Source organism: Gorilla gorilla, chromosome 6 (genome assembly GCF_029281585.2).
Source record: "Gorilla gorilla gorilla isolate KB3781 chromosome 6, NHGRI_mGorGor1-v2.1_pri, whole genome shotgun sequence".
Classification (NCBI taxonomy): Eukaryota; Metazoa; Chordata; class Mammalia; order Primates; family Hominidae; genus Gorilla; species Gorilla gorilla.
Window position 1 is genome coordinate 28,743,228 of NC_073230.2, and position 72,089 is coordinate 28,815,316.

The window sequence follows — 72,089 nt, forward strand, 5'->3', positions numbered from 1 at the left end:
TTATCATCAGGCCTAACTGTCACAGAACCTCTTATGGTACAGACAAAATAAAGTTTCAGTTGATACTTACGGGGTTTTGGTTTCTCCGTTAAGAGGCTCATCTTGCTGTTTCTCTAGAGTGACTGGGCCTATTATTAGGCTTGACCTCATGAGGGAGACCTTACAGAGACCAGACTATATCCGTGGATGGCCCATCTCCAGACAGACAGGAGCTGTTAAAAAGAAATAAACTTCACATTTGGTGCACTATTACTACATAAGAACTACTTTGGTTCTCCTTCTGACTGATTAGTAATACACCAGAGAAATGTTCCCACAAATAGGCAGTAGCACTCTTGTCTACTTAACTAAGTGCGTGACTGCTTTGCGTGGAGAAATCTGAAGGTAATATATTCTGGTAAAGTGGACTTAAGGTTTTAAGGAGAACAAATACAAGAAATATTGATTCCAGAATTAAATCAATTGCGTTAGAATTCCATTCTCTTATTTTTTTTGATTATCCTTAGCAGGGCTACAGATTCATAAACAACTGTAATAGTGCTAGCCTCCCAAGTGTCAGCCAAGAATATAAATGACTATTTTTTGGAAAGTACAACATTTAAAATTGAGAAGGTGAAGTTTCCTTGGTTTGTAATTCAAAACATTTGAACTAAAAAAAAAAAATGTAAATCTCTACAAATTAAGAATACATGTCATCGACTGTTATGAAATCAACTTATTATGAGCATATATGTCCAGTGACTTTAAACCTAACTTCATATTCATACCTCTAGGAAATATTTCTTTTTTTTTTCCTTTATTTGAGACAGAGTCTCACTCTGTTGCCCAGGCTGGAGTGCAGTGGTGTGATCTTGGCTCACTGCAACCTCCACCTCCTGGGTTCAAGCAATTTTCCTGTCTCAGCCTCCCGAGTAGCTGGGATTACAGGCAGACGCCACCATGCCCAGCTAATTTTTGTTTTTTTTTAAGGAGACAGGGTTTTACCATGTCAGCCAGGCTGGTCTTGAACTCCTGACCTCAGGTGATCCACCCTTCTCGGCCTCCCAAAATGCTGGGATTACAAGCGTGAGCCACCACACCCGGCCAGAAATATTTCTTTATTGTATTTCTTAGGTTTTTACTGTTGACAAGTTAACTAATAGTTAATGAACATACAAATTAAAACAGTCAGACACATTAGCAAAAAATTTTAAATAAGACAATATCAAGTTATGGCAAAGATGTGGGGAAACTGGAATTATTTTAGATGAATAGGAGGACTATAAATGTACAACCCATTGGAGACCAATTTTGCAGCATGTAGTGAAGCAGAAGACATAGTAGGATCTACAAGGCCACTTCCCATTGTATGCACTAGGGAAAACCTCATGCATGTGCATGAGAAACTGTCTACAAAGTTATTCATTGCAATATAGCCAGTGATTGTGAAAAGAAATTTTATAGATAATCTAAATATCCATAAACTTGAAAAATCAATAAATTTATATTTTAATACCATGCAATACTACAGAGTAGTTAAAATGAAGAAGATGATCTGCCCTTTTGAAAATCTTAGCTTGACACAGTGGGGTGACCCTGTAGCCACAGCTACTGGGGAGGCTGAGGCAAAAGTGTCTCTTGAACTCAGGAGTTCAAGGCAGTAGTACACCATGATCACACATGTGAATAGCAACTGCACTCCAGCCTGAGAAATATAGTGAGATCTCATCTCTAAAGAAAGAAAAAGAAAAAAAGAAGGTGAATATATCTTGAGAACATACTACAGTGGGAAAATAAAAGCAAATTTCAGACTGCTAAAGGAGGAATTTATTGTGTTAAATTTATTTATTTTTTATTTTTTTATTGTAATTTTTTAATTTTTAATTTTTTTGAGACAGAGTCTCGCTCTGTTGCCCAGGCTGGGATGCAGTGGCATGATCTCAACTCACTGCAGCCTCCACCTCCTGGGTTCAAGCAATTCTCCTGCCTCAGCCTCCTGAGTAGCTGGGATTACAGGCCTGCACCACCACACCCACGTAATTTTTGTATTTTTAGTAGAAACAGGGTTTCACCATGTTGGCCAGGCAGGTCTTGAACTCCTGACCTAAGGTGATCCACCTGCCTCGGCCTCCCAAAGTGCTGGGATTACAGGCATGAGCCACTGCGCTCAGCCTAAATTTTTATTTTAAAACATAATTCTCTGAATCCATACAATTGTACTAACATCATTAAAACATGATCAAGAAGGACAGGTACCCACTTGAGCTTAGTGTTTTGTTATATTTGGGGATGGAGGGAGAGGTAGAACAACAGAGAAGGGTACAAAGTGTCTTTCAATTGTATCTTTACTGTTCTATTTCTTAGCATTTCTTCACATCTGTTATAGGCTTCCCTATATTTTACATGAAATTAATAAAGAGTATATATTAAATAATTAATATATTAAAGAATTGAGTTTGCATAGCATATACAAAGTGAATATACTGACATTACAGGAAACCAAATATACGACTAGTCTCTGTGTTCTTGGAGAAACAGATAGACCTCTTTGTTGATAGAAAGCTGTGCTGTCAAAAACAAGGTTAAGATGTGAATGATGTACCCATTTTGGCTGGCAAAGTGACACGTCTGTCTTCAAAGAGCTGTCAAGATGGTAAGTTAGTGTGGCCCTTGGAGGGGGAAAAATACCCAAGCAAACTAAACTTTTAATATTTTTTGCTTTCATCACAAAAATCAAAGCATTACGGATAACTTTTTTTCTATTTCTAGAAATAACAAAAAGTAAATGCTGACCTTGATTTTGATAGGTAAATATTAAAATTTACAAAAGGCTATACCTGTGTTACTTAGGCCCATGTTCTTTATACACTGTGTTTCTCTTTTCATTAAGCGTTTATGAAAATGGAGAAAAAGTTAGTCAGTCCATCTATTGACCAGTGAACATTAGTTGAGCCCTGTGAGGCAGGCCCTAGAAAGGCCCCTAGGATACTAAAATCAATAACGCATCATACTGTTAAAAGCTCTGGGGAAATTCCTTTTTTGGGACTGGGTTCCCAAGTAAATATGATTTTGTAACTAGACTTTTTCTCTCTAGTCTCCACATTGGTTCTCCATGTTGGCAGAAGCCAGTAAGTGATATATTATAAGCCATATAGTGCATGCTTTTAATAGTTCTATAACTTGATTTATATTTAAAAGCACAAATGGCCTATTTGAATCTCAACAGTATATTGGCTTTTGGAAATATGATACGAAAAGATTGGAGTTACTTACCTATAAGCAGTCTAGCCTGATTCCCTGCCCCCAGAATGAAACACATCAGAACTGGAGTGCAGAGATGGCAACAAAAGAGAAAGGACTGAGAACGGAACAACTTTTGAGCTTGTAGGCATTTTCATGCTTCCTCCTGTCTATTCCATGGCACATCACCATTGTAACACTTACCTGTTTGTTCCTCTTCCCTGCTGGAATGTGAACACAGGGTTTTGGCTAATTTGTCTGGGTGTCCCCAAATACCAGCCCAGAGACTGAAGCAGGATAAGCAAGTAAGAGGTTTAGTTTAATTAAACTGATAGTCACTGGGTTGGGTTGAACTTAGCTGAATTGTGAAGAGTGATTGTTATATGAGTAAAAACTAAAACATATTTGCAAAACTAGGCTGTTCCATGTTAACAGAGAATTTCTCACGAAAAACGAGCAGGTATACTTTTTTTTTTTTTTCCAGGATCTCTATCACCCAGGCTGGAGTACAGATGCACAATCACAGCTCACTGCAGCCTCAAATTCCTGGGCTCAGGCACTCCTCCCCACTCAGTCTCACAAGTAGCTAAAACTACAGGCACATACCACCACTAGTGGCTCTTTATTTATTTATTTATTTTTTATTTTTTGGTAGAGATGGGGTCTCACTATGTGGCCCAGCCTAGGTACACAAATTGAGAGAGGTAAAATGAAATCTGTGTTTCACCAAATACAGTTACAAAAAGGCAGTTCAAGATGAAGCTGTTTTCAATTCAACATCTGCTTGTTTGAGGATCAGGGTGGGCTTTGGCATTCTACCACTTACCTCTCTTTCTCTCCAGATTCTACATCCAAGGGCCCCAGGCACATAAGAAACAATACATAGATGGGGAAAAATGCTGTTTTAAAATCAGTATTCAACAAATGCTTGCTTACATTCAGTGCAGAGCTCTGGAGAAAAACTGTAAGAGATCATGGGATTTGAACTGGAAGTTGTAAGTGTTGCCTTATGTCTTCCCCTGAAAGAAAGATGACCAAATTGAAGAATAATTCAGCCTGACCAGATGCAGAGAAGAGCAACAGAGAAATTACACATGGATATTCAACACTGTTTATAAAATGAGCCTGTCCACTAAGGAAAACAGGCCCACAGAAGATCAGCTCTTTCTCCCTCAAGGAGTTGTTAATAAGGAGGGATGAACAATAAAGGGAGATGCTCCCTCCTCAACGGTATTGACTGAGGTCTGCATGCTAATATATACTAGGTGTTTTAATGGGTATACAAAAGTCTATGCCGTGGTCCCTGTGCTCACAAAGCCTACAGCATCACTAGGTCACAAGTTAGCCACGCACATATACGTTAGAAAGTCATGTGTGTATATTGGGAATGGAGCTGGATTGTCCATTTCACTATTCTCCCTTCTATATACCCAAGTGAACAATGAGCCATTTTCAACCTTAATTGGAACACCATAACGAGATCAAAAATTAATCCCATACGACCAGCTCTCAGTCTAGATGTGGCACACTCTTAGGTATCTGTTTACTATTCCCTGATATCTATTCTCTCCTTCCAAAGTTTTTGCTGGACAAGTAGTCACCCAGCTAAAGCCTATACTTCCTACCCTCCCTTGCATCTAGGTGTGGCCATGTGATCAATTTGATGTGAATGACCAATGCAGTGTGACCAGAAGTGATGTGTGTTCTGTCCACATAATACCCTTAAAGTCTGGGTGTATACTCCTCCTGTCCTTGTTCCTCTTCCCACCGCTGGGTGATGGTGAGTGTTAGAGCAGCCAATTTGGACCCAGAGATAGAAGCCATGTGTTGAGGATGGTAAAACCTCCTTATGAGGCTTGGAGTGCCCACCTCTAAACTTTACAGAGACAAAAAAACTCTGTCTTGTTTCAAGTGCTGTATTTTGAGCTTCCTTTGTCACTATATCTTAAATATTTTAAATAGCACTAAAGTAGAGAAGAATTCCAATGAGCCAGATTGGTTGTAGGAAGATTAATTAAAAAGATGGGATGATATCTGGGGACTTGAAATGAGAAATATTTGGAAAGACATTGTGGAGAGTGATCGGCCCTCAGCAAGAGGAGTAACGAGAGGGAGAACAGGGAGCCAGAAGTGAACTTGGATTGTCTGCAGAATGTAAAACCTGTAACTTGTCTTTAAATAGAATATTTTATTTATATTTTAAGCAAGGGACATCTGAATCCTAGATAGAAATTCTCAGCTATTTTTAAATTCCCCAGAGACTTCATTAATCTTTTTCTAGACGTCAGTGCTTTAGGAAAACATGGAAAGAAATCTTGAAATGTTCTTCAATTTTTGTCTTTTGGATTATTACATCAATTTAAAATGCATTAAGTATTGTGTTATGTGCCTCTCATTATGCTCAGAAATTTACAGGTACAATTTCATTGAACAGCTACAGCTTATAGAGAGATATTATTATTACTTTCCCATTTTACAGATGAGGACACTGAAACTTGAAGAGTTGGGGCAAACAACATTGTTTGCCTCTCACAGCCACATTCATCCCTGCTAACAGAAACCTAATTTATCTCAGAAATGGGACAGCAGCGCACCCAGACTGAGGGGGGAATCATGGGCCCAAATGAATCCTAACTATGCCATTCCCATTTCCAGTCGTTGTCAAAAAGGTAGTACTATTACTCCAATGATTTGTTTCTACCCAAGAACTTTTCTGACAAAAAAGGTGTGAGGTTTTTCCTCATCCCAACAACCGGTTCTCCAACTCTCCAGATATCAGCTGGGCATTCAAGAATTTATTTCAGTTTTGACACTGAATACCTGGAGTTAGTGCAAACCAAACTGCTTAAGAAGTCAGTGCCCCCAGACTGCCCCACTTCAGATGCCAATCACTGGTAATGTGTCTCCATGTTCCCCACTTAAGTCTGACTTAGATGCAAATTGGGCATTCTTAGGACTGCCTCCTCAGGTTTATAATTTACTATAATGGCTCACAGAGATCAGGGAAACACTTCACTTACTATTACCAGTTCATTATAAAAGACACAAATGAACAGCCAGATGAGGAGGTTTTAGTGGAAAGTCTGGAAAGGTCCCAAGCACAGGGGCTTTTTTTTGCCCTGTGAAGTTGGAGTGAGCCACCCTCCCAGCACGTGGGTGCATTCGCCAACTCGGAAACTCTCCAAACCCCTTTGTTTAGGATTTTTATGGAGGTTCCATTAAATAGGCATGATTGATTAAATCATTGGCCATTAGTGATTGGCTTAATCCCCAGCCTCCTCCCCTCCCCAGAGGTTAATCACATGGTTGTTTCCTCTAGCAACCACTCCCCATCCCAAAGTGACCTAGGGGCTTCCAGCCACCAGTCGCCTCATGAACATAAACTCGGGTATGGTTGAAAGGGGCTTACTATGAATAACAGAAACAGTCCTCTCACCCTGATCACTAGGGAAATTCCAAGAGTTTTAGGAGCTCTATGCCTGGAACCGGGGACAAAGACCAAGTACATATTTCTTATTATATCACAATATCACAGGTTGGTATGTGACTTAAAACTGGAAGATTTCAGGAAGATTTTCCTTCTTAAAAGAACAATCCTCAGGAGATGCCACTACTCCCTTTCCTGTTTTGGGGCCTTGAAGTGTGAATCTGAGACATTAGGATCACAGCAGTGCACTTGCAGCCCTGAGAAAAAGGCCTCAAGAATGTAGGGAGGCTGCCTGAGCCCCTTGCCACCACTGAGCCCACTTAACCTGGGGCCTTCCTGTTGCATGAGGAAGATAAACTCTCTTTGTTGCTTTGGGTTGGTTAGTCTGTTATTTCAGCTGCTTTGGGTTGGTTAGTCTGTCCTTTGCAGCCAAACACATCCCAACTGATGAAAGAAATTAGAGATTTGCCCAAGATCCCAAGGCTAGTGCTGTGGTTTGAATGTTTGAGTCCCTCCAATATTCAAGTTGAAACTTAATCCCCAGTGCAATTGCTTTAAAAGGTGAGGACTTTGGGAAGTGATTAGATCATGAGGGCTGCAGTCTCATGAATGGCGTTAGTGCCTTTGTAAAAGCGCTTGAGGAAGTCTGTCAGTCCCTTTCGGCCCTTCTGCCCTACTGCCATGTGAGGACACAAGAGACCATTCTGAAGCCGAAAGCAAGCCCTCTTCAGACATGGAATCTTCTGGCACCCTGATCTTAGACTTCCCAGCCTTCAGAATTGTGAGCAATAAATTCCTATTGTTTATAAATTACTTAATTCTAGGTATCTTGTTATGGCAGCCTGAACAGACTGATACAGCTAGTACGTGCCTGAGTCAAGTCTTGAACACAGGTGTGTCTGACTTCAGAGCCCACTCATTTATTCAACAAAGTCCACGTTTGTAAGGCAGCTTGCTTTACAGGCAAGAGCTTTTTTGTACAGTTAGGCACACTTAAGTATTAGTCCAGCAATTAACACCTATAGATTAAGCAATAATTGCCCATCTCCAAGTCTCAGTTCTCTCATCTGTAAAGTGGATATAATATTTACCTTGCTGTTGTGAGGGCTGTTGTGAGGGTTAGAGGTAAAGGTCTCCTGTGCTGCCAATAATGTATCTACTCGTCACATGTGGCTATATAAAATGTGAAATTTAATTAATTACAATTGAATTACATTACAGATTTACTATCCAGACTTCACTAGGTATATTTTGGGACTTATTAACTACGTGTGGCTAGTGGCTACCATATTGGACAGCATAAATATAGAACATTTTCATCTCACAGAAAGTTCTGCTAGGTAGCACTGGGAAACACAATGCCTTTAGATTAGTGGCTAGGTGTATAGAACTGGAGGCAGAAAGCCCAGGTTTGAATGTTGCGCTCACCATTTGCCAGCAGTACGACTTTGGACAAATTGCTTTATCACTTTGTGCCTCCGTTTCTTTATCAATAAATAAAAATCATAATAATAGTACCTACCTTAAAGGATAATGAGGAGGATTAAATGATAAAGTGCTTAGAAAACATATATAATATGATCTCAATAAATGTTTGTTAGTAACTAGGATTACTATTTGACTTCTCTTTTTAAAACAATTTACCAACCCCCGGCATGAGAGTTATGGTGCTAACTAAGTCTCTCACGTGTGGTTCTAAAGCATGACAATTTCTGATCCCTGACCTTCTAAAGTTTTCATCCTAATTGGGGGTGCCAGAGCACACCTGTTGAAAATATTTACATGCAGCTAGTTTTTTTGTATATAGACATAACAGGTTGTTTAATGTTAACATTTATTCTTGGGAGAAATTATACCTCGTATCCATTTGTGTCAAGGGAGATTTCCTGAAGAAATAGGTGGCTGGCAGCCTTAAGAAGTGAGAAGAAGGTACAATCCACTACATTTGAGAACTCAAAATGTTACCATTAGGAAGAGAAATGAAATGTTTGTCAAAGCCTTTAGTATGGTCTCAGGAACCAGAAGAAGAGTCTTCCTAAACTCAAAAATTCATGATCCAGAAGTAAACAACTTGGAAGTGAAACACCACAGTACAATATGAAATCATTCATGCCTGTAATCCTAGCACTTTGGGAGGCCGATGTGGGCAGATCATGAGGTCAGGAGAACAAGACCATCCTGGCCAACATGGTGAAACCCCATCTCTACTAAAAATACAAAAATTAGCTGGGCCTGGTGGTGGGCGCCTGTAATCCGGCAGGAGAATTGCTTGAAACTGGGAGGTGGAGGTTGCAGTGAGCCGAGATCACACGACTGCACTCCAGCCTGGGTGACAGAGCAAGACTCCACCTCAAAAAAAAAGGAAAAAATCATTTAGTCCACATAATGCTCATTTTGTTTATCCAATGACAGGCAGGAAGTCTTCCTATTTCCAATAGCCCAATGCCTTGTCTCTCTCCTGAACTAGGACTAAAATTTCTCTACAAAGTAAACTGAGAAAATCCTCATAGTTTTTAGAGCCTTTGCTCAAGATGATCACTGTGCTCAGAATGCTCTCTGATGCATGGTTGCCTGACTGTTTCTCCATATTCAGATTGCTGCTTAAATTCACCTCCTGAAATAAACCTTCACTGATATCACCCAATCACAGCAACTCTAAAGACACTCGCTAACATTCCCTGATTTAACAATCTTCATATTACTTAATACCTTCTGATATTTTTCTTTTATTAGACTTATTCATATATGTGCTTTGCCTTTCATACCCAGTTATAATATACAGTCATGTGCTTCATAATGATGTTTTAGTCAACGATGGACCGCACGTCTGATGGTGGTCCAACATGATTACGATGGAGCTGAAAAATTTCTGTAGCCTAGTGACATCATAGCTGTCCTAATGTCACAGCACAATGCATTGCTCACTTGTTTGTGGTAATGCTGGTGTAAACAAACCTATTATGTTGCCAATCACATAAAAATCTAGCACATACAATTATGTACAGTACATAATACCTGATAATGATAATAAATGACTATATTACTGGTTTATATATTTACTATACTATAGTTTTAATCATTATTTTAGAGGGTACTTCTTCTACTTATAAACAAAAAGTTTACTGTAAAACAGCATGCCATGTTACAAGGCCAGCAGCCTCATACATCTCATGTTTACCAAGTCTCTTGATGTTATAATTTTCTCTCTGTACTTTATTTAGTCTCATGTAGTTTTGCTTATCCTAGCTTCTAAGGGTACAAAATCCACTGCTAATACTGCTGGTAAGAAACCACATTGAGTGGCTGGCCTGGACACAAAATTAAAGTGATTTTAATGGGTAAATTGCATGTTGGTGGGTTATGGTATACAAATGATCCTGTCACCCAGTAGTGAGCATAGTACCCAATAGTAAGTTTTTCAACTGTTGACCCTCTCCCACTCTCCCTCCTTGTAGTTCTTAATGTCTATTTTTCTCATCTTTTTGTACTTATGTACTCAACGTTTAGCTCCCACTTATAAGTGAGAACGTGCAGTATTTCTTTTTCTGTTCTTGAGTTTATTCGTTTAGGATAAGGATATTGCATCCCTGTTGCTGCAAAAGACACAATTTTATTCTTTTTTTTTCTGGCTGCATAATATTCCATGGCATATATGTACTGTATTTTCTTTAGTCTACTGTTGATGGGCGTCTAGGTTGATTCCATGTTTTTGCTATTGTAAATAGTATCACTGCAATCTTAAAGAACAAAAACAAAGACAAAAGCTGTTGAAGGATCTGCTTGCTTAGAGGCATCTGTTGAAGGAACTGTCTTGCTTTGGAGGCAATGTTTCAGGCTTCAAATTGAAGGCAATGAGACCAACAAAAATTTAAGCAAGGCTATATCAGATATGAAGAAACTTCTAACGACCTGGATTGGAGACCAGACACAGAAGCATATCCTTCTCAGCACCATGAAAATTATGGCCAAAGCAAAAAGTTTGTGATGTTGAAAGAAAAGGCTGGACCTGACCACAATGTTGAATTTGCTGCCAGCTCTGGGTGGTTTAAACAATTCAAGAATCATTATTCACTGCATCATGTAAAAATGAGCAGTGAGTCTGCGAGTGCTGATGTGAAGGCAGCTGAAGAATTTCTGGAAACTCTGGATGTGCTGATTGTGGAGGAAAATTACTTGCCAGAGCAAATCGATAGGGATGAAACCTTCCTATTCTGCAAATGGATGCCTGAGAGGACTTTCATCCATAAGGAAGCCAAGTTAACGCCGACTTTCAATTCTTTGAAGGACAGGATAACAGTTTTGCTTGGAAGCAATGTTGCAGGTTTCAAATTGAAATCCTTTGTGATATGGCACAGTGAGAACCCCATGGCCTTCAAACATATCAATAAATGCACACTTCCAGTGTACTACAGGAGCAATAAGAAGTCATAGATGACCCAGCTCCTCTTCCAAGATGTCCCCCTGAATGGCTATGCCAGCGAAATGGAGAACTCTTTGGAGAATAACATACCATTCAAGATATTGCTTATTATTGATAATCCTCCTGCACATCCTTCTTTCATTGGCAATCTTCATTCCAATATTAAAGTGGTGTTTCTTCCTACAAACACCACCTCTTTGATCCAACGAATGCATCAAGAAGTTATAGCTGCTTTTAAGGCCTACTCCCTGAGTTGGGTCTTTGCCCAGCCTATGGTGAATCTGAGGAAGACACTGAGAAGACACTGATGCAATTCTGGAAGGATTACAGCATCTATAGCTATGTTAAGAGCCTTGCTTGGAATAGGGGTAATGTCACCAATTAGAGTATGAATGGCATCTGGAAGGAGACACTCAACATTCATCAGTTGCTTCAAAGGATTTGCCAAAGATGAGGATATTGCAAAATCAGTGAGGCTGTGGTTGGAGATGGGTGTGGATGAGGATGATGTTGGGGCTTTGCTGCAGGTGGCTTCTGAGGAATTAGCTAATGAGGAGTTGTTGGAACTGGAACAGAAACCCACAGCTGAAGAAGAGGCAAGAGACAAGGAAACTGCAAGAGAAGAAGAAAGAAGAACCCCCAAGAAGATTCACAGTGAAGGGTTTAGCAGAAGCTTTTGCAGGCCTCACCAAGCTTCTTAACAGCTTCTTAAAAAGTTTAAAAACATGGATCCCAACTCCAAAGTGTTTTCATTAATAGAGGGTTGCTCATGGTGCATTATCTGCTTGCAAGCAAATCTATAATGAAAAAATGAAACAAACCAAGCAAATCATCATGGCCATATTTCTGAAAAGAGTGAAACTTCCTCAAGAAGAGCCTCACACAGGTCCCTCATGAGGTAGTCTAGAAGAAGGCATTGTTATCTTAAGAAATGACAGCTCCATGCCTGTTATTGCCTCTGAAGACCTTCAGGTTGGACAAGTTGTGAAGGGGGAAGACAGTGATATTGATGATCCTGACCTTGTGTAAGCCTAGACTAATGTGTTCCATCTTGCTTTTAGCAAAACACGTTTAGAAAGTAAAATAAAGGCATTTTAAAAATAGAAAAAAAGCATATAGAATAAGGATATAAAGAAAGAAAATATTTTTGTACAGCTGTACAATGTGCTTGTGTTCTCATCTAAGTGTTATTACAAAAGAATCAAAAAATTTAAAAAATTAAAAAGCTTATAAAGTTAAAATGTTATAGTAAGCTAAAGTTAATTTACTGTTAAAGGAAGAAAAATATTTTATACATTTAGGGTAGCCTAAATGTATAGTGTTAATAAAGTGTACAGTCCTTCACATTTACTCACTACTCACTCACTGACTTACCCAGAGCAACTTACGGTCCTGCAAGCTTCATTCATGCTAAGTCGCCTCTTGTACAGGTGTACCATTTTTATCTTTTATGTCATGTTTTGACCGTATCTTTTCTATGTTTAGATACATAAATGTTTACCATTGTGTTACAATTGCCTACAGTATTCAGTTCAGTAACATGCCGTACAGGTTGGTAACCTAGGAGCAATAGGCTGTGCCATTTTGCGTAGGTGTGTGGTAGACCATATGCTGTAAGCTTGTGTAACTACGCTCTATGATGTTCACACACTGATGAAGTCACCTAACAACTGACACATTTCTCAGACTATATCCCTGTTGTTAAGCAGGACATGACTGCAAATCCAAGAGAACAAAGGGGAAGCTTGTATGTTTAGTTTGCTGCTATATCTGCACTTCCTGGAAAAATGCTCGGAACACCATGCATACTCTGGAAATCTTTTTCAAATATATGAAAAAAAAAAGCCAGAGTTTCAGTCCAAATATCCAAGGTAGTCAGCAATTGCTTCTTCTTTTCAGTTTTAGATTCTCTATAGGCATAAGATATCTGAAACCCTGAGGGTTTATTTCGATAATCCATGAAAATCTGAGGTAGCATATGATGTCTTTTCTTTGACCCTACATTCACTCTGGTACTAGAATTCTCAACATTGCAAAATTCAACTCTCTTCAAGCATCTGGATCATAGCCTGAATTTGAGTCCCTCACTTTTTATCTTTGCCCACCTAGCATATAATGTTCCCAAAAAGGAATGGCTTGATTGGCTCAATCAACTACGAAGCAGAGTTCCCATACTAAGGTCCACGCTCTGCAGCCAAAGTCCACCAGGAACAAACCTAGAGCTGGGCAAGCTGAATTACTTGTTCTTGCAAATGGAGAATGCATGCCCATAAGGAACTGTGGGGCATCTCAGAGAGTGTTAGAAAGGACGTTTATGGCATTTGAATGAGTGTTAGGTAATTTGAGGGAGGGATCAAGGAAGCAGGGCTTTGCTCTGGATTGGATGCTCTCAGGAAGTGGAGGGTAACTCTATGATTGAGTATCTTAAATCATATCTAGAATAAGGGAAGACTAAAAATGAGGCCAAGTCTGTAATTGACAAGCACCCCTCACTCATATTAGCTGGGAGAGGGGAGGTTTGGTATTTTATGGTTTACACAGTGAACCAGTAATGATGAATACAGTGTTTTCATCTGTGCTTAGATAAGATTATAAAGTTTTTTGTTTTTTTGCTTATTTGGTGTCACTTCTTCACACTCAAAGAGTGATTCTATCTGATGTTAGAATTCCGAGAGACCTGAGAACAACACGTCTAGCTGTGAATGCCAGGTCACAGAGACACAGCTGTGAGAGTCAGGCCGGTTCCCCATGTTAGGGACTGCTTTTCTTTTTCTCTCCAGCTGCCTCAGAGATGATTGCCACCCCTACCCCCTTTCCAGCCCACATGTGGTTATGTTTAACTTCTGTCTGATCATAGATCCAGCATGTAGCAAGGCTTCATGCATGCAGCAAGCTTCCATTCCATGAATGCTGCAAAAACCACCATATCTTATGCCAGAAGTATCTCAGCCTCCTTCCTCCCAGTATGGCTATAGGTGTGGTAGGTTCCTGAGGCTTCCTGGACATCTAGTACAGAGGTCCTGACACTAGTAGAGAGAAGACTGCAGTGGTCTGGGGCAAGATGGTAAGGGACTAGACACTGTGGACATGGAGAAGCTGGAGTCAAGAGATATTTGAGAGGTAGAATTCATAAGATTATCAGGGAGAGAAACTGAGGAGTCTGATATTGCTATCTTAGGAGGCCAGGTATTAGTGATGTTATTAACCAAGGTGAAGCTTGTAAGTTCACAATAGATTTTACAGGGAGGTGATCATTTCTGTTTGGGACATGTTCCATTTAAGATGCCTATCGCAGAGATGACCTATAGGCAGTAGCGTATAGGGGAGGGTTTAGCACTGGGACTCACCAACCTGATGAAGGTGGGAGGGTCGCTTAGATAACAAGGGAGAACAAGTAGAATGAGAAAAGAAGCAGCTGCAGAACAAACTCAAATAAGCAACTAGAAACAAAGAAAAACAAATATGGGGAAATTATCTAGAATGAAAAGAGACTAATAAGTGTATGCTTTTAAAAATGTCAAAGGCATCAGGGAAGTCAAAAACTGGGAAAACCAATAAGTAGTGGCCATTTCCATGCATTCATTTATTCAACAGATATTTATTGGGCACCAACTATGTACCAGGGGCTGTTCAGGCCCTAGAAATAACATAGTGTGTTGGAGGATGAGGGGCGGGTAGGAGGGAGAAAACAAACAGACATCCCTACCCTCATAGATCTTACATAATTAACTTATTTATTATAAGTATATTATGTAAGAGATCAGAAGATAATAACTATTTTGAAGACAAGACAAAGAAGGAGATGGTCTGAGGTGGGGGTGTGGGAGAAAGCTGAATTTTAGACAGGGTGCTCTCTCAGCTGCGAAGTACCATTTAAACAAATGTGAAGTAGTTGAAGTGAATGATGTGGTTATCTGGGGAAGGTCAATCCAGATGGCAAGGAAGTTCTCAGTGCTGTCAATAGCTAGACCAACAAGAGAAGTTTAGCCTTGCACATAGTAAATGTTCAATATATATTCAATGAGTTAACTAATGCAGTGAGTATTCATGGAAGTAAGTATACAAATAATTGATTAGTTTGAGAAGCGCAATCAATATGTAGGCATAACAGTAGGTTGACCTGGAAAAATTAAAAGTATTTAGGAATACCTTCTTGATAAAATATACATTTACGTGTTGTTACTTAACAATGTAAAAGGTCTCCTTTTGTTTCCTTTTTTTCTGAGAGTGATCATTAGATAGATAAATTTTGCAATAGATATTTGCAAGACTAGAATTTGGGCTTTTGTTGGGGAGGCATGGTATTTCGTTGTCCTTTTGCTTCTGTCCACTATTTTATCATAAAAGAAACCTCATGTAAACATTACGGTCTTATTCTGATTGACAAACAGCAGTAGGCAGCGATTTCTTATGGCTGAGGTATCTAATATAAAACAGGTCTGTATACACATGCACATGGACAATTTATATCAAGGCCCTGATAAAAGTTAAATTGTGTCTTGATTTTTGAGAACTGAAATATCTGCTTTTCTGCCAGCACCACAGAGAGCTCATGAATGATGGAAGTGCTTTGGCTTTTAGAGAAGTGCCATTTCTTTGCAATGCTACCTCTTTGGGGAACAAATATGAAAAATAAAATGTGTCACTTTACATGATACAGAGTCTTTTTATTGTCACCTTCCTGGCTTTAAAAGTGAATGGACAAATCATAAAAAGACATATGGTAGATGCAAGTTCTGCTTTAGATTTAGAGATCCTACTGGAGTATATAATTCAGTGAGTCTTTTCTATGTCTCTTATTTCTCCCATTCCTTATCTATGGGCAGAGCGACCTGGTAATAAAATACCAAACTGTGAATACTTTTGGCTGGCAGTCTCTCTCAGCTTATACCTCTTGAAGATGATGATTTTCCTCTCAACTTATTCCACAGGAGTATTGTTAAAATTCATCAGATTGAGCCCTGGGGATTTAATAGAAGTGGTTGTGTACACATATGGCTGTAATGACAATTTGCCAAATTTTCAGAGATCACAATCACAAGGATCAATTATGAACAGTTTGCAGACTTAGAAACCAATACTTTAAAAATTAATGGAACCGCAATAGGACAACTTCACACTCCCTAGGATGGCAATAATAAAAAAGACAAACAATAACAAGTGCCTGTGAGGATGTGAAGAAATTGGAATCTTCATACATTGCTGTTGAGAATGTAAAATGATGCAGCCACTGTGAAAACAGTATGGCAGTTTCTCAAAAAGTTAAACACAGAGTTACCATGTGACCCAGCAATTCCACTCCTACATATATACCCAAGAGAATTGAGAACATATGTCCACACAAAACTTGTACATAAATGTTCATGGCAGAATTATTCATAATAGCCAAAAAGTAGAAACAACCCAAATGTCTATCAACTAATGAACGTATAAATAAAATGTAGTATATCCATACAATGGAATAATATTCAGCCACCGAAAAGAATGAAGTAATTTTATATTATTCAACATAGATGAAACATGAAAACATGCTGGTAAAAGAAACTAGACACAAAAGGTCAGATATTTCATGACTCCATTTATACAAAATGTCTAGAATAGGTAAATCCATAGAAAGAAAAAAATTGATTAATGGTTGCCTAGGACTGGGAAGTTTGTGGGTAAATAGGGAGTGACTGCTAACTGGTATGAGATGTTCATTTTAGAGGTGATAAAAATGTTCTGGCATTAGATAGTGATGATGGTTGCACAAATATACTTTAAAAATCATCAGATTGTATACTGTAAAAGTATGAATTTTATGGAATGTAAGTTACATCTCAAAGTTGTTATTTTAAAATTTTTAAATCAAATATTTAAAATTCAATTGAATATCATATGACATAAAGGGATTATTGTTAATTCTTGGTATGATAATAATATCGTGGTTATGTTTTTTAAACATGTCTTATGGAGATAATCACTAAATTATTATAAATTTTTAATTAATGGCAAGTTTATATTGCTAAGGGGGTACCCTATTGCTGGACTCCCATCACATGGACATGGTGGCCATGGACTCTAAATCCCAGATTCATGCTTTGATCTTGAGAAAATTTCTTTGATACTGCAAAACTCAGTGTTCTCTTCCAGAAAGCAGAAATTGTTATAAGGATTGAAAACTCTTAGGGCAGTTATGAAAGCCAGTAGCTCATCAACAAATGGTCATTGTTGTTGGGGGTGGGAGGTGAAGGTAGTTCTTAACTTTATTACGTTGATTCCAAGACACATTTTTTTTTTCATTTTAACAATTCTGAAGCTAAGGTGCATCTACTAATCAGCGGCATTTTGTAGTTTAATTAAAATACTCTTGCTTTTTTAAAAAATGTAGATTTAGAGGACACAAGTGCAGATTTCTTACATGCATACATTGCATAGTGGTAGAAATTTTGCTTTCTTACGGTACATAAAATAAAGGAGCATCTTATATTAAATGAAGATAAGAATAGTTGTTTCATTCTTATGTTCCAAGCAGTGGTTTAGGCACTGAGAATATAGCAGCAAACTGTAAAGACTAAGTTCTTGCCCATGGAGAGTTGACACTTTAGTGGAGTGAGAAGAGAGGGGACATAAATTAATAAATATTTACTGTGTCAAGTAGCTGTATGTGTTATAAAAATTATAAAGTAGAATATCTGCATGAAATTAGACCCTTGCCTTACACCATACAAAAATAAACTCAAAAGCTGGACGTGGTGGGACACACCTATAGTTCCAGCTACTCAAGGGGCTGAGGCAGGAGGATTGCTTAAACCGAGGAGTTTGGGGCTATAGTGCACTATGATTGCACCAGTGAATAGGCACTGCACTCCAGCCTGCACAATATAACAAGACTTTGTGTCTACAAAGAAAAAAAGAACTCAGAATGGATTAAATAACTAAACGTAAGACCTGAAATCCTAATACTCCCAAAAGAGAACATAGAAGAAAAATTCCTTGATATTGGCCTTGGCAATAGTTTTTTGGCTATTACACCAAAAGCTCGGGTACAAAAGCAAAAGTAAATAAATGAGACTTCATCGAACTAAATTTTCTGCACAGCAAAGGAAATAATCAACAAAATGAAACAGCAATCTATGGACTGAAAAATAGTGTTTGCAAACCATACATGTGATAAAGGGATAGTATCCAAAACTCATGCCGCTTAATAGTAGTAAAACAAATAACTTGATTTAAAAATGGGCAAAGGACATAAATAGACATTTCTCCTCAGAAAACATAAAAATGGTCAGCAGGTATATGAAAAGGTGGTCAACATCATCAATCATCAGGAAAATGCAAACTAAAACTACTGTGAGTAATCACCTCACATTTGTTGACATGACTATTGCCAGTCAAGAGATAACAAATGTTGGAGAAGGTGTGAAGGAAAGGGAACCCTTGTACATGGTTGCTAGAAATATAGATTAGTGTGGCCTTTATAGAAAACAGTATGGAGGTTCCTAAAGAAATTAAAACTGTAACTAACTACCATATGACCCAGCAATTCCTCTTCTGAGTATATAACCAAAGGAAGTGAAATCACCACCTCCTAAAGACATCTGCACTCCTATATTCATGGCAGTATTATTCCTAATAGCCAAGAACTGGACACAATCTGACTCCATCAATGAATGTCTAAATTGTTATGTATATGTATACATATATAGTGAAATATTATTCAGCCTTAAAAAAAGAAGATCCTGCCATTTGCCAGACATTAATAAACCCGGAGAATGTTATGCTAGGTGAAATAATCCAGACCACAGAAAGAAAAATATTGAAGGCTCTCATTTTTATGTGGAATCTAAAAAAAAAAAAAATTCAAATATACAGATATACAGAGATAGAGAATAAAACAGTGGCTGCTAGGGGCAGGGGAGAGTGGGATAGAAATGAGGAGATCTAGGTTAGAGGATAAAAAGTAGCTTACATGGGGCATGGTGGCTCACGCCTGTAATTCCAGCACTTTGGGAGGCCAAGCCTGGCAGATCACTTGAGGTCAGGAGTTTGAGATCAGCCTAGCCAACGTGGTGAAACCCCATCTCTACTAAAAATACAAACATTAGCCAGGCATGGTGGCACGCGCCTATAACCCCAGCTACTCAGGAGGGTGAGGCAGGAGAATCGCTTGAACCTGGGAGACAGGAGTTGCAGTGAGCCAAGATCGTGCCACTGCACTCCAGCCTGGGCTACAGAGCCAGACTCCGTCTCAGAAAAAAAAAAAAAAAAAAGTAGCAGATATATAGGATGAACAAGTCCAGAAACCTAAATGTACAACATGAGGATTATAGTTTTAAAAATTGTACTGTATTAGGGATCTCTGCTAAATGAGTAGATTGTAGCTGCTCTTATCACAATGAAAGGGTAACTATGTAAGATGATGGATATGTTAATTTGCTTCAGTAGAGTAACCCTTTTACTATTTATGTATCTAATAACCTCATGTTTTATACCCTAAAGAAATGCAATAAAATTGATTTTTAAAAATAAAAAGTGAAATAAAGGGATTAGAGTGTAATTGGCTATTCTTTTATGTAGGGTATTCAGAGACGTGTTCTCTGATTAGGTAATATTTGAGCAAAAACTGGAAGATGATTAAACAATCATTTCTAAAATACCTTGTAAAACTTTGTAAAAAAGTAAAGAAGCATTTTCTCTCATTATGCTGTAAAACCATCATATTCTTGATTAGCCCCTAGAAAAAAAATAATTGGCTCAGTGTCTGTCATTATGAAGTTTCATGGGCTTGTCTAAGAGACAGACATGGAAACATTAATTGCCATGCAATATAATAGCTACTAATATAGAAAACTCTAATACCTCTCTAGAAACATATAGGAGGCGGACCATAATAGAAGGCCTCACAGAAATATAATTCGAGCTGCAGACTTAAAAATATTTTTAATTAAAAATATTTAATTAATATTTTAATTAAAAATATTTTTAGAGAAAATGTATATACAGAAAAGTGCACACACACACACAAATCACCTCCATTGCCTATTTTTTGTTTTGTTTTTTGCAATATAAAATGAGAAATAAAAGTCTCTCTCTCATTACCACCAGAGTTGGCAAATTTTTTCAGTAAAGGGTGAGATAGCAAATGTTTTAGGCTTTGCAGACCAGACAGTGTCTGTCACAACTATTCAACTCTGCCAATAAAGTGCAAAAGTGCCAGAGAGAATACATAAACAAATGAGCATCATTGTGGTCCAGCAGATGTATAATGACAAAAACAAGGCAGGGCTGGGCGCGGCTGCTCATGCCTGTAATCCCAGCACTTTGGGAGACTGAGGTGGGCAGATCATGAGGTCAGGAGATCGAGATTATCCTGGCCAACACGGTGAAACCCCGTCTCTACCAAAATACAAAAAATTAGGCAGGCGTGGTGGTGCACGCCTGTAGTCCCAGCTACTTGGGAGGCTGAGGCAGGGGAATTGCTTGAACCCAGGAGGCGGAGGTTGCAGTGAGCCAAGACTGGGCCACTACACTCCAGCCTGGGCGACAGAGCAAGACTCCATCTCAAAAAAAAAAAAAAAAAAAAGAGGCACGCAGCTGCATTTGAACATAGTTTGTCAATCCCTGCCATACCCAGAAACTGGGTATAAGGAGTGCAGTGTATAACTCATTTGTCCTATTTTAACTAAAACCTAGAGGATGAGTGAAAGAAGATAGTGGGTCACAGGAGGAACCGTATAATCAAGACAGATCAAAAGTCACATGTACTTACACTCATGTAAAAATTAGAAATTAAAAAATTCATGGAATATTCAGAGAATTGTACATAGTTAATATGGTTAGACCTGAATTTTATTTTTTATTTTTTATTTTTTTTTATTTTTTTGAGGCAGAGGCAGGAGGATAGCTTGAGCCCAGGAGGCTGAGACCTGCCTGGGCAATATAGCGAGACCCTGTTCTCCACAAAAAGAAAAAGAAAAAAAAGAGTCTCATTCTGTCACCCAGGCTAAAGTGCAGTGGCATGATCTCGGCTCAATATAGCCTCTGCCTCTGCCTCCTGGGTTCCAGCGATTCTCCTGCTCAGCCTCCCTAGTAGCTGGGATTACAGGCACGTGCCGCCACACCTGGGTAATTTTTGTATTTTTAGTGGAGATGGGGTTTCACCATGTTGGCCAGGCTGGTCTTGAACTCCTGACCTCAGGTGATCCACCTGCCTCGGCCTCCCAAAGTGCTGGGATTACAGGCGTGAGCCACCATGCCTGACCAGACCTGATGTTTTATAAGCTAAATCCCACTGTTCCTGTGTAGTAATAAATTAATGACAGTCTTCTTGTATCTTACTGGGGGAATGAGGAAGAAATGACTAGGGACATTTCAATTTCAACTTTTTCCTCCATTGCGCCTTTTGAGTCTAAGTTACCTGTGAGTGAAAGAAGTGTTCATACTTCCAATTAGTCATTTCCTAGTGTTCAGATGTGAACAAAACAAGCGTTATAGCTTTAATATCCTAATTTGCCCCTTGGCTTCAACTATATTTCTAAAGATCTTTGATCCTGACATGGGTTTTTAGCTCTGCTATATCTGTTCCCAAATCTTAACACTCATTAGCTTATCTGAAATCTATTTTATTGCTGTTTTTTTCCACACTCGAGCGAGATGATCTGGAAACTTGTGAGTGATTCCTGTAGCCCTGCATATCTATGCCAACAGTTTATTCCCAACAACCCCTAAATTTCTCTCCCGCTACCAGTATGGCAAATTATGTAAACCCAGTCAAGCAATGATGTGCATCACTTACCGAGAAAATCTCTCAATAGGAAAATAAATTCAAGTAGCTGAGCTTTTCAAGGACCTTTTAGAACTGTTCTGATGTCTTTGGGCAAATATGTATATTACCTCTTGAAATAGCTGTGCCTGATATGATGGTGGCAGTTCAGGTATCAGAGGCAGACATGGATTTGAGTTCTAGCTACCTATAACTGTAGTAGTTTGCCCTTCTATGCTTCATCTGTAAAACGGAATATTTAATTACTTCACAAAGTTGTGATATCAAAAAACAACTTAGGTGAAAGTTTGGACTGGTATCCAGCAGGTCACAGGGGCATAATGTGTTAAGCTCCTTCATCGTCATTAATTAATATGTCCACCTATTCACAAAGCTTAAATATAGCTATATGTACCAAAATGTGAAAAAAAAAAATCTGGGCTGGTTGTGGTGGCTTATGCCTGTAATCCCAGCACTTTGGGAGGCTGAGGAGTTTGAGACCAGCCAGGGCAACATAGGGAGACCCACCCTGTCTATATATATACATTTAAAAATCTGTCTTCATCCATAGGTGTAGAATGATTTGATGCTTAAAGTAACTAAAACACTTTGGGATTTAAAAAATTAGAGTATCATTTAAATCATCTTGAAAAAGAAAGATAAGACGAAAAGGGGGCTGATAGAGGAGAAATTAAAATAACATTCCTACCCCAGCTTCCTTTGATTCAGTATTTCATCATAAGCCTTAACATACTCATAATCTTCAGTAGTATAGTATTTATGTCTAGCCCAACTGTCACTGCTCTTGCTTTTTTCTCTTCTTTCATTCTGCCTTTAACTCATGTTACTTTGCTGTATTTTATGTTCATCTGTAAGCGCCCTCAAACCCTTTTTGAAACACAGAGGGGTATAAATAAAATAAAGTAGTTCCTGTGCCAGACATGGTAACTTCAGAAGGAGAGCCCAAGAAATCATAATTCTTAACAGTGCCTAACCCATAGTTCCAGCCCATAATCTGTGGCCTGTTGGGCAACAAAACCAACTTTTGCCTTTTCCTAAACTTCTTTAATTGTAAAAATTATAGTTGCTACCATCTATTAAGTACTTAATACGTGCTCTGTGCTCACTGTTAGTCTAAGACCTCTGTTTATTCATTTAATTTTCCCAGTAATTCTAGGAAGCAGGTAATAATTATTATCCCCAATGAACAACCAAGGAAATTGAGTGACAAAGAAATTAAGTCCGTTTCTCAAGGTCAGGCACCTGCTAAGTGGTGAGCTAGGGTCCCTCTGAAGGCAGCCTGACTCCAAACCTGTTTCTCTCTTAGCCACTATGTAATGCAATTCATAGGGGAATTAAAAAGTCCTCATAAAGGTCTTAGAATATATATATATATTTTTAATGAGACACGGTCTTGCTCTGTCGGCCAGGTTGGATTGCAGTGGCATGATCTTGGCTCACTAAAACCTCCGCCTCCTGGGTTCAAGCGAGTGTCCTGCCTCAGCCTCCTGAGTAGCTGGGATTACAGGCACATGCTACCATGCTCTGCTAATTTTTGTATTTTTAGTGGAGATGGAGTTTTGCCATGTTGCTCAGGGTGATCTCAAACTCCTGGCCTCAAGTGATCTGCCCACCTCAGCCTCCCAAATTGCTGGGATTACAAGCCTGAGCTGCTGCACCCAGGTGGTCTTAGCAACACTTTATAATTCTTCCTTGATTTGGTTTTAGCCTCATAGATATTGATAAATCATCTAAAAAACCATTCTCTTACACTCTATTATAAGTTAATTTTCTGCCCTTAAAGTTGTTCTTTTTCTTTAAAAATAATAAATAAAAATAAGAAAGTTGTTATTTATCCTTTCTTCAATATATTTCTCAAAAATTTCAATACAGATTTTACATGGCTAGGAAGGAGAAAGAATGAGTGAAAATAGCCTGCTCTTTCAAACAGTCAAATCAATTCAACAAAATATTCACAGAGACATCACCATAGCAGACCAAATGACAGATCCTGGGGCTATGCAGAGTAGGATTCTTTGGCTTCATGGTGCCTATGTCCAATGGGGAGTCCAAATATTAAACATGAAGTGATGTCTTCATTCATTAGTGCTGCTATAACAAAATACCACAGCCTGGGTAATTTATAAAGAAAAGAAATGTATTTTCTCGCAGTTCTGGAGGCTGGTAAGTCCAAGATCGAAGTACTGGCTGGTGACGGAGGGCCCAGTCTCTCTGCTTCCAGGATGGTACTTTGGTGATGCAACCTTCAGAGGGGAGCAAAGCTATATCATCACATGGCAGTCGGCAGAAGGACAAGCTAACCAAATGCTTTGCAAAGCTTCTTTTATAAGGGCCTTAATCCCATTCAGGAGGGAGGAGTCCTTGTGGCCTAATCTCCTGTTAAAGGTCCCACCTCTTTATCCTATTACATTGTCCTTTAATTCTGAACATCTGAATGTTGGAGGGGACATATTCAAATCCTGGCAAGTGATAATGATGTGAGAGAGAGAATGGTAATAACTCAGGGTTCTCTGAGAGCCAGCGGATGGGTACTGTATCCAGATGAGTAATTTAGGATAGCACTGATTCCCTCAGGCTTCCCACTGAAAAGGTTGCTTTGGTTGAGGTCTTTTGAAAGATGTCATGAGAGATGAAGTGAAGGCTTTCAGAGTATTGCGTTTTAGTCAGCTCAGGATGTCATAACAAAGTGGCTTAACAATATAAATTTATTTCTTGAAGTTCTAGAGGCTGTCAAGTTCAAGATGAAGGTGCCAGCATGGTTAGTTTCTGGTGAGGGCTCTCTTCCTGGCATGTAGACAGCTGCCTTCTCACTTGTGTTCTCACCTGCCAGGGAGAAAGAGAAAGAACAAGTGAGTTCTCTAGTTTCTCTTCTTATATGGACACTAATACTATAAAATCAGGGTGCTACTTTTATAACCTCATTTAACCTTAATTACCTCCATAAAGGCCTTATCTCCAAATATGGTCACATTGGGTGTTGAGACTTCAACATATGAATTTTGAGAGACACAAATATTCAGTCCATAACATATGAGTAGGGGGAGGGAAGAGTGACAGAGTTTGAGCATGGAGAGGTTTCAGGAAGAAAATATAGAATTGAGACCCTGTTGATTTCAAGGATCTGAACATAATTCCATAATTAAGGTGTTTGGATACTAGAAGGTTAATGAGTTCAGCAAAAGTTTAGGCTTTATCCAAAGAGCAACAATGATGAGAAATCATAGAAATGCTTTACCACAGAAGGGACACAACGTCATATAATTCTTGAGGAGCCTTATAATAGTAAGGAGGATAGGACAGGGGCGAGCTGGAAGGCAGACAATTGAGGAGATTGTAGTTTCAGGCTAGAGGCACTGAGGACAGAAAGGAGTGGGAAGATTAAGGAGAGATGTTTAGGGGGTCAAAACAGCAGGATTTTGAGATGAATTCAACTCTGTGAAAGAGGGGAAGGGAGAGGTGTCAAAGATGGTGTCCAGGCTGCTGGCTGGGTCCTCCCCAGCACTTGGTGCTCCAGGAGAGAGGAAACAGGCATTAGATATAGAACACAAAAAGAGAATTGTCTGTGTCCCAGGCAGCGCAGTGAGAAAACTCTCCCCTACTAGCTAAGAGCCCCAAGCATAGCTGGAGTCTCTAACGGCCAGAGCTTTCTGTCATTTAGCTTGCCTTTTATAGCCACCTTTAAGCCTTAAAGTTTAAAAACTAACGATGCCTCACTGGTGTGCATTTATCAGCTTTCACCAATTTCCCCATAGGCTCATGTTCTGAGTATTTGTGTTATCTTCTTTGGTATATTCCTCTAAGTACATGGAGATCCAGGCTATGAGAAACAGACCTCTGTGATCTTGTCAGTGGATATTGATTAGCTGAGCAATCGGGAAGCCAGGAGATCTGAAATTTATTTTCTGAAATATGTCTAGATTAAAAAGAAGTTAAATATAATGATAAGAAGTAATGTTTATTCAGTGTTAGCAGATATCAAGTACTAGGCGTGTATGTGTGTGTGTGTGTGTGTGTGTGTGTGTGTGTGTATATATATACACACACATAATTTAATCCTGATAGCCACTCTCTAAGTCATATTATCCCATTTTACAGATGAAAACATTGAGATTTTGGATTTAAATGATTTGCAAGTGAATCTCACAGCTGAGAAGTCAAATCCAGGCAGACTGACTCATAATGCTCAAATCATAATTTTTATGCCATTTTGTGTCTCCAATTTTGTTTTTATGATAGCTTAACAACTGAGAATTTTAAACATTTTGTCCATTAAATTGCAGCATATGTATTGTGATTTAAAATAGCTTTCTTATTATATTAATAGAGACTTATTGTGAGAAACTTGAAAAATATAAGGAAAATAAAAATCATCCATAATCTTATCACCTGAAGATAACTATTATTACAATTTTGATGTATTTCATGCCAGTATTTTTGGTACTTTTTTATAGTTGAGATCAGTGTTTATAAATTATAATCATGCTTTTTCATTTAAATTATAAACATAATCATTTCTCTGTGCTATTAAGCATGATTTACAAATGTTATTTTCAATGGCTGTAAAATATTTCATTACATGGATATATTATAATTGATGTAACCATTGAAGCATTTTTGAACATTTAGATTTTTTCCTGTTTTACTACTATAAATAATACATTTGATATTTCCAATTGTTTCCTTAAAAAATAATCACTAGAAGTATAATTATTGCTTCAAAAAGGGTAGGCACAAAAAAAAGCAAGGGTAGGCACCTTTTGAAGGCTCTTATTGCTTTCCAAAAACAGTGAAACAGTAGACACTCAACCGGGAATAAAAATTCCCATCTCACTATAGCCTTACCAGCACCAAGTACTATCACCTTGATATCTTTATTAAAAATTTCATTTAAAGTCCTATTTCCTTGAGTACAGACAACATTTAGCATTATTATATGCACTTGAGGTTGTTTTTATCTTTTCTTGAATTTTTTTCTTTTCCTGTTCCTTATCCATTCTCCTTTCATTCAACAAATATCTATTGAGCAACTATTATGTGCTAGGCTTTATCTAAAACTCTGAAAATAGAGTAGTAAAGGAGATAGGCACGATCTCTGCTCTTGTGGTGCCGATAGGAGAAGGCATATAATAAATGAATTAAAAAGTTAAGAAAAAATCTGACAGTAAAAGAGTTTTGCAGGCTATTTACTTAAAAAGTGTAATATGGGCCAGACGCGGTGGCTCATGCCTGTAATCCCAGCACTTTGGGAGGCTGAGGTGGACGGATCACCTGAGGTCAGGAGTTCGAGACCAGCCTGGCCGACATGGTGAAACCCTGTCTCTACTAAAAAACACAAAAATTAGCTGGGCATGGTGGTGGGCGCCTGTAATCCCAGCTACTTGGGAGGCTGAGGCAGGAGAATCGCTTGAACCCAGGAGGCAGAGGTTGCAGTGAGCCGAGATTGCACCATTGCACTCAAGCCTGGGTGACAAGAGTGAAACTCCATCTCAAAAGAAAAGGGTGGGGGGGTGGCGGTGGGTAATAGGATGAAGCATAAAGCAGAGTTCTTAAAGTTTTCATTCTCAAGAACACTTCACATTCTTAAAAATTATGGAGAACCCACTGTGGGTTATGTATACATAGCAATATTTACAGTATTAGAAATGAAAACTGAGAAATGTGTAAAACAGAAGAACACTCAAGCACACATTCCATTGTCCATCAGAGAGATGTGATCACCCATCATATAGTCCCTGGAAAACTCTACTCTATACTTGGAAGAGAGTGAGAATGAAAAGGCAAAGAATGACTTGGTATTATTATAAAAACAGTTTTGATCTAACAGACCCCCTGCAAAGATTTTGGGGAATCTCTGGCATCCCCAGACCATATTTTGTGAACCACTGTGGTAGAGAATGCCTTGCTACTTTGGACTGGGTGTCTAGAGGAGGTCTCTCTGAGAGTATGACATTTAAACCAGGATTCAAACCATGATAAAGAACTGCAGTGTGGGTTGGGCGTGGTGGCTCATGCCTGTAATCCTAACATTTTGGGAGGCCAAGGCAGGTGGATCACCTGAGGTCAGGAGTTCGAGACCAGTCTGACGAACATGGAGAAACCCTGTCTCTACTAAAAATACAAAATTAGCTGGGCATGGTGGCACATGCCTGTACTCCCAGCTACTTGGGATGCTGAGGCAGGAGAACCGCTTGAACCCGGGAGGGGAAGGTTGCAGTGAGCCAGTCTGGGCAACAAGTGTGAAACTCCATCTCAAAAAAAAAAAAAAAAAAAAAAGAGCTGTGGTGTGAATGTGTGAATGTCAAAGGGAAGAACATTCTGGTGAAAAGGTATAGCATGGGTGAAAGCCCAAAGGAGGGAATGGGCAGAGTTCGTTGGAGAAACACAAGTAAGACCAGTGTGTTAATCTTAATAACGTGCCTTTCTATAGGATTTTTAAGAGAAATTTGAGTATATGCGGTTTTAGATTGATAGACTGAACTTAGACCCCATACCTTCAGAACGATGTACCTCTTATTTGCTAATTAGAGAAAGGAAAGCAATGGAATCACTTTTGTCCCAGTGGGTAAGCAAGGGCTCATGGTGATGAATGTGAAGTTGAATTTGCCCACATTTAGGAACTCAGTACCCAACACCAAGGTTTATAGCAACATTTAACATTCATTTCACGTAGTTGCCTTTGTTAGCTTTTAAGTCAAGAACAGTTGGCAGGAAAATTCCCCCTTTTTTGTCTTAGTAAAACTTAGATCTCAATCAAGTTTCTCTTTTATCAGACAGAACAGGATGTGGACAAACCAGGCTGCTGCTGCACCCTTCCATTCATGAAGCCAGACTTACCTATAATGAGTCTCAGCATCACTCCAGAAATTAAAACAAATAGAATGCCATTAGCCCAATGACCTGCCAGCATTTCAGTTTAGGATCTAATGTAAGATTCTCAGTAGAAAACTAAATATTAGGATATGAATGGGACACCAAAATTAAGCACTAGTCTGCTTTAGTGCTTGAGGTCTACTAGGCAGCTATGGACCAAAAACACAGACACCCCTGGAGCCATGGAATGTTAAAAAGCACCCCAAATTCCAGCCATTGCTCTTATGACCAAAGAAGCCAAGGGACCAGTCTTACAGTTTTTGCATACATGTATTTTAACTAATTAGCAACATGTTTCCAGGGTTCTTGTTAAGTATAGATTCCTGGAACCAGCCTCTGCTCTACAGAGTTGGAATCTCCAGGGAAGAGCCCTGGGAATCCCTCTTTTAAGTAACTGTTCTACTTCATTCTTATCAAGCAAGTTTGATTACACCGACTTAGTTCTTTTGAACTGTTTGCCAGTAATCCCTACCTGCTATCATAAAACTGGCCAGCCACCAGGGATATCACTGCAGCAGGATTTCCCAGAATTCTTGATAAGAATCACCTATTTAATTAAATATAGACTCCCGGGTCCAATCTTACCAGCTGGATTAGGATTTTCAGGAAAGAAACCTGGACTCTACCTTTTAGTGACACCTTTGTCATTCCTACCACCAGGCAAGTGCTAGAAACCCTGAAACGAATTATACTTGAATCAAATAGTAAACAAAGTCAGTGAAGCTGAATATAAACAATTTTGTAATTCTGAGCTTTCCACGTATGGTTCCAATAAATCACATCGTCAGACGGAGGCATTCTATGCTTCCATTTACATAAAGCACAAAACAACCAAAGCTAATGTGTGCTGTTAAAAATTCAGAAAGTGATTAGCCTTGGGGGCTTGGTGATTGGAGAGAGACAGTAGGGGGCTTTTTTGGGAACTGTAAATGTTCCCTTTCTTTATCTAGCATTGGTTTAACAGGTATGTTCTGTTTGCAAAACTTCATCAAATTATATATGTGTATGTGTATATATTTAATGTATAGTGTGTGTGTATATATACATAGCTGTATATGTACATATATATACTTATACATCAATAGAAATGTTTTTCAGAAAGATTTAAAGGTGGAGGCATTATAAAGTTTAGTTGAAAAATAAAGAAACATGTATATGCCAAGAGTGGCTCCTAAATCAGCATTTTTATCAATATTAAAGATATTCAACCCAAATAAATGTGGATTTAAGGTTATGTGTTTTACCCCTGGAAAAATAAAATGCCTGCTCTAAGCCCTGAGGGTTCCTGTTTCTGGGAGATAAGGTTTTCCTAAAGTTCAAGTTTGATATCAATCTTTGTATTGTTTTAAGTATAGAAAAAAGATTCACAAATTTGGACGCAGAAGCAAAATCTCTACCTCTGAATTTGGGGCACCAGATGGCCGAACACCATTTATTTATTTTTAGCCTCTTGTGAAAAAATTAGTGCCCAACAACTGAATGAACTACTTTTTTTTTAATTTTCCACAAAAATTTAAATTATTTTTAAATCGCCGAATTAAAACAATGCAAATACAATTTTGGAATACAAAAAGATATAAAATCTTAAAACTATACAATTATTAAGATTTTTGCCTATTTTACTTTTTAAAAGAGGTATGATTTTTACCTGGAATATTAACTATAATTAATAATTTGTGTCCTGCTTTTTAAACTTAATATATAATATAATTTGCTTATTTAATTATGCTTATGGTTTATTTTCTGCACCCCTCCTTCAACTAGAATATAAGTGTTACAAAGATAGGACAAAGGTTCATGCTTATTTTGTTCCGTGATATCTTTCAAGTGCTCACAACAATACCTGGTACATTTAGGTGCCCAGCAAATATTTTTTGTTGATTAAATGTTGAGCATATTATATATGTATGTATATATTAAATGTTGAGCATATTATACATAAAAAGATATATGTGTGCGTATATAGAAAGATATATATGTGTATATATACATATACATATATATCTTTTTATATATCTTTTTATATTGCTATAGTTTTCCAACTTTTCTTTCAAATAAATTTTATTCTTCACTCTTGAGAAGAGTAATCCTGGAAAAAAATATTCCTACTCAATGTTCTACATTTAACATTTCACAAGACCATCTTATCTTTAATACTTTTTAAGTCAGAAACTGGTTGCAAATTCGAATTTTATTCTTCACTCTTGAGAAGAGTAATCCTGGAAAAAAATATTCCTACTCAATGTTCTACAGTTAACATTTCACAAGACCATCTTATCTTTAATACTTTTTAAGTCAGAAACTGGTTGCAAATTCGAATGCTTCTAAGCTTAGCCAGTTAAATAAGTGATCATCTGGGGTGTGAAAGAGGGTTGCAATAAGGAGTGGTGGGATCTGCAGAAAACTTACAGTGTACCTCCCACCATATCCAGAAGGGGCAGCAGCCATTCATCTCTAGACAATAATATCCATGCAAGAATTAGTGTCCAGTGCCCACCAGGTCATTTGATTTTTCATGAGAAGACAGAAATGTGAAATTTTACCTGTGTGCTTCTGATCTTCAGTATTGCCAACTAAATCTAATTTTTATAAAACTTTGTGCAAATTTACACACCCGACCTAACAAAATAAATCCTAGGGTACAATGAGATACCATTTTACATCCATCAGGATGGCTATTATTAAAAAACAAAAAAAAAAAGCCTCCAGAAAATAACAGGTATTAGTGAGGATGTAAAGGAACTGGAACCCTTGTGTTTAGCTGGTGGAAATGTAAAATGACACAGCTTGTGGAAAATTGGATAACAGTTCCTCAAAAAGTTACACACAGAATTACCATATGATCCAGCAATTTCACTACTTGGTATACACCCAAGAGAGTTGAAAGTCTCTAAGAGATATTTGTACACCTGTGTTCATTGCAGCATATTTATTTATTTATTGAGACAGGGTCTCATTCTGTCACCCAGGCTGGAGTACAGTGGCACAAGCACAGCTCACTGCAGCCTCGACCTCTCCAGGCTTAAGCGATCCTCCCATCTCAGCCTCCTGAGTAGCTGGGACAACAGGCACACACCGGCGTGCCTGGCTAATTTGTTGTTGTTGTTATAGTTGTTATAGCAAAGGGGTTTCGCTGTGTTGCCCAGGCTGGTTTCCAACTCCTAGGCTATAAAGTAATCTGCCTGCCTTGGCATCCCAAAGTGTTGTTTTATAGGCATGAGCCACCGCAGCCAGTCAGCTTTATTCACAAGAGCTAAAACATGGAAGCAACCTAACTGTTCATCAACAGATGAATGGGTAAACAAAATGTGGCATATACATACAATGGAATATTATTTAGTCTGAAAAAGGAATAAAATTCTGACATATACTGCAATATAAATGAACCTTGAAGACATTATGCTACACAAAATAAGCCAATCACAGAAAGACAAATATTGTATGATCCCACTTATATGAGGTACCTACAGTAGTCAAATTCAGAGACAGAAAGTGAAATGCTACTTGCCAGGGGCTAGGGGTGAGAGAATGGAGAGTTACTCTTCAATGGGTTCTGAGTTTCAGTTTGGAATAATGAAAAGTTCTGGAGTTGGATGGTGGTGAGGGTTGCACAACAACGTGAATGTACTTAACACCACTGAACTATACACTTAAAAATGGTTAAAATGTCAGTTTTATGTTCTGTGTACTTTACAAAAAATAATAATCATCATCCAGTGAACCTACCTCCAGTGTGAAACTCCTCCTCCAGCTGTCTATGCAGATTATGTATCAGAAAACTGGCTTCCCATCACTTGTGCAGTTATTTGCGTACGTGATTGCAATGCTTTTGTCTTTTGTGTTTTGGTTCACTATATGGAGTAGGCTGCCCCAAAAGCAAATGTATCAGTAACAGTAAGACAAACACTAGACCAGGATATTGTAGAAGAAGTTGAAATGTTGACTCCATCTGGACTTTTACCATACAACATTTAAAAGCCTTTGAATCCTATTATTTTCTGAGTATATTTGAGAGCATACAGCCTTTTAGAATCATTTGCCTTTCAAATTGCATTTCTGTAACAATCAATGATTGTACTTGAAACCCTAGGGAAGATGTCTAACTTCTCCATTGTTTTCTGTCATCATTAAAATAGACACTAGTACTTGTAAACAAAACGAGCTAGAGTGTGCTTTAAAATCATTGAATTAATATTATTGTGTAAGTAGAAAAATCCAATTACTACTATAGCTAATATCTACTGTCGTTCATATGGCTAAATCATACTTACAACCATTCCATGCTGTAAAATACCTTCAACAGGTACAAACTGAAAAGAAAAGCCCATAAAGAAGACCAAAATAAAAAATGAATACTTTTTTTTTGAAATTATAGGGAAAGCAAAGCCATCCACCCAGTTAAACTTTCAGGTTTTTTCCTAATACTCCAATTGAAAATTCCAAAGCTAATATTCCCATAAATATATTCTCTATTTGTCACAAAGAGACACGTGGAAATTAGTTTGCTTCAAAACAATAATACTAAAAAAAACCACAAATTCTGATTCCAGTTGACTTAAGAAGAAAGACAAAGTAAAAATAAAAAAGTCTGTTAGACTACAACAAACTTGAACAAGTTCCCAAAGGGCATCTGAAATTTCATCTCCTTTTTTTTTTCTCCTGCTGGCTTCCCCTCACTCTGCCCAGAAAGTCCTAATTTTAGCTGTCAGCAAGAAAATGCTATACAGCTTTAGCAAATCAAATGCTTTTTTATTGGAGACAGTCTCTGGGGGGAATGGAGCTAACTGAAAGATTAGATGGAATTTAATTTTTAATCCAGAAATGTATCCTTAACAGGAGTCCTTTAAATAGCAGATGCTATCTTTTATTATTAATGTGGGTGTTAACCCCAAAGCATGTCACCTCCCAGAAGATTTCTGCAATTCCTTTAGCAAAATGACACTAAGGAAAGCCTGCCTCTTTTTTTGTGGCTAACCCACTGGGCATTTGCTGTGTTCAAAGAGATGAGAAAGGTACACATTCCTACATTCTGTAGTGGCAGAAGGACCACAGAGAGAAAAGCACAAGTAATCTGGCTTTTCTTCCCCTTTAATCTGTGATCAATTTAAATAGGTTACTTCAGTATGTAGACGTAAGCAGAATATTTCTTTTCAAACATATTGGTTCACCTCCCTTGAGTGTATTCAGAGCCTCTAAAACCAAAGAGAAAGATGACCTAAGATTAAAAAGGCAGGCCACATATGGTGGCTCATGCCTGTAATCCCAGCACTTCCAGAGGCCAAGGCAGGCAGATCGCTTGACCTCAGCAGCTGGAGAGTAACATGGGCACCATGACGAAACCCCATCTCTACAAAAACTATTAAATGTTAGCCAGGCATGGAGGTGCATGCCTGTAGTCCCAGCTACTCAGGAGGCTGAAATGGGAGAGTGGCTTGAGCCTGGGAGGCAGAGGTTGCAGTGAGCAGTGATCATGCCACAGCAAGTAGCATAAATTAGGTTTCTGGTTTATTTAGGTAGGAATTAGAAATACATCTAAAACAGAATAAAGTTTATTAAATAGTTTTAATTAAGGTAGGGAGATTAAACAACTTCATGTTTAGAATCAAAAATGTGTTCCTGAACCAAACTGAACATTTCATTCACTTTGCTTATATGTTCTCAGAATGAAAAAGAAAAAACAGCAAATGAATCTCTCTCTCCACTCCCAACTTTGAAACAATATTTGTTTGAACCATGTGTATTACCACTTTTTAGGTCAAATACAATTGATATTAGCAATTTCATAATGTTCAAGCTTCACATTGCTTTTCCAAATCATGAAATTTTTAAATATCTGAGCTAATATGGCTATGCAAACACCTATAGTATGATATAATGGACATCAGAGACCCAAAATGGGGAAGGGTGGGAGGAGGATGAGGGAAGAAAAACTACTCATTGGGTACAATGTATACTATTCAGGTGATGGGTGCACTAAAATCCCAGACTTCACCACTATATAGTTCATCCATGCAACCAAAAATCACCTGTACTCCTAAAGCTATTGAATTAAAAAATTAAAAATTTTAATACATATCTGAGTGAAGGTGCCTCCCACACTGTATATAGATAACCAGATGTTCCCTTTGTGTAAAGACCATAATGTCAATTGGAACATATTTAGACTCTGGGTTTTAAGAAGAATCACATGTGCTATTGGAAATATGCATGTGTATGTGAACTTCTAGTTTAAAGAATGTACCATTGTCTTGCTCTGCTAGTACAACAACTAATCACCACAATGTAGGGATAAGTAAAAAGTCAAGTACTGCATCAAACTACAAAATGATCCTCAATGTTTCTTTTCAAATGCCTTTCTAAACATTCTGACTTATCGTTTGGCAGGCTAGAAGCAGCCGCCCTGCCAGGGGTTAGTCTTGCCCTCGCCCACTTGTGTCTCAGTGAATCTTAGAGAATGTCCTTTTGCTCAAAGGTTATCAAAGGAAAGGATCAAGCCCTTGGTATTACTGTGAAATGTCATTTGCCCACCACTGTATGTGTTAGTAGAATGCAAGAATGTGAAGTTCAACAAATGGAGCCTTCTATGAGGAATGCAATCAATGAGATTCCAGGCCCTCACTTACGCACACATGTTTTCAGTTGCTAGTGATTTATTTTGCTGATCCTTTCAATTTGTCAACCATGTGAGAATAGACTCTCAGTCTTCAGGATTCTAATACCAATCACATGGCTAAAATTAGAACTCCTGAGTTTGTGCTAAGTGCCTTTAATCTGTATGACTCTGGAAAATAAAAGGGATCTGAGAGCATTAGGGAGAGGTACAGAGACCTCCTCACTGATTACATTGTCTCCATCTAATCATTTATGGCTCCTGCTTCCAGAAATTAGAGTAGCTGATCACTTATTTATCCTTCCTCTAATTCTGCCACTTGGGTGGAGATCCAAGTCACTCTTAATTTGTCTTATTTTAGCAACATATAATCTAGCTAATTTGCTCCTTAAGAATTAAGTTCCAAGTCAAACGTTTCCCTTTAAGCCTAGATCTTGTTATGTCCAAAGAGCCAGGAAAGTTTGGGGAGGGAAAGGAAATCTATCAAATAACTGGATGATTCATCTCAGAGAGCACAATATCTAAGCAGGTGGAAACACTGCAGGAATCAGAAGCACTAATCTGTGTGCTAATGGACCATTTATTTGCATTTCATTTTTCTTGGGGAAAAAAAAAGTCCCATGTCAATCTTTCTAATTCTGAGTGCAATATGCATATCTATTGATATTTAAAGAAAAGAACTGCACACATACTGGTATTCATATCACTAAGCTGCATAATTGGTTTCTGTTTTGAAATAGAAAGGTATCAACTAAATGACTCACACAAGGTATTTCCAAATACTCATTTGATAAAATGATTAACACACTGAAAATATCTATTCAAGGTTTTTAATAAACTGGTGGATTTTTGCTAAACATTAAATGACAAGAGGAGTCCAAAAGTTCAAATTGTATAAAATCCAGAGGTACCTTATTCCAAGAGAATAACCAGGCAGGACTGCCCACATAGCAAATCCTTAGTTGTTGGGGTCCAGCTGTATGAATCAACACTGTACTGGCCCCAGCTGTCATTTGGTGCCACTTATACTGGTGCCACTAACCTAGCGGTCTGATCTGGCCTAAATATCAACAGGAAAATTCTGGCTTCCATGGCTCCCTGGGACTTCCAGGACTCAAGCAGCAGTTCCAAGAATCTCCTCATTGGCTGGTTCTCAATTCACATGTGTGATTGGGGAGACTGAGGAAGAAAAATACTGTATCTACAAGTCTTTCCTTTTTTCTGCCATTTCCCAAAATTGAGTTTCCTGCTTTATCCACCCTGATTTGAGAATGCAAGCTGGACAGAAAATGAAAGTCAATAACCAATTACAAAATATCCTGATTCACATAATCACAGGATTTTACTTTATTATTTTCAATGTTGTTTTGACAGTGACACCACCTTTGCAAACATTGTGACAGCAAGAGAAGTCTAGCATGGCTGACTCCATGTTTCTCTAGCCTCACAAGCTGGCTATCTTCACTCATTCCTGAGCATAGGCCAAACTAACCATGGGAGGAATTTAGTTTAATTTTTAGAGCAAGGATAATAGTCCCTAACTAAAACTGCTCCCCTCCTTGTTTAGCGACCACCTCCGTACAACTAATGAAAGGACAGAGATTAGGATTACAGGAGGAGCCTGAATTCTGCAAAGATATAGGCATTGTTTCTATAATCCCTTACTGCTCAGGAGTCATGTGTCTAGAGATCACAACTTTTCTGACTTCCCCAATTGCTCCCATAGTTAGCAGCATCACTATTGCAGAACCTAAGATTGAGCTTTTCAGATTTTTTTTCAGACTGTTGCATTCTGGAAACTGACCCTACCTAGACCTGTGACTTATGGTTCAAATGGCCCTGTGGCCCCTCACCCAGATGCTGACTCAACACTCAAGGACCATTTTCCACACCCCCATAATTTCACTCCCAGCCAATCAGTAGCACCTGTTCCCTAGCCCCCATCTGCCAAAATTACCCATAAAACTCCTAACACCTGAGTTCAAAGAGCGACTGATTTGAGTAATAACTCCAATCATTCCATTTGGCCAGCACTGCATTATTTAAACTCTTTCTTTACTGCAATACCAGTCTCAATGAATTGGTTTTGTCTGTGCAGCAAGCAAGACGAATCCCTCAGGTGATAACAAATGCTTCTAAGAGCTGTTGGTACTAGGCTGATACTCAGAAATATAGTCTGACCTTCATGTCAGTGTTTTTGTAAGCCAACAATCATTAAACATCCAGTTTTGGAAAAATAACGAATATATTCACTGCTTACATTGTTTACTTCATATAATCATTCAACCTTATGACATAGGCAGACTTATTATTCCCATTTTAAACATGAGAAAACTGAGGCACAGTGAACTAATTGATCAAGGTCACTGTATTCATTTCCTAGTATTAGTTTTCCTTTTAAGCACCCAGTTCCACAAACTGGGTGCTTAAGACAACAGAAATTTATTGTCTCAAAGTTCTGGGTGCTGGAAATCCAAAATCAAGGTGTCAGTAGTGCCATACTTCTCTGAAACTTGTAGGGGAGTGGTTCCCAACCTTCTTGGCACCAGCGACCGGTTTTGTGGATCCAATTTTTCCATGGACCAGATGGTGGAGGGATGGTTTCAGGATGATTCAAGTTCATTACATTTATTGTACACTTTATTTCTATTATTATTACAGTGTAATATATCATAATTATACAACTCACCATAATGTAGAATCAATGGGATTCCTTAGCTTGCTTTCCTGCAACTAGATTTGCAGTTGATGGGAAACAGTAACAGATCATCAGGCATTAGATTTTCATAAGGAGTGTGCAACCTAGATCCCTCACATGCCTTGTTCACAATGGGGTTCATGCTCTGGTCTGTGGCCTGGGGGTTGGGGACCTCTGCTGTAGGGGAATCCTTCTTTGCCTCTTCCTAGTTCCTGGTAAACCCAGATGTTCCCTGGCTGTATATGCATCACTCCACTCCTCCTTGTTCCAACCTAATGTCTTCTCATGGTTTTCTGCTTATGTGTCTCTGTGTCTTTTCATGATCATCTTCTTGTAAGGATACCAATCATATTGGATTAAAACCCCAACCTACTCCAGTATGACTTCATCTTAACTAATTATATCTACAACTACCATATCCCCAAATAAGGTCACATTCTAAAAAAATGGGGGTTAGGACTTGAATATATCTTTTTGAGGGGATGCAATTTAACCCATAAATGTCACATAGCTAGAAAGTAGGACCGTAAGGATTAGGATTCATGTAATCTGCTGTCTCAAATTTAAGGATATGAAGAAGATAGCAGACAGGATGTTACATCACAGTACATGCAATATCTAAATTGAAAGACATCTTGAACATCTGACCCCTGCCTTAACCTCCTCTGGAAAACAAACATTCAATTGTTGGGTTAGTACTTTAGTTTACTCCCTTAAGATTCTGATGTATTCCTTTTTATACCTTTCAGAATTCAGAGCTGTGGTTAATATGAAATTTCCATAAGACACATGAAAGAGCACTTTTTTTTTTTTTTGGTAGAGATGGGTTTTGCTATGTTGTCCAAGCCAGTCTCGAACTCCTAGCCTTAAGCCATCCTCCTGCCTCAGCCTCCCAAAGTGCTGCTGGGGCTGGCATTAGCTAGGATTATAGGTGTGAGCATCATGCCTGGCCTATTTTCTTTACTAATAACAAGTAAACTTCAGCTAGTGCTTACTATTTGCAGACATTTTACTAAATACTTTGAGAGCCTTGGTCCATTAGATCATCACAATAATCTCATGAAATAGGGATCATTATTGCTTTCATTTTATAGATATAGACATTGAAGTGTAGAGAAATCAGTGGACTTGCTCAATGTCATTAAACTGGCTCTATGCAATCTGTCTCCAGAGCACAGGCTGTTAACTCTCCTGATCTTTGCCTCTCTCTTCCGAAATTTAAAAACATGGTGACAATGTTCCAAGGTTGCGCTGTCTGGTCACTGCCATTGAAAAAAAGAAACTCTAATTTGGTCACATAACCACCTTGGCTAAATCCTATTCTTCTAAAAGTCTTAGTCTCACTAGTTATATATGTGATCAAATATAAAAATTATATGTAAAAAATTGTGTAAACTTATTTTCACTTGATCATTGGTCAATGTTTGATTAACTCAAGTTGAATAGAGCAAAATCCCATTACATAATCGATCCATTTATAAGCTTTGTTAATTAAATTAGCTAAAGATTTTTAACTATATTTAGTCTGAACATTTTCTTTTTTCTTATTTTTTATTTATTTTATTTTATTATTTTTGAGACAGGGTCTGGCTCTGTTACCCAGGCTGGAGTACAATGGCTCAAGCTCAGCTCACTGCAACTTCCGCTTCCCAGGCTCAAGCACTTCTCCTGCTTTAGCCTCTAGAGTAGCTGGGACTACAGGTGCACGCCACTGTGCCCAGCTAATTTTTGCATTTTTGGTAGAGGTGAGGTTTCACCAGAACACTTTCTCTTTAAGTACTGCAAATATCTGATAAGGCAAAGTTACAAACTTAAGCAAATCTTCCTCTTATAAATAAGCTAAATTTACAAATAAAAATTTTAAGTTGTCTCAAACATTTGGGTACTATTTGTATGCTTAATAACATTTTCTTACACCTTTCTGCTGAAAATGTATAAGACTTTTAAAACATTTTCAAATTATAACAACGTCGATCCTTTTGACTTTAATACCTAAGTGTCACACTCTATTCTATTATCTCCATATTAATTTCCTAATCTTCTCTGCTTGGAAAATCATTTCATTAATGAAACAGATTTGTCATGAAATGTGGAGAACATTTCTGGAACTGGAGATGAGGGATCAAGATATGGTTACTCATTATTGAGAGTTTTAAGACTGAGACATGAGACCAAGAGTTATGTTAGTCTAGGATATGCTTATCCGAGTTACATGAATATAATGAACTATTTTTTGTTTCTGGTTTTGGTTTTTTATTTGTTTGTTTGTTTTTGAGACGGAGTCTCACTCTGTGACCCAGGCTGGAGAGCAGTGGTGCAATCTCAGCTCACTGCAATCTCCGCCTCTCAGGTTCAAGCAATTCTCCTGCCTCAGCACCCTGAGTAGCTGGGACTACAAGTGCGCCACCACACTCGGCTGATTTTTGTATTTTTAGTAGAAACAGGGTTTCACCATGTTGGCCAGGCTGCTCTCAGACTCCTGACCTCAAGTGATCTGCCCACCTCAGCCTCAGCAAGTGCTAGGATTACAGGCACGAGGCACCGCACCTGGCCTAATGAACTGTTTTTAAAGGCCCTTGTGTCAACAAGAAACTCCAAGTCCATACCATATAGCTGGAGTATAGTTTGGTAACCTATGCCTCCTGGATTTTTATACCTTAAATAATTAATTCATCTTTCATTCATTCATAATATCTTCTAATTCAGCACCTGATGTTTGTTAGTAAACAATTTCCTTCTGCCTTTATTTGGATTCTGCAAATTTCTTCACTGCTTGATTAGACTATATTCTGATTTTTTTTTTTTTTTTTTTTTTTTTTTGCCTTGAGTAGCTCTTGGCCACAACTCTATGTTCCTTTTTTTTAAAAGAAAATCATTGACATATAATTAATTTACATGCCATATAACTGACACATTTCACATGGACAATTAAATAGTTTTTAATGTTCATGGATATGTGCAATCATCACCACAGTCAATTTTGAAATATTTTTCTCATTTCAAAGACAAATGCTGTACCCTTTAACTATCACCGCCACACCCACCTGTCATATCCCAACCTTCCCTCAACCTTAAACAACCTCTAGCCTACTTTCTGTGTCTATAGATTTCTATATTCTAGACTTTTATATGTTTGGAGTCATATACTATGTGGTCTTTTGAGACTGGCTTGGTTAATATGAATGAAACATGACCAGCTGGGGCAGGCCATGAAAACCAGGAGGTTTGATGCCAGAGAGAATTGAGTGTGATTTAGATTAGGGGACAAAAAGAGCATAGTTTTTCTAGCTGTAAGTAGTGATTTGGGGTAGGGATGGACAGGGGAAAACCCACAGTGTTACTAGACCGAGGTTGCAGTCCTAATTGGGGTGAGTGACTGACTAACCAGAACTTAACAGGCAGATCCTGGAAATAAGAGAACCATTGATGAACGGAGAAAAACTCCTCACAGATCCCTAGACCAGTAGGATACTATTCATGCATAGAGAGACTTGTGAAGGGCTGGCAAAAAGCACAAGTAAGGGGGTAGTTGTCACTTCGATATAAGATGGAAAGCCTTATGGGCCTTGAGGTGTTTAAGCACAACTCTACCAAATCGGTGGCTGACCACTAAACTAAATTATGTAGACCAGGGATGTCCAATCTTTTGGCTTCCCTGGGCCACATTGGAAGAAGAATTGTCTTCGGCCACACATAAAATACACTAATATTAACGATAGCTGATGAGCTTTAAAAAAAAAAAATCACAACATTCCCATAACTTTTTAAGAAAGTTTACAAATTTGCCTTTGGCTGCATTCAAAGCCATCCTGGGCCGCATGTGGCCCACGGGCCACAGGTTGGACGAGCATGATGTAGACACAGTGCTAACTTCTAGAAAGCCAGGCAAAAAAAAGAAAAAAGAAAAAAAAAACAGGAATAGAAACACTTAAAAGACATGAGCAAATGAATAATATGGGAGAGGCGCATTCTGCTTTTAAGTCTAGGAACTTTATTAAAAATAACTAATATGGCCAGGCTCATGACTGTAATCCCAATACTGTGGGAGACTGAAGCAGAAAGATCACTTGAGGCCAGAAATTTGAAACCAGTCTGGTCAACATAGCAAGACTCTGTCTGTACAAACAGCAACAACAACAACCTTCCCTCAAAAACTCAGGCTAGGTATGTTGGCTCACGTTTATAATCCCAACACTTAGTGGGGTGGAGGCAGGAGGATTGCCTGAGCCCAGGAGTTTGAGATCAACCTGGGCAACATGGTGAGATCCTGTCTCAAAAAAAAAAAAAAAAAAAAAATTTGTATTAGTCAGGTGTAGTAATGCATGCCTATAGTCCCAGCTACTGGGGAAGCTGAGGTAGGGGGATTGTTCGAACCCTGGAGGTAGAGGCTGTAGTAAGCTTGTGATTGCACCACTGCACTTCAGCCTGGGTGACAGAGTGAGACCCTGACTCAAAACAAATAAAACAAACAAACAAACTCAGAATGGCTTTGGTAATATATTATTTAAAATATCAACTTTTCAACCAAAAATTGCTAGTCATAAAAAGAAACAGGAGGGTGTGACCTATACACAAGGGGGAAAAAGCAATCAATAGAAATTAACTGTGAATGAGCCCAGACTCCAAAATTATCAGACAAATACTTCAATGAAGCTATTATAAATATGTTCACAGAATTAAAGAAAAATATGTTGGCAATAAACCAATGAATGAGAAATCTCATTAAGTAGAAACTTTTAAAAATGGAAATTTGAGAGTTGAAAAATACAACAATAAAAATGGAAAATTTACTAGAATGAGTTCAACAGCAGATTTAAGATGGCAGAAGAAAGAATAAGTGAATTTGAAGGTAGATCAATAGGAATTATCCAATTTGAAGAAGTAAGAAAAATAAAGTGTCAGAAATCTTCAGGACAATATCAAGCATTACAATACATATATAATGAAAGTTTAAGAAACAGAAGACAGAAAAAATGTCTAAAAATATATTTGAAGAAACAATGTCTGAGAACTCCCCAACTTTTTGAAACATATTAACAAACAAATTCTACAAATTCTAAGAGCCCCAAGGATAAACACAAAGTGATCTGAACACAGACATGTCATAGTCAGACTGCTGAAAGACAAAGGGAAAATCTTGAAGGCAACAATAGAAAAACAATGCATCAAATATAGGAAACAATACAATTAACAGTTGACATCTGAAATGATGGAAATCAGGAGATAGTTGAATAGGATATTCAAAATACTGAACAACACAGTGTCAATCAAGAATTCTATATCAAGGAAAACTATCTTTCAGAAATGAAGATTAAATAAAGACACCCCCAGATAAACAAAATTTGAGAGAAATCATTGATCTTCCCTATAAGAAATACCAAATGAAGCCTTCAGGCTAAAACAAAATGATACCAAATGGTAACCTGGAAGAGCATCAGAAATGGTGAATAGGTAGATGGATTTTTTAAACTGTATATATGCATATCCTCTTTTCTCTTAATATTTTTTAAAACCATCAGCTTGCATAAAGCAATAACTCTAAGACTATATTGTCCAATTTATGACATGTATACATGTAATATATATGATAATAATAGCACAAAGGTGAGAAAAGTTAATGGAACTACAGTTATCCCTGAGCCTACTTGGGGGATTGATTCCAGGATCTCCTGCATATACCAAAATCCACACATACTCAAGTCCCACATTATATATAAGTGGACCCATGCAGTTCAAACCCATGTTGTTCAAAGATCAAATGTATATTGGAATAAATTTACTATATTTACTGGAAATAAGTCAATATTAACCTAAAATAAATCATGATAAGTTTAAGTCACATATGTCAATACCTAGAACAACCATATAAACACATAAATATACACACACAGACCCACAAATAACAAAAAATATAGCTAAAAATTTCATGAAGAAAGTAAAATGGCCTGATACATTTTCTTTTATTTTACAAAAATAAGTAAGGGGGAACACAGGAACGAAAAGACATGAGACATACAAAAAACACTGGCAAAATTACAGGTATAAATCCAACCACGTTGAATAATTACATTATATTTGAGCTAAATGTTTCAATCAAAAATCAGAGACAGTCAAACTGGATTTAAAAGGAGCTTCAACTATATGCTGTTTACACTTTGTTTTTTACAATATTTTTTCTTTTAATTTTTTAAAAATAATTTTACAGAAAAATTGGAATGGATTAAGTCACACTTCAGATGGAAAGACACAAATAGATTGAAATTAAAAGACCATGCAAACAGTAATGGTATAGAAGAAGTGGCTATAATGTCATATAAAGACAGACTTTAAGACAAGGAATATGTCTAAACACAAAGGGAGACATTTCGCAATTATAAAAAGTTATTGCCTCAGAAAGATATAAAAAATTATAAATGTATGTGTGCCTAACAACACAGCCCTAAAATACATAAAGCAAAAACTTACAGAATTGAAAGGAGAAATAGAAAATTAAATAATTTTAGTTGGAGATTTCAATATTCATCTCCAGTAATTGAAAGAACAACTAGAAAGAAAATCAGTAAGGGTAAAAAGACTTACTTAACACTACCAAACAAGTTGACCTTACTGGTAAGTATAGAACGTGCCATTTGACAATACAATGCACACTTTCCAAGCATACATGGAACATATGCTAAGCTGTAAAACACATCTCAATTCACTTTAAACACTTGATATCATGCCAAGTACATTCTCTAAACACAATGGAATTCTGAGAAATCACCAGATAATTGAAAAATAAACATTACATTTCTAAATAACTCATAGGTCAAAGAAGAAATCACAAGGAAAACGAGAAAACATCTTCAAAAGGATGAAAATAAAAACATAACTGGGTACGGTGGCTCATGCCTGTAATCCCAGTATTTTGGGGGACTGAGGCAGGCAGATTGCTTGAGTCCGGGAGTTCAAGACCAACCTGGGTGATATGGCATAACCCTGTCTCTACAAAAAAAAAAAACAAAAAACTTGAAACATCAAAATTTATGAGATGCAGCATTGGCCATGGCTAATGGTTGAGATGAATAGTCAGAAACCTGGAGAAAACACAACTGGAGAACTGATAGAAGGCATGATGGACACAATGTAAGAATATTCATGTCACATATGATTACAGCAGCAAGGAGGGTACCCATTAATTGATTAATCAGGTAGATAAAATGACTCACCTTGTAGATGTCAAGTTCTTTTCCCAGCCAACGTCTTCTTATAAAATGAAATTCATGAACAAAGTGACCAGATTGCCACAATAGAGGTCATGCATGGGCTTAAAATCATTCATTTTGCCTCAACAAGATCAAGCTGGCTACTGTCACTCTTAGGCATGTAAACTTTATCCTGAATAATCAACTCTGAGGCTCTGGTAATGTATTGCATGTAGGAGAACAAATTAGTCACCAGGGGCAGGTTTGATTACATGAGCTCCCTTTTATTATTTAAAAAAACAGCAACTTACCTTAACAGAAATAGATTTTCCTTCAGAATTTGGATTCACCTTCTCTATTCATAATGTTTCAGCCAAATGCTATATACTTCCCAAATGCCTTATTTCCTATCACAGAATCCTACGTGATAATGTGGCTGTTCATGTAGGACAAAGCAGAAATACAAAGAACATCATTGCACACAAATCTCAATGTATATCTCAATATGCATCCATAATCATTTCCTTCATCTGAATTAATAGAAGTGGAATTTTCTTGCCCAATAACTTGATATAATATATATTTAATATACATAGCCAAATTGTTCTCGAGACATTTTTATTACTCAACATTGCTACCACAAAATAAAAAACAGCCTCTTTCTCTTCATCTTCACCAACACTAAAAATTATTTCATTTAAAAAAAACACGGTTTGCTGATGTAGTAGGAGAAAAATATAACTTAGAGGTGCATTAATTTGTATTTTATTAATTATTATGGCATTAAGTAGATTTCTATGTTTATTAGTCATTTACATTTCTTTTTTTGTAAACTATCTATTGCCCACTCTAGTTGAGGGTGTTTATTTTATTGATTTGGTAGCATGATTCTATGTTCTTTATCTCCCTCAATTAGTTGTTTGTCTTTAAGTTTTGACATGTAAAAGACCAAAGATTCTATGTTGCCAATTCTATTCGTGTTTTCTTTTAGCATTTCTTCCTTTGTGTGTAAATACACAGCCTTCTCCACCCTCAAAGTTATAAAAATACTCAAATACTTTATTTCCCTTCGAGTTTCCTATGGGTTCATCAAAATATTACTTTATGTTTCACCTAAAGTTTAAATATTGTGTTATGCATTACTATTGAGTAAAATACAGTTTATTATTATGTAGACTCAAATAAGAATCTATCTTATTACTCTGAAACAGTTAATACATATTTTACAAGCTTAAAATAGAACAATTTGTGATGCTTTCTAATGTTCAAATCATAAATAGCTTGTATTTGCCACAACATATTGGGTTACAATATTTTCACTTTGCTCTTTCCTCATCTTTCTTTAAGGATTTGTCATATACCAAATTAACCCCAGGATAGTGTTCCTTCGGTATTTAATCTACTCTTTTTCATTGCAGATTTAGATAAATACAAATAATCCACCGAACTGAGGATTTAATCTACAACTTACTTATGCTTGAAAAGCTTATTCCTAAATTAATTTTGTGGCCGTATTTCCACACTCACTAAAAACAAGCAAAATGAAAATGGTTAGTAAAATGTTCAAATTTCTTCTACCTACAGCTCTATTCCTACAATTTTTAAAGAAATTATCACTTCAGACAATAATTTGAGAGTTATATTCTTCTCTGCAAACAAGGCTGTCCCAATATTTTGTTTTTTCTGGAAGCTTCCAAAAACTCTTCCAAGAAACTTTGATATCTTCTGGAATTTCTAACAGCTTAGAATTCATACTGATTTGATTCTACATCACGTGTTCTTAAATACCTTTCTTCCTTAAATCAAAGATTGTAAAAAATTGAATTTAAATAAGAATGTACTTTGTCACTTGAGATTATCTCTAAAGTGGCCCCCCATGCCACTTCATTGTCATGCAAATGACTTCCTTTAGAAAGAAACTATATTACATACAGTATATGACTATATATACCCTATATTCAATCATATATTGTGGTGATCATTATGAAACTGCAAGGCTTGTCTTGCCAGATTTAAGAGATAAATATATCTAATTAATACACTGCTATATTTTTTAACTCAGCTTTATAGATTATGAAAAAAACATGCATAAATACTGCCAAGATATATATTTTCTTTTGCAAAAGCTTCCCTTTTACTCTGTTTTCAGAGAAGAAAAATATGTACTTCTTGTTTTGGAAATGGAGATTGTCATGGTCCTTGTTCTCCTTACTGATCACAGACTTTTCTTTCATGTAATACATCTATCATTAGAAAATCATCTTTAAGATCGTTCAAGCCAACAAGAAAGTGTCATAGTATCAGTATCACCACAGACATAGTGAAAGAATAGAAAATTATCTTAATTTGGTTTCTCTTAATTTAGCCACATTAATTCAGGCTAAAGTCACCTGATTTATGAGAGAAGAGAGCTCACTTTTTATACAAACCTCTTATTTTGTTCCTTTTAATACCCTTTCCAAAACCAATCTTTGAGAGAATATTAATTTTCTATGTTTTATTAACTGAAAAATTTTCATTCTAAATTTATGATATACATATGATTAATCAAGAACATTACAAGACCACTGCTAAAAAATTATTGGTTATTCCCAAATTTATGACTGTTTGTACAATTTTCAGATATGTTTTGTTTTTTCCAAGAGTTAAAATCATGACTTTTGATTTTATCGTGATTTTTCAGTTAACTGTACACATTGAAATTTGGAGGGTTTTTTTTTTAAATATTTTTCAAATTCAAGTCACAGAAATTTGGAGTTTTCCATTAATGACAATTTCATGATTTGTGCTATAGGGAATGCTTTCTGAGAAATCAGATTAGTTAGTGACATATTTCTATGATCTTTAATTGCATGTCTGACAATGTTTGCAAATAAGACTTTATTGCAGTCTTGGCTTGATAATGTATTTTCCTAGCCTACCTATCTCAGGGGCACATTGAAAGGGTACATTTGGAAATAGTGAAGTTTGAATCAAAGTAATTAACACTTTAAAGATTGGGGATCTTTATTACAATTATAAAAAACCAATAATATAGCTTATTATTCTCCTATTTCACGTCTTTGACTTGTAATCCTATAGTTTTCTGTACTCACTTATTCCACAGAGTGCTTTGAAAAGGGCAGCATCAGTAATTTTCATTTACAAATTACTGTGTCTTATTGTCAGTATCTTCTAAAATATTATTCTCAGCATATGTGATTCATGAAGACAGGCAGATGGTAAATTTCCCTTTGGCAAAATACATTAAAACTCTCATTCTGCCGTCCTTTTGCAAGTTCTTACTGTTATGAGCTCTTACTGTTAACAAATTGAGTGAGATAATGTCTTTAGGATTACGATACTTTGAAGAGAGAAGATAAATTCTTTTCTCTTGGTTATAGTTCAGTTACATTCACAGCAGCCATATATCACTGAAATGTTAAAGGTCGCATGAATACCAGCTTGTAGCATCTGCTCTCTTCATTTGTTCTACACAGCTACAGTTATGCATTTAGCTGGCAAGTTAAATCACGCCCTTCTCTGTTAGGTCACTAATAGCATTCAGGGAAAGAAAGCTCCTCTGACTATCACCATTAGGAACCATTTCACAGACAATAGAGCCAGAGATTCAAAAAATCTGGGAGTCAAAACTAAATTATGGGAAGGCACGGCTGTCACCACATGAGAAATTTGAAGAAATAAGCAGTTATAAACCTTAACAATCTAAAGAAGCCTGAAAGCCTCATGTTTCTTTTTAGAAATATATTTGGGAATCAATGTTTTCCTGTCATTTATCTGATTTTATGTTGGTTAATGACGTAAAAGGTTAAGAATGTACATACACATAAATTGCTATAACTCACTCTGTCTCAGGGCTGAGAAGCTTCCTGGTGACCTCTTAGACTTTATTCAAGCTGCAACAAAACCAAAATGAAGGCTCCATGACTTTCCAACAAAAGAAAACACCAACCCCCAATAATCTTTATGAATATTTGTTTGGTTCTAATTAATTTCCCCAAAGCCATTAACAAATGACTGATTTGCCAATATGAGGTTTAATCTCTACAAATAAATATATTACTGAAAAATAGTTTATAAGGATGCTTGATTTTAAAGTAAGCCTTCCCCCACAACCCTCCACCCCATTTCCCCTCTCTCTGCCTGTATCGCTTCCTGTTTTCCCTCAGATTTCAGCTGCAACAAGAAGCTAGGGCAGGACAAATTGAACATCACTCAAAATTCTATTATGAGCTTTGTACAGAAACCACTACAGTTGATATGACAATGAAAAGCAGTCAGCTGAAACTAAATAATTAATGGAAACAAGTAAATTAGCTAAATTGGCTTTCAGAGAATCAGATGGACTGCTCCCTTTGTGTGCTTATCAATCCTCATAGGATGCAATAAGTGTTCAGGGGCAGAACTGTGTGAAATCTGTGCCAGATAGCAACTTTCAGTTGCCACTATGAGATGGAAACTGTCTCAAGACAACACGATCAGCAAACACCTAGCAGTACTAGACATTGACGAGACTTTGGGGTGTAGATAAAATGCGGTGAATCAGACATGCTGAGAATTAGAATCCTATGACCAGAGCACCTGGGGGATAGGTGTGCTACCAAATGTGTAGCTCCAGCCCCTGCTGAGATATTGCTTGTGGTTCTAATCCTTCCTTTTGTTTCTCTCCTCTTCTTATGTTTGGCATCACTAGGGCCACCACATATAACTGCACAGGATGTGTACTGCCCTGCTCTAGAGAGCACCATACATGCCAGCATCATAGTCCATGTGAAGTATACTCCTGCACAACTGTACATGGCCATGCTAACTACTGTGGTATGAAAGTTTGTGTCCCCTCCAAAATGCATGTTAAAACTTAATTCACAATGTAACAGTATTAAGAAGTGGGCCTCTAGGAGGTGATTAGGATGAGATTTGTACCTTATGAAATGGCCAGAAGGAACCAGCTAGGCTTTTTTGCATTTCTGTCCCTTTCATCTCTCCTGCCATGTGAGGATACAGCATTAATCCCTTTTGCCCTTCCACCACGTGAGGATTTAGCAAGAAGGTGCCGTCTGTGAAGCACAGCAAGGCTTCACCAGACACCAAATCTGCTGGCACCTTGATCTTGAACTTCCCAGCCTCCAGAACTGTGAGAAATAAATTTCTATTATTTCTAAACCCAGTTTAATGTCTTTTGTTATAACAATTAACTAAGACAGAAATTGGTACCGAGGAGTGGGGTGTTGCCGTAACAAATACCTAAGAATGTGAACACCGCTTTGGAACTGGTTAATGAGTAGAGGCTGGGTCCTGAAGAACTATTCCAGTGAGGACTAAGAAGAAGAGGACAGCTTTAGGGAAAGTCTGGATCTTCTTTGAGATTACTTAAATGCCTGTGATCAGAACACGGATAGAAAGATTGAGATTGAAGGCCATTCTGGGGTCAGGCATGGTGGCTCACATCTATAATCCTAACACTTTGGGAGGCCAAGGCAGGCAGAATCGCTTGAGCTCAGGAGCTAAAGACCACCTAGGGCAACATGGCGAAACCTCATCTCTACTAAAAATAAAAAAAAATTTGCCAGGTGTGGTGGCATGCCCCCGTAGCCCCAGCTACTCAGGAGACTGAGGTGGAAGAATCAACTGAGCCGGGAAGTTGAGGCTGCAGTGAGCTGCAATCACACCATTGCATTCCAGCCTGGACAATGGGAGTGAGACCCTGTCTCAAAAAAGTTAACAAAAAAAATGAAGGCCATTCTGATGAAGTCTTAGAAATGAGGAACAGAGGAAAGGAAAGGAACAGAGGAAAGGATGGAGGAAAGGCCATCCTTGTTATGAAGTGGCAAAGAACTTGGCTGAATTGTGTCCACATCCTGCTGCTTTGTGGAAGACAGAGAGCTTAAGAGCAATGATCTAAGACATTTGACAGAAGAAATCTCTAAGCAAAGTGTTCAGGGTGCTGCACGGCTTCTGTTGGCTGCTTATAGTAAAATGCAAGGAGAGAGAAACAAATTAAAGATGAAATTTATAATCAAAAGGGAAGCAGAACTTAGATTTAGAAAGTTTTCTGTCATGGATAGAATAAAAAAGCTTGTTCAGGAAAGAACACCAAGGGTGTGGCCAAGTGAATGTTTGATAAAGGAGATTAGTATGGATCTAAGGAAGCCAGATGTTATTCATCAAGACAATGGAAGGGTAACCCCAAATGATTTTGGAAGAACTTCAAGGCTGCCATTTCCATCACTGGCCCAGAGTGCTGGGGCCTGGAGGGAAGAATGGTTTCAAAGGAGGGGCCCAGGGTGCCTGAAGAACCTCAAGACTCGCTGTCCAGGGTCACTTCAAGTCTCTGCTCCACACATTCCAGCCCACTTCAAGTCTCTGCTCCACACATTCCAGCCCAGCATACCTCAGGTGCACCAGCTGCGGCTCAAATGGACCCAGGTATAGCTCAGGCCACCACTCTGAAGCCACAGATAGTAAACCGTGGCAGCGTCCATTTGGTGCTAACTCCGCACTTGAATAAAAGATATAGTTGGCACTTTGTGTTTCAAATTTCACACTCTTTCCACTACAGTATGTTGCTGCTTCAAGATGAAGCACCCAAAAATATGAATTAGTTCAACTAACTCTTTTATGAAACCACAAGAAGAATACCAATAAGCTGGCTTTTGACATAGGCTTTTGACCCTCGCATCTTTACTTCTTTGGTCTCTGCGGCTGCTCTGACTTCTATTTTAATCAGCACATGTAGCACTGGCTGTGACATGGACTCTGGGACCTGCCTCTCCCTCAACTATCTGTGAGCTTGTCTAAAGCCACATGTTGAAATGTCATCTTTATAAAATTTGTTCATAAGAAAAAAAAGTAAAAGACCACCAAGACCTCAATAGATAAATGTACAAACAGCATAACTTTCTAAAGAGAAGCTTCAACTAATTAACAAATATATGGAAAACTGTTCAATGTCGCTAGTAATTACGAAATTCAAATTAAAGATACCATTGCCCATCCACCGACCATATTTCACTTCCAGGGATTTGGTTTATTCACTTCAAGTGAAGTGTAATTTAGAATATTAATTTTAGAAAGTTTTTAGCTAATTTTCATCAGGAAATTCTACTAATAATTAAACTGGAATCTCTCCTAAGAAAATAATCCTATATATAAAAATTAACTGCATGCACATAGATGTTTGTCATGCAATTATTTATATTATCATGAAACTGAAAACAAATCAAAGTTTTGGTAATAGCTAATAGGGGAATAACTTAAACCATTGGATGTTAACTGGAAATAGTTTACACTCATAAAATTATATGAATTGTGTAAAAATTTTAAAAATACTTATAAAACTAAGTGGAAAAAATGCTCATAGAATTCTATAAAAGTAAACAATAAAAACCATCTATAGGATAAATATTATAATTAAACACATCACAGAGTTAATTATAGCTACCTGTACTTTTTGTAGTATCATAATTAATCACACTTTTTAAAAAAAACTAAAATACGGTTTACTTTTTATTTATCCTATATAGAGAGGATTTATCCTATATAGAAAGGACATAGGGGATAAATATTTGATTTAGAAAGGATATAAAGGATAAAATTTGATTTGATTTATCCTATGTAGATTTTTATTTATCTGTTCCTTTTTAATACTAATATTTATACACAATCTTTACCAGCTTTATCAATGAGTTATTAAATGTTCATCCCACATCCTGTTTTTATGTTTGCTTTTCAAATTCATTCAGAAATTAGAAATCTAGACAGCTTTAATCTTATAATGAGCTACTGATGCTAGTATATTTGGGATTTTGTATGTTCAGACTATTTTTGCCTTAAAAGTAATGGCAAAAACTGCAATTATTTTACACTAATATTGACCCCATAATGTAACATCCCAACTTATGTATAACTTGCCTTGTGGGTAATGCCATAGAAGTTTGTAACAAACAATATAAAGGCTGGGTGCAGTGATTCATACCTGTAATCCTAGCACTTTGGGAGGCCAGGGCCAGTGGATTGCTTGAGCCCAGGAGTTCAAGACCAGCCTGGGCAACATGGCAACACTCGGTCTATACAAAAAAATACAAAAATTAGCTGGGCATGGTGGCACATGCCTGTAGTAACAGCTACTTGGGAGGCTGAGGCGGGAGGATCGCTTAAGCCCAGGAGGTAGAAGTTACAGTGAGCCATGATCACGCTACTGTACTCCTCCAACCCCACGCACACACACAATATAAAAAAACACTATTCAAAAGACAATATATTTTGTAAGAAAAGTTTTTTTAATCATGTAGAAAATTTTGGAACCTGGAGAATGTTTGGATGTTTTGAATTTTTCTTTTCATAAAAGTGCTCCCTTTTAGAGTTGGAAGGTTTCAGTGTACATATTTTCTTATTCTATATTGAATTTGTATTATAGTGATTTCTGCTATTCTAGACATATTTAACCATCAGTTTTCTGAACTGCGCCTCCAATAATCCATTTCAAAGTTAAGTGCCAAAATACCATCAAAAACTACGCACTTTATTCTTAAATAGAGAAACACTGCCACTTCATGAAACTTCTCTAAACTGAGATGTGTGTTAAGTTTATTGCCTTGCAAGTTTGCTCATATGATTTCCAGTAATATTTGTCAAGGTTATAAACAAATAACAGATTAGATCCGGCTGACATACTAAGAAATGACAAGTGTAAAGAGCTGGATTCTCTATTGTAAACAACAGAATCCTTTCCCTTTAGTTTAAATAAAGGGATTTATTATGCCATATAGTTGTCCTGTAAGATCACTGGAAGAGCTACAGAAAAAGACTGTAGACTTGGAAATGGTACACAGGGCCACATCCCACAGCAAGCCCACCTAAGGCACTGCTGTGCCTACTGCACGCAGGAAACTGCTGAATCAGAATTATTATTATTATTACTTTTTTTTTTTTTTTTTGAGATGGAGTTTTGCTCTGTTGCCCAGGCTGGAGTGCAGTGGTGCAATCGGCTCACTGCAACTTCTGCCTCCTGGGTTCAAGCGATTCTCCTGCCTCAGCCTCCTGAGTAGCTAGGATTACAGGCATGCACCACCATGCCTAGCTAGTTTTTGTATTTTTAGTACAGACGAGGTTTCACCATGTTGGTCAGGCTGGTCTCGAACCCCTGACCTCGTGGTCTGCCTGCCTCAGCCTCCCAAAGTGCTGGGATTACAGGCATGAGCCACCACTCCTGGCCTACCTTACTATTTTTAAGTCTCTTCTCTCCCCAGAAGTGTGAAGCAGAGTTCTTGGGCTCCTTGAGCTTTTGTTAAGATAGGTTGTATCTAGACGAAGAGCTATTTCTCTGCTTACCATAATATTATCCTTTTTCTTAGCAATCATCCCATTAAGTAGGTATCTTTTATTTACTACCATTTCTCTATTTTTTTGTGAATGAGAAAAGAACCTAAGTATCTCAGGTGAGACAACTTGGGAGCAAAACTGTGGTGTTGGTTTTCTTCCTAAGATAGTCAGAGCTTTGTGCAGACTATCCTATGGCTGTTTGAATCACTGTTAAAGCATCTCTGGTACAGCCATATTCCAAGACTGGTACAATGAGTTGTGTCTCTGTGCCCCTCCCAGGATCCTCCTAAACATTTGGGGAGACATTTATACTTCTTGATAGCCTACAAAACTGGACCTCTAATTATTGTTATTTAAGTCTTAAAAGGAAGGGGTGACCTCTGAAGTCTGGAGAACTTGGGGATACTTGGGGTTTCATTTTTTAACTTTTAGGTTCAGGGGTACATGTGTAGATTTGTCATATAGGTAAATTCATGTCATGGAGATTTGTTGTACAGATTACTTTATCACCCGAGTACTAAGCCTAGTACCCAATAGTTATTTTTTCTGATCCTCTCCCTCCTCCCACCCTCCACCCTCAAGTAGGCCCCATTAACCGTTGTTCCCCTCTTTGTGTCCATGCTTTCTCAGCATTTAGCTCCCACTTAGTAAGTGAGAACACACGGTATTTGGTTTTCTGTTCCTGCATTAGTTTGCTAAAGATAATAGCCTCCAGTTCCATACATGTTCCCACAAATGACATGATCTTATTCTTTTTTATGGCTGGATAGTATTCCATGGTGTATATGTACCACATTTCCTTTATCCAATATGTCAATGACAGGCATTTAAGTTGATTCCATGTCTTCGCTATTGTTAATAGTGCCGCAACAAACATTCACATGCATGTGTTTTTATGGTAGAATATATTCCTCTGGGCATATACTCAGTAATGGGATTGCTGGGTCAAAGGGTAGTTCTGTTTTTAGCTCTTTAAGGAATTTCCACACTGCTTTCCACAATGGTTGAACTAGTTTACACTCCCACCAACATTGTATAAGTGTTCCTTTTCTCCAAAACTTTGCCAACATGTTATTTTTTGACTATTTAACAATAGCCATTCTGACTGGTGTGAGGTGGTATCTCCTTGTGATTTTGATTTGCATTTCTCTAATGATCATTATATTGAGCCTTTTTTCATATGCTTTTTACCACATAGACAACCCTGAAATAAGGCCACACACCTACAACCATCTGGTCTTCCACAAAGCTGACAAAAACAAGCAATAGGGAAAAGATTCTCTATTTAATAAATTGTGCTGGGATAACTGGCTAGCCATATGCAGAAAATTGAAACTGGGCCTCTTCCTCACACCATATACCAAAATAAACTAAAGATGGATTAAAGATTTAAATGTAAAACCCAAAACTATAAAAACCCTGGAAGACAACCTAGGCAATACAATTCTAGACATAGGAATGGGCAAAGATGTCATGATGAAGACACCAAAAGCAATTGAAACAAAAGTGAAAATCGACAAATGGGATCTAATCAAATTTAAGAGCTTCTGCACAGCAAAAGAAACTATTAACAGAGTAAACAGACAAACTAAAGAATGGGAGAAAATATATGGAAACTCTGCATCTGACAAAGGTCTACTATCCAGCATCTATAAGGGACTTAAAAAAATTTACAAGAAAAAAACAACCCCAAAGTGAGCAAAGGGCGTGAACAGATACTTTTCTTTTTTCTTTTTCTTTTTTTTATTATACTTTAAGTTTTAGGGTACATGTGCACACTGTGCAGGATAGTTACATATGTATACATGTGCCATGCTGGTGCGCTGCACCCACTAACTCGTCATCTAGCATTAGGTATATCTCCCAATGCTATCCCTCCCCCCTCCCCCCACCCCACAACAGTCCCCAGAGTGTGATATTCCCCTTCCTGTGTCCATGTGATGCTCATGGGTAGGAAAAATCAATATCGTGAAAATGGCCATACTGCCCAAGGTCATTTACAGATTCAATGCCATCCCCATCAAGCTACCAATGACTTTCTTCACAGAATTGGAAAAAACTACTTTAAAGTTCATAGGGAACCAAAAAAGAGCCCGCATCGCCAAGTCAATCCTAAGCCAAAAGAACAAAGCTGGAGGCATCACACTACCTGACTTCAAACTATACTACAAGGCTACAGTAACCAAAACAGCATGGTACTGGTACCAAAACAGAGATATAGATCAATGGAACAGAACAGAGCCCTCAGAAATAACGCCGCATACCTACAACTATCTGATCTTTGACAAACCTGAGAAAAACAAGCAATGGGGAAAGGATTCGCTATTTAATAAATGGTGCTGGGAAAACTGGCTAGCCATATGTAGAAAGCTGAAACTGGATCCCTTCCTTACACCTTATACAAAAATCAATTCAAGATGGATTAAAGATTTAAACGTTAGACCTAAAACCATAAAAACCCTAGAAGAAAACCTAGGCATTACCATTCAGGACATAGGCGTGGGCAAGGACTTCATGTCCAAAACACCAAAAGCAATGGCAACAAAAGACAAAATTGACAAATGGGATCTAATTAAACTAAAGAGCTTCTGCACAGCAAAAGAAACTAGCATCAGAGTGAACAGGCAACCTACAACATGGGAGAAAATTTTCGCAACCTACTCATCTGACAAAGGGCTAATATCCAGAATCTACAATGAACTCAAACAAATTTACAAGAAAAAAACAAACAACCCCATCAAAAAGTGAACAGATACTTTTCAAAAGAAGACAACATACATGGGATTTCAATTTTTGAAACAATTCAGGAGATATACACTATAATGAACAACAGCTGCTTGTTCAATATTAACATCAACCTAATTAACTTGGCTTTAGATGGGTCTTGCACTATATTCAGTAACAGTGACTTCCAAAACTGACTTTGTTATCTCAGGATGGAATGAAGCATAGAGTTAATATTTTTTCAGTAGTTTCAGAAGTACTTCAGATAGATGATACCCAGATGTTTAGAACAGTAAATTAAAAATGAAATAGTTCCATACAATGCTAGCTTTACAATCTGAAAATTAAAAACTCTAAAGCAATAGCAATATTGGAATTTTGTGGTTTAATATGGTTGTAGATTGGTATGTTGGGAAATAATAGTTGAATGATGCAGAAGAATTTTTCTATTATAGAAGCACTAACCCTTGACTGTTATAACCTGCCTTCCTGGCCAGAGCATTCAGCCATGAATAACTAGTCCTATTAGTCCATTCAAGGCTGTTTGCTGATAAGGCTCAGGCAATTTCTATACAAATAGAAAATACAATATCAAGAAACCAAGGGAATTTCAAAAAAGAATGGTATACCTTATACTCTTACTGTAATAGTCAAAAAGAACCCAACTCCTAAAAGAAAAAATACTCCCTATGAAGTAATACATAATTTTATATCTAAAGCCTATTGATCTAAAAACTAATAATTTTAGTAGGAATCATATAGAACATAGCAAGCAGTAAATTTTCCTGATAAAATCGACATTAAAATTATTATATTAAAATAGGCACTCTTATAGGACCTATAATGTCAGGCTCTAATGTATATACGAGTGTTCGTGTTAATTCTGAGATATCTCTAAATAACATTTTTAAAATGTTCCATCCTGTGCATTCCTTTATGCAATGTCAGAATTTGGTTTGTTTGTTAATAAAAAGCAAAAGGTTTTTTCCCATCACAGAAAGAATTTAGAGCACTCGGATAGACAGATTTTTAAAAATTAACCACTTAATAGACTTCCAGTAATGGTGATTGTAGAATCTACCCACCATTTAAAAATTTTTAACAGGATTTTAAAAAAAATGTAAGATGCTGGAAAGATCCAAAAGCAGATGGAAGCCACTGAATAGTTAATTCTTAAAAATCTGCAATTGGGAAGGATAATAATTTTCAGTTTGTGGCTTTCTGTCCTGTGGGCACTTGCCAACCCCCAAAGCCATGGTTGTGGAACACAGTAGTAGTGGAAATTATGGTCTTACAAGCTCAAGGTGTCAGAGATCAAAGTTCACGGCTGGAAAAACAAGCGGAATTTTAAAGGAGAGATTCTAGCAGCAAGAGAACTACAAATGAACGAAGACTCAAATTCCGAGTACAGTAGGCCCTCTGTATCTGTGGTCTGTATATCTATGGAGTAACAAATAGCAAATCAAAAATATTCAAACAAACTGCATCTGTAATCTGAACATGTACAGATTTTTTTCTTCTCATTCTTTCCTAAACAATGCAACTATTTACATAGCATTTACATTATATTAAGTATTATAAGTAATCTAAAAATAATTTAGATAATTATTTATTTATAAATAAATATAAATTTATACTAACTTAAATAATATAAATAATCTAGAATAATTAAAATAATTATTTAGATAATAATTCTAGAATAATTTAAATAATAAAGTATTGTGTAAATAGTATTTTATTTAAATACTAGATTAAATATAAGTAATCTATAAATTAATTTAAATAATTTAAATATTGAAAAAGTAGAGCCAGGCACAGTGGCTCACGCCTGTAATCACAGCACTTTGGACGGCTAAAGTGGCTAACTGCTTCAGCCCAGATCAGCCTGGGCAATATGGCAAAACCTAGTCTGTAAAATGTACAAAAATTAGCTGGGCATGATGGTGTTACTAGTGGAGGATGTCCGGGTTCTTGGTGTTTTGAACAAAGAATTGGACAAAACACACACACACAGCAAGGAAAGAATGAAGCGACAAAAGCAGAGATTTATTGAAAACGAAAGTACACTCCACAGGGTGGGAGCAGGCTCAAGCAGGCAGCTCAAGAGCACTAGTTACAGAATTTTCTGGGGTTTAAATACCCTCTAGAGTTTTCCCATTGGTTACTTGGTGTAAACTCTATGTAAATGAAGTAGTGGTCTGCAATCAATCTGATTGGTGGCAGAAAGTGACCAATCAGAGGCTGAACTGAAGTTATAAAGTTACACCCTATGCAAACATCTAATTGGTTGCAGGAAACAATCAATTGGAGGCTGAAGTGAAGTTACAAGGTTATTCTCCTATGCAAATGAAGACTTGGCCCATGACCAGCCTGACTGATTGTGGGATGGACCAGTCAGATGCACTTTCAATTTCTCATCTGCCACACAGAAAAAGGAGGGAGTTGCAAAGGGAGTAGCCTCTGGTCCTTTAGTTACTTGGGCACGGAAGGTTGGGGTTTTCCTTTTGATTTAGTTCTAGGAAGTCAGCATGAATCAGCTTTAGGTTCTCTACCTCCATACCCTATTCTCCTCCTCAGTGGTGCTCACCTATAGTCCCTGCTACATGGGAGGCCGAAGCACAAGGATCACTTGAGCCCAGGTCATGGCAGCAGTGAGCCCTGAGTGCACCAGTGCACTCCAGCCTGGGAGACAGAGTGAGAGTCTGTCTCAATAAATAAATAAATAAAATAAAAACACAGAAAGTTCTGTGGAGGCTTATGCAAATTCTATGTCATTTTATATCAGAGACATGAGCATCTATAGATAATGTTGTTCCAAGGGAAGTCCTGGAACCAACTCCCCATAAGGGACTAGATGACTACATAAACTCTGCCAAAATCCCTGGCTGATAGGTTAAATATGCCCCCAAGTGGCCCAGAGGAGGGGAGAAAGCAGAGACCAGAGAGGAATTGGCTCCTGCAAAATGGACACACACAGGGCTTGCTCTGTGGATTTGCTATTTGTTTTTGTTTGGTTTTTAACTGATGGTATATCTCATGCACAGAAAGCCAACAGCTTACATATTTGAAGTATGTACAGACTTGAAATATCAGAGGACAAAGCATAAGACTAGTGGAAGAACTTAAAATTCCTTGCCTAAAATCAAGAAAGCCCAAGCAAAAGTGCATCCATCTCTACCCAGTGCCTGGCCAACTACTGTTAAGGGTTCTTGGGGTGACACTTTGCCAGCCAGAAACCTCTGTGGTCAGTGATGCCTTTGCCTGAGTTTTGCTCCACCCACTCAGCCTGGCAGACTGGCACTACTGACCTGGATCCCAGACTTGCCAAGGACGAGCCAGGCACAGAGCAGTGAAGGGTGTGTGAATGAACATGGGGTCCAGCCACTGTGCGTAGCTAGGCACACTGGCTGCTGCAGTGGGGCAGGCAGCTCCAGGTGCCAGCATGGGCACTGGCTCCCTGAGAGGCTGCAGCTGGACCATAGCTGGCACCGGAGAATGCAGTGGTGCCTAGAAGCTTGGAGACGTCCAGGAACCACAGGGCCCCAAAGAGGGAGTCAGAGCCCTGGCTCCGGGAGCTCCCAGATCTGGGCTCCCCAAAGGGCCACAGCTCTTTTCTCCTTCTCTTCACTCACAACATGGCAAGCAAGAGGCATATTTCAGCCCTGTTTTCATTACAGCTGTTTTTGCCCTGCCATTTAGCAGGTCCCAAATTCTTGTCCTCCATCCAGGAAGAATGAGGTACACAGACAAGTGGAGGGTGAGCAAGACAAAGAGGAGCTTTACTGAGCAATAGAATGGCTCAAAATAGACCCTCAGTGGGTAGCTCCTCTCTGCAGCCAGGGTGTCCCAAGGAGTGTTCAACTCTTAGCAGAGAGGGTAGCTTCTCTCTGTTAGGCAGGTCCTCCTAATGAGTGTTCAGCTCTTAGCAGAGAGGGTAGCTCCTCTCTGCAGCTGGTCATCCCATCATCTCTCCCTCCTCTTCTCAAGTCTGGCTGAGATTGGGCTTTTATGGGCCTCAGAGGGGAGAAAGTGCATGCAGATTGGTCCATGGGTGGCCATGGATGGGCTGAAAAAGACACCACAAGTTCCCTCTCTGTTCTACAGGACTGGCAGCCCAGCCCCCCAGGCTTCAGGCTCTCCTTGGCTTGAAAGTGGAGCTTCACCAGGAACCCCAACCCCTTCCATCCAGGAGCCTGACTCTGTCTCCTGCCACCCTTCCTGGTGCCCAGGCTGTTTGTGCCAAGGGGCTCCTGCAGGCCAGCACCGAGCTGCCCTCAGCACATCCCTCAGCCTCGCTCCCATGTTCATTGGTGCCCAAAGTCTGGAGGGTACCAAGGCAGCAGGAGGCTGATGAGTCAGTGCTGCCCTGAGTGTGCACACACCCAGTCAGGGTGGGAAAGCGCAGGGGTTCAGCTTCAACTTTGCTCCCTGATCGGAGAAGGAGCTGACAGGCGAGAGAGGCCAGGCAGCAGGAGTAGACACCTCTGAGCCTGCAGGGGGAAGGGGGGCCTTTCCAGGCCCCCAAGAGTGCAGATATGCCTGGGTCTGCAGCCACACCTTGGGCAGCTGCAGCTGCAGGGCTCCTGCCTGCTCCTGGCTCCCACTGGCTCTACGAAGCAGGGCACTGCCCCAGGCCCAGCTCCACCTTGGAGGACCCCTCTGCTTGCCCCTCTGTACCCAACTGCACTGCTTCCCCACCGGCGGACAACTCGCCCGGCCCATGGCGGAGGCCCCCAGGGCGGCAGGCAAGGTGCAGGTGGCCCGGCAGCCCTAGCCAACCCCGCACAAACGAACCCAATGTTCCCATGGCCAGCCTTGCGAGTTCTGGCTGCGCCTTTGGCCAGGTGCTCATGGGACCCCGGGACACAGCCGGGAGTGAGGCTGAGGCTGTGGTGGAGGCTCCAGGCCTGGGAGGGGGTCCTGCCTGGCCGTGCAAGTGTGGAGGTAGCGCAGTAGCTCCCTCGGAGATGCGGGGTAGAGGGGACCCACCGCCACCTCTGCTGCTCCCACAGTTGCTCCTGCCGCCACTACTTGAGACTCCTCGCTGCCGTCAGCGTAGTGATAGCAGCGGCCACTCCGGATGGCCTCCTGCTGCCATCACTACCAAATTACACAGACACCAGGGAAACTTACATGAAGCCATGCATAAAAAAAGAAGTGATAGGAAACCAAAAGAACAGGGCACAGCAATCACTTGCCGTATTCACAGGGAAGATATTTTGCAATTTGTGTCTGGGCAAGTTAACTTTTTACTAGAACAAAAAATCAACAATTTTCAGAAGAATAAAAAAGAATTTAGAGTTGCTACATTTCATAATTTACAATATCCAGTTTTCAACCATGTAAACAAACAGCCCTATGAGACCTATAATCAAAAAGAAAGAGAGGAAAAAAAAGGCAAAATCAATAAAAAGTGACTTCAAGTTGACCTAGATGTTGAATTTAGCAGTTGGAGACTTCTAAGCTATATATATATATATATATATATATACAGATTATTTTTCCAAGAATTAAAGATAAATATGATACCAATGAATAAATAGGAATCTCAACAAACAAGACTGAAATTTTATAGCTGAAAATTATAACAAATTTTTGAAATGTATTAGATGGGCTCAGTGGTAGATTAAAAATGAAAGAAGGATGCATATAAAAGCTAATCGAAATTACAAAATTTGGAGAAGACAGAGAAAAGAGATTAAAGAAAAAATAAACAGAGCCTTACGATCTATGAAACAATAGCATATGATGCAACATATGAACAACTAGAATTCCATAGAAAGAGAAGGAAAAAATTGAGGAAATAATTTAATAGAAAATGCTAATAGGTCAAAGAAGCCTAGCAAACCCAAAGCGAATAAATACAAAACCTTCCTAAAATCATCATAATCAAACTGCTGAAAGCCAAAAATAAAGAGAAAATCTTGGAATCAGAGTAAAACAACCCAACCAGTTAGAAAAACAATGATTGATTAATATCCCTAAATACAACCATATTACTGATTACATTGACTGTGAGTGAATAAACACTCTTACCAAAAGGTAAAGATTAGCAGGCTGAATTTAAAAAAGAAAAATCAACTCTATACTGTCTAAAAGAGATGCACTCTAGTAGGGAGATTATAGTTAACAATAATTTATTGTATATTTCAAAATGACTAGAAGAAAAGAATTATGTTCCCAAAACAAAGAAAGATAAATGTTTGAGGTAATGAATATTCCAATTATCATGATTTGATCATTATACATTGCATAAATGTAGCAAACTATTACATGTACCCCCAAAATATGTACAACTATTATATATCAATAAAAACACAAAAAAGAGATGTACTCTAAATTATAAGAAACAAATAGGTTAAAATGATTAAAAAAGATATATCATGTAAGAATAAGCATAAGAAAAGTAGAATAGCCCTGTTATTATCAGACCCAAAAGACTTCAATAACAAGTGTTATTACAGTCAAGAAAGTACACTTTATAATGGCATTATATATCATTTCTATACTTACATACACATATATAAGGAAGATATATCAATGAAAAACATGTACATATGTAATAATAGAGCTTCAAAATATAAGAAGCAAAGCTTACATAACTAAAGGTAGAAATAGACAAATCCACAGTCATAGCTGATTTTAACACACAATTCCCAGTAACTGACAGAACAAGTGAACCAAAAAATCAAGGAAAATATAGAAGATCTGAATGACATTATCAACTATCTTAATCTAATTGACGTTTAGAGAACATTATATGTAACAACTGCAGAAAGTCTCTTCTTTACAAGTGAACATGGAATGTTCACCCAAATAGACCATATACAGAGCTAATAAAGAAGTTCCAATTTATTTGAAAACATTGAAATTTTACACTGTGTTCTCTAATCATGACATAATTAAACTAGAAATTAACAAAAAACATCAACAAACCTCAAATATATGAAAATTAAATAACTTACTTTGATACAAACCACAGATCAAAGAAATAATTACACTGAAAATTAGAAAATATTTTTCAACTGAATGGTCATGAACATTTGTCAGATGCTGCTAAAGCAATGCTTAGAGGAAAATGCGTAGCGCTAAATGCTTATATTAGAAAAGGAGAAAGATATCAAATCAATGATCTAAGCTCCCACTTTAGGAAGGTAGGCTAAATGGAGGGGTTAAGCAAATTAAACCCAAAGTAAATAGAAGGAAGAAAAGAATAAGATTAGGGAAGAAATCAATAAAATAAAAACAACAGATGAACAATGGGGAAAAGTAACATAATCAAAAGCTGATTCTATGAAAAGATTAATAAAGTTGATAAACCTGTAGTTACAAGTTAGACTGATCAAGAAAAAGAGCATAAATTTCCAATATCAAGAATAAAAGGCATCCGGGTATGATGGCATGTGCCTATAATTCCAGTTACTCCAGAGACTGAGGTGAAAGGATCTCTTGAGCCCAGGAATTCAAGACCAGTCTGAGACCTCCATCTTTAAAAAAAAGGAGCCCAGCACAGTGGCTCATGCCTGTAATCCCAGTACTTTGGGAGGCTGAGGCAGGTGGATCACCTGAGGTCAGGAGTTCAAGACCAACCTGGCCAACATGGTGAAACCCTGTCTCTACTAAAAATACAAAAATTAGCCGCGCATGGTGGCAGGCCCCTGTAATCCCAGCTACTCAGGAGGCTGAGGCAGGAGAATCACTTGAAGACGGGAGGCGGAGGTTGCAGTGAGCCGAGATCGCACCATTGCACTCCAGCCTGGGGGACAATAGCGAGACTTGGTCTCAAAAAAAAAAAATGAATAAAAATTAAAAAGTAAAAGAAAAAGAAAGAATAAAAAACAAGACAAAACAGACAAAAGACTAAACAGACACTTCACCAAAGAAGATACATAGATGGCAAATAAACACATAAAAAGATGCTAACCATCATTAGTTGTGAGGGAATTACAAATTAAAACCACGGTGAGATAACTCTACACACATTAGAATGGCTAAAATATGTTTGTTTTACTTCATTAATTTCTGCTGTTTATTATCATTTCTGCATTTGGGGTTTTACTCTGCTGTTCTTTTCCTGACTTTTGAGATGGGTGCTTAGATCATTGAATTTCAGCCTTAATGTACACCTATGTAAGCTAATATGTAACCTAGAAAAGTAGAAAACTGATGACCTTTTGCATCCTACTTTTTTAATATACTTAAAGTCCTAGTGCTAATTATGGGAGAACGAGTAATAGACCAAAAAAAATAAAAGCCAGTCTCTTGATTCTTATTTAAGTGCTTCTTCTATTTTATAAACTTGATAACAATGGCCTCATCTTATAAACTTGGCAAGGAAAGCTTCTCATGATTTTGTGATGATGATGATGATGATGATGATAGCTTTTATTGACTGCCTTCTATGTGATATTGACAGCACTTGTCTATAGCTATTGATAACATGGTTGGCATTCAAATCTAAATCAAACCTTAGTCTACATTTTTCTGCATATAGCCTAGGTATGTGGTAAACTATACCATCTAGGTTTGTATAAGTACACTCTGTGATGTTTGCATAAGGACAAAATTGCCTAATGCCACATTTCTTTTTTCTTTTTTTTTTTTTGAGACAGTCTCCCTCTGTCACTCAGGCTGGAGTGCAGTGGCATGATCTCAGTTCACTACAACCTCTGCCTCCAGGTTCAAGTGAATCTCCTGCCTCAGCCTCCTGAGTAGCTGGGATTACAGGCACCTGCCACCACCCTCCGCTAATTTTTGTATTTTTAGTAGAGGTGGGGTTTCATACCTATTGCTTCATATGTGCTAGCACAGAGGAATCAGAGTAAAGGTAACCAAATTCTTAGTTATTGAATGGCAAAAGCCAGAGTTAATGTCTGAAATAATAATTTAAAAATTGGTTTGAACATCTGCATAACAGGCAGAGTGCTTACTTACTGGTCCTTCCTACATGAAAACATATACGTTTGTAGATGGTAGGAATGGAGATGGCCAGGCTGGTCTCGAACTCCTGACCTCAAGTGATCCACCTGCCTCGGCCTCCTAAAGTGCTGGGATTACAAGTGTGAGCCACTGTGCCCAGCCTAATGCCACATTTCTAAGAAGGTATCCCCACTGTTAAGGGATGCATGACTGTATTTCAGAGGTAAAGTCACAGAGCTCATTGAAAGGGGTTAAGCAAGTGAAAGGGGTCAAGGAGGAGGCTTCAGATAAAAGGGCAAGTGAAGTTAGAGATAACAGGGAAATGGTAAATTTAGAGAGAAATCTAAGGGGAGAGGAAAATAATTAAGGTAATTGAGAGAATTCCAAGATGGCCAGTGGGAAATACATGTTTACAGGTCATGAAAGAAGGTAAGGCCAGAGATACAATATATCTATAGTCCCTAAAGCCACTCCTTAAGGGAGAGTGTGAAGATAATCGGTTGGTAGCAGGAGTTAACACTGCTTAGCTTTCTACTGAGAAGAGCAGAAGCCAGTTCAGTCTGACTCTCTCTCTTTCTCTCTCTGCAAGCATGAGCTCAGGAGGCAAGAGGCACGATGCTTTCTTGTCCAGCAGCATCCACACCCCCGGTACCCAAAACCATACCCTACACCATGTTTAAGAGCATCTTAGGCCATTGAAAGGAGTGATCCCATAGAATGACCGAACAGGGACTAAACCAGGTGAGGCCCACATGGCATCTCTCCCAATGAGAAGTTAATAGGAGATGTGCTGTTCCTGTCAATGGAGGCATTCTTTCTGCTAACCACCAGGGAGTTCACCAAAGAAAGCTCTCCAGGCCTGCCATTTGATTGGATGCCAGATGGCCTGGATCACTAATTCACTCCCTTTATCTTCCTGGCACCGACTCCCACTGGGGCTGCAGGAGCAGGGAATGAATGGTCCCTGGGTGTTGACTGCACCCCATCAGGTGATCTTTTCAAATCCTGATTCCTCCCCAAGGTATGTTGACTCTGTCATTCTCTCCTCTCCATCCCTACCATCTACAAACATACATGTCTTCATGTAGGAAGGACCAGAAAGTAAGCACTCTGCCTGTTATGCAGATGTTCAAACCAATTTTTAAATTATTGTTTCAGACCTGAACTCTGGCTTTTGCAATTCAATAACCAATAATTTGATTACTTTTTCTCTGATTCCTCTGTGCTAGCACATATGAAGCAACAGGTATCTCAGGTATAATTCTCAACAGCGTTAGTCACTCATCAAATACCAGAAAAACCGAATCTGTTCGTTTACTAAAATAGTATCTTACCAAAGTAAGAGAACAAGGCCAAGGACGGATCCTCAGGAAACATAAACGTTTAAAGGTCTGCTGGAGGCTGGGCATGGTAACTTATGCCTGTAATCCCAGAACTTTGGGAGGCTGACACGGGCAGATCACTTGAGGTCAGGAGTTCACGACCAGCCTGGCCAACATGGTGAAACCCCATCTCTACTAAAAATACAGAAAATTAGCCAGGCATGATGGTGCATGCCTGTAATTCCAGCTACCTGGGAGGCTGAGGCAGGAAAATGGCTTGAACCTGGGAGGCGGAGGTTGCAGTGAGCCAAGATTGTGCCACCACACTCCTGGGCAATACAGCAAGACTATGTCTCAAAAAAAAAAAAAAACTGCTGGAGAATGAGTAAACAATGAAGAGAATGAACTCACAGGACACCAAAGAGGTAATATTTCCAGGAACAAGGTCAGCAGTGTCCGTGCCATAAAGGAATAAAGTAAGACATAGATTTTAAAATGCCCATTGGCATTGCCTCTCAGGTTCACATTAACCTTTCTCTCTGGAAAGGAAGTGTGGAATATGGAAACAGAGAGATAAGAGTTTCAGTCTTAGCTCCACTCCCTACTCAGTACACACGTGGCCTTGGAGTTAGCTTCTCATCCACCAATTCAACCTAAAATGCTTTCTGTAGGTCACACTCTCAGAGTGCAGTCTTGAGAACAGCAGCACCAGTGGCACCTGGAAACCTATTAGAAATGCAGATTCTTGAACCGTACTCCAGATGTACAAAATCAGAAACTGTGTTTACCAAGCCCCATAGGGTGCTGTGATACAAACTAAAGTTTGAAAACCACTGAGCTGTAGAATTGGTGCAATGTGGAGAAGAGATAAAAACGTACAGAACCAAGGATAGTACTGCTAACACATGGTGGATCTTAAATAGACTGTCTGTCACCTCTACCCTTCATTCCTACCCTCACTCTGTTCTTCCTCGGCTAACCTTCTTCTAGCCTTTTTTCTTGTTTCTCAGCAATTCCCTTCCTTCTTTCTTCCCCATTCCATCACAAAGAAACACTCCAACATACTTAACTCTCCTAGGCCAATTATTGATAATGTGGTCCACATGGTGATAAAAGAACCAATTAGTCCAAATGCATTTTCCTTTCACAGAACAAAAAAAGAGCTAACTGGCTATTTAAAGTCATGTAGAAACCTCCACACACAAAGCCTAATTATTTGGCTGAATTTTTCACTTTCCAATTGCTTCTGTTGGTGCTATGTAGACAAAACCTAAACTAATTACTCTGTAGGTTTCTGGCTCTAACAGTATCAACAGAATGTGGAAGTCATAGATTGAAGATGCAGCCAAATGGGGTTCCTGGGAAGAGGAAATAAGCAATGGTTTTTCCCTTAATGTGGGTCCATATTTATTTCTAGTAAAAGCACATAATGAAAATTGCTATGTATACTTGCTGACAAACACATTGAAATGAACAGAGCATCATTACTTGGCACAATACAGTTTTTACTCCATAGCTCTTGTTTGTATGACATTTTCATCATTTACCAGAACTTTGTTTTTCTAATCACTAGATTGATAGAAGTAAATACGGAGTATCAGGAAGAAAGAAAAAGCTTGAAAACAACGAAGTGCCATGCTTTTATCAATCCCATTGCTTAATTGATAATCAGTGCATTTCCATTCAGTTTTAAACCAATTATTGTGATTTAGCTGTACAAAAGAAAACTCTCCTTTTAAGCTATTTGAAGTACTAGAAATAACTTTTAAAATGCCACAATTGAAACAGATTTGTATTAGGCAGATTATGTACAATCGAGTATCAATCCTATTCGGGCAATTGTCAAGAAGCCTCAAAAATATTGTCAGGAGAGTTTGTACTGTGATATATGGAATCGTTTTAACCCTTTTAACATCTCCCTGGTTTAAAATGTCTTTAGCACTGAGGGACTTATCAATCTTTATCTCATTTCTTTTAGGTCTATTTTTCAACGGCCCCCAGGTGTGCTGGCTTCACTTCATGAAGGGTCAGCCTGTATTTCCTGTGCTATTCTCCACATCAGACAAAGAGGATATAAACAGCCTGAGAATCCCAGAACTGATTGCTGGGCTCCTGTGGCTCTCCTGAATTAAAATCCTCATGGCTTTGCGGAAATAGGTGAGGGCTTCTTTCTAAACTGGGAACCATATTTAGGAACTCAGGCTTGGTCCTCTGATTAATTTTCTTTTTTTCTCTTTCTTTCTTCTTTTATTGTTATTATTATTACTATTACACATTTTATAAAGATTTGCAATGTATCAAGCATTGTTGAGTAAATCTCCACCCGAAATTCAACCATGTAAAATGCGAGGTTATTGCCAGGTTAGTGAAATGATCTGAGCTGGCCAAATTGTACCCAGGCAGATGGGAGCTCCAGAGCCAGGGAGACAATTGCCAATTACACGATATCTGAAATTTACATCACTGGGGCATTTTTGAATATTTTTACATATATTACATCAGTTAATTCTGACAAAACCTTATGAGGGAGATATGTCTGTTACTCCCATTTGACAGATGAGAATGTTGCCATTCAAAGAGGTCAGGTACCTTGCACAAGGAAGCAGATCATTGTCATTCTCATCTCTAGCCCAGATGTGACTCGCTCAAGAGCCCTAGCTTTCATCCACCATTCTGTAATTTCCTGTCTTTGTCACTCTCCTTAAAGCTAAAAACCTTACCCAGAACCCCAGCTTGGTGTAAAAACAGACTTTCCCAATAACACCAGAAGTTCCAAAAACTCCAGAACTCTGCCTCTCCTTTGCCCCCAGTGTCACGCTCTTTCTGCCTGGTAAGACCTTATAACCTCTTTCAGGAACCACCAACTTCCCATGTTGAGTGCCGCTTGAATCACACGAAGTGGTGCTAACACTTATGATATGATCTTAACCGAGTAGCTTGGCCTCTCTTACCTCAGCTTCCTCTTCAGCAAAATGAATATAATAATAATAGTCATGTACTTTTGTCATGTGGATCACAGATAGCATAGATGTAAAGCCCCTGCTCTAGTACCCTAGGGACCTAGGTGCTCAATCAATGAATGGTACCATCCTTGTTTTTGCCAGTGCAGCTACCAGTTTCTCTATAGTTGTTTTTTTTTTAATTTTTAAAATTATTATACTTTAAGTTCTGGGGTACATTTGCCAAACATGCCAAACGTTACATAGGCATACGTGTGCCATGGTGGTTTGCTGCACCCATCAACCCATCATCTACATTAGGTATTTCTCCTAATGTTATCCCTCCCATTGCCCCCTCATCCCCCAACAGGCCCTGATGTGTGATGTTCCCCTCCCTGTGTGCTTGTGTTCTCATTGTTCATCTCCCACTTATGAGTGAGAACATGCAGTGTTTGGTTTTCTGTTCCTATGTTAGTTTGCTGAGCGTGATGGTTCCCAGCTTCATCCACGTTCCTGCAAAACACATTAACTCATTCTTTTTTATGGCTGCATAGTATTCCATGGTGTATATGTGCCACATTTTCTTTAACCAGCCTATCATTGATGGGCATTTGGGTTGATGCCAAGTCTTTGTCATTGTGAATAGTGCTGCAATAAACGTATGTGTGCGTGTATCTTTATTGTAGAATGATTTATAATCCTTTGGGTACATACCCAGTAATGGGATTGCTGCTGGGTCAAATGGTATTTCTGGTTCTAGATCCTTAAGGAATCACCACACCGTCTTCCATAATGGTTGAACTAATTTACACTCCTACCAACAGTGTGAAAGCGTTCCTATTTCTCCACATCCTTGCCAGCATCTGTAGTTTCCTGACTTTTTAATAATCACCATTCTAACTGGAGTGAGATGGTATGTCATTGTGGTTTTGGTTTGGATTTCTCTAATGAACAGTGATGATGACCTTTTTTTTCATGTTTGTTGGCTGCATAAATGTCTTCTTTTGAGAAGTGTCTGTTCATATCCATCGCCCACTTTTCGATGGGGTTGTTTGTTTTATTCTTGTAAATTTGTTTATGTTCCTTGTAGATTCCACTTTGTCAGATGGATAGATTGCAAAAATTTTCTCCCATTCTGTAGGTTGCCTGTTCACTCTGCTGATAGTTTCTTTTGCTGTGCAGAAGCTTTTTAATTTAATTAGATCCCTTTTGTCTATTTTGGCTTTTATTGACATTGCTTTTGGTGTTTTAGTCTTGAAGTCTTTGCCCATGCCTATGTCCTAAATGGTATTGCCTAGGTTTTTGTCTAGAGTTTTTGTAGTTTTAGGTCTTACATTTAAATCTTTAATCCATCTTAATTTTTGTATAAGTTGTAAGGAAGGGGTCCAGTTTCAGTTTTCTGCATATGGCTAGCCGTTTTTCCCAGCACCATTTATTAAATAGAGCATCCTATCCCCATTGCTTGTTTGTGTCAGGTTTGTCAAATATCAGATGGTCGTAGATGTGTGGTGTTATTTCTTAGGCCTCTGTTCTGTTCCACTGGTCTATATAGCTGTTTTGGTACCAGTACCATGCTGTTTTGGTTACTGCAGCCTTGTAGTATAGTTTGAAGGCAGGTATTGTAATGCCTCCAGCTTTGTTCTTTTTACTTAGGATTGTCTTGGCTATGCA